This window comes from Hevea brasiliensis, chromosome 13, assembly GCF_030052815.1.
Source record: "Hevea brasiliensis isolate MT/VB/25A 57/8 chromosome 13, ASM3005281v1, whole genome shotgun sequence".
Taxonomy (NCBI): Eukaryota; Viridiplantae; Streptophyta; class Magnoliopsida; order Malpighiales; family Euphorbiaceae; genus Hevea; species Hevea brasiliensis.
The window spans coordinates 12,586,007-12,655,981 of NC_079505.1; the positions used below are offsets into that span (position 1 = coordinate 12,586,007).

General features: G+C 29.2%; 8 protein-coding genes across 19 annotated transcripts; 3 read left to right on the plus strand and 5 right to left on the minus strand.

Moving 5' to 3' along the window:
• The first annotated feature begins 228 nt into the window (after positions 1 to 228).
• LOC110649913 (TPR repeat-containing thioredoxin TDX-like) lies at positions 229 to 5,143 on the plus strand. The gene is made up of 9 exons (XM_021804663.2): positions 229 to 242; positions 1,441 to 1,584; positions 1,690 to 1,777; positions 2,695 to 2,775; positions 2,935 to 2,999; positions 3,138 to 3,278; positions 3,349 to 3,462; positions 4,395 to 4,425; positions 4,653 to 5,143. The coding sequence occupies exons 2-9, from the start codon at positions 1,459 to 1,461 to the stop codon at positions 4,979 to 4,981; spliced, it is 975 nt and encodes a 324-aa protein (XP_021660355.2). The 5' UTR covers positions 229 to 242; positions 1,441 to 1,458; the 3' UTR covers positions 4,982 to 5,143.
• A 2,452-nt stretch (positions 5,144 to 7,595) lies between these two features.
• LOC110651507 (ABC transporter G family member STR-like) lies at positions 7,596 to 11,187 on the minus strand. The gene is made up of 4 exons (XM_058131842.1): positions 10,407 to 11,187; positions 10,064 to 10,243; positions 9,686 to 9,954; positions 7,596 to 9,586 (listed from the first exon to the last, which is right to left on the minus strand). The coding sequence occupies exons 1-4, from the start codon at positions 10,764 to 10,766 to the stop codon at positions 7,945 to 7,947; spliced, it is 2,451 nt and encodes an 816-aa protein (XP_057987825.1). The 5' UTR covers positions 10,767 to 11,187; the 3' UTR covers positions 7,596 to 7,944.
• A 4,602-nt stretch (positions 11,188 to 15,789) lies between these two features.
• LOC110651508 (surfeit locus protein 1) lies at positions 15,790 to 20,580 on the plus strand. 2 transcript variants are annotated; one of them, XM_021806864.2, is made up of 7 exons: positions 15,790 to 16,593; positions 16,738 to 16,853; positions 17,941 to 18,179; positions 19,052 to 19,226; positions 19,313 to 19,596; positions 20,107 to 20,206; positions 20,263 to 20,580. In XM_021806864.2, exons 1-6 carry the CDS (start codon positions 16,389 to 16,391, stop codon positions 20,174 to 20,176), a joined length of 1,089 nt encoding a protein of 362 aa, XP_021662556.2. In that variant the 5' UTR covers positions 15,790 to 16,388; the 3' UTR covers positions 20,177 to 20,206; positions 20,263 to 20,580. The 2 variants fall into 2 exon arrangements, with proteins under 2 accessions (XP_021662556.2, XP_021662555.2); XM_021806863.2 differs by having other exon boundaries at positions 20,107 to 20,580.
• A 2,173-nt stretch (positions 20,581 to 22,753) lies between these two features.
• On the minus strand, positions 22,754 to 33,413 carry LOC110663834 (uncharacterized). Of its 4 annotated transcripts, none has more exons than XM_058131844.1 (11): positions 32,801 to 33,413; positions 32,258 to 32,515; positions 29,339 to 29,581; positions 29,008 to 29,157; positions 27,485 to 28,848; positions 26,486 to 26,559; positions 26,290 to 26,371; positions 26,087 to 26,209; positions 25,839 to 25,942; positions 24,343 to 24,500; positions 22,754 to 23,201 (listed from the first exon to the last, which is right to left on the minus strand). In XM_058131844.1, the coding sequence occupies exons 1-11, from the start codon at positions 33,239 to 33,241 to the stop codon at positions 22,968 to 22,970; spliced, it is 3,231 nt and encodes a 1,076-aa protein (XP_057987827.1). In that variant the 5' UTR covers positions 33,242 to 33,413; the 3' UTR covers positions 22,754 to 22,967. The 4 variants fall into 4 exon arrangements, with proteins under 4 accessions (XP_057987827.1, XP_057987826.1, XP_057987828.1 ...); XM_058131843.1 differs by having other exon boundaries at positions 24,343 to 24,506; XM_058131845.1 differs by lacking the exon at positions 22,754 to 23,201 and having other exon boundaries at positions 24,406 to 24,500; positions 25,839 to 25,932.
• A 2,514-nt stretch (positions 33,414 to 35,927) lies between these two features.
• On the minus strand, positions 35,928 to 39,556 carry LOC110663833 (uncharacterized). 4 transcript variants are annotated; one of them, XM_021823264.2, is made up of 6 exons: positions 39,406 to 39,556; positions 39,194 to 39,321; positions 37,827 to 37,987; positions 37,521 to 37,610; positions 37,043 to 37,201; positions 35,928 to 36,231 (listed from the first exon to the last, which is right to left on the minus strand). In XM_021823264.2, exons 2-6 carry the CDS (start codon positions 39,309 to 39,311, stop codon positions 36,133 to 36,135), a joined length of 627 nt encoding a protein of 208 aa, XP_021678956.2. In that variant the 5' UTR covers positions 39,312 to 39,321; positions 39,406 to 39,556; the 3' UTR covers positions 35,928 to 36,132. The 4 variants fall into 4 exon arrangements, with proteins under 4 accessions (XP_021678956.2, XP_021678955.2, XP_021678954.2 ...); XM_021823263.2 differs by having other exon boundaries at positions 39,194 to 39,331; positions 39,406 to 39,555; XM_021823262.2 differs by having other exon boundaries at positions 39,194 to 39,318; positions 39,406 to 39,519.
• A 2,758-nt stretch (positions 39,557 to 42,314) lies between these two features.
• Positions 42,315 to 52,907, plus strand: LOC110663832 (uncharacterized). The gene is made up of 2 exons (XM_021823260.2): positions 42,315 to 43,016; positions 52,623 to 52,907. The coding sequence occupies exons 1-2, from the start codon at positions 42,493 to 42,495 to the stop codon at positions 52,678 to 52,680; spliced, it is 582 nt and encodes a 193-aa protein (XP_021678952.2). The 5' UTR covers positions 42,315 to 42,492; the 3' UTR covers positions 52,681 to 52,907.
• On the minus strand, positions 46,547 to 47,394 carry LOC131171836 (uncharacterized protein At3g17950-like). The gene is made up of 2 exons (XM_058131847.1): positions 47,200 to 47,394; positions 46,547 to 47,102 (listed from the first exon to the last, which is right to left on the minus strand). The coding sequence occupies exons 1-2, from the start codon at positions 47,281 to 47,283 to the stop codon at positions 46,590 to 46,592; spliced, it is 597 nt and encodes a 198-aa protein (XP_057987830.1). The 5' UTR covers positions 47,284 to 47,394; the 3' UTR covers positions 46,547 to 46,589.
• On the minus strand, positions 50,525 to 57,182 carry LOC110663830 (uncharacterized). Of its 5 annotated transcripts, none has more exons than XM_021823259.2 (5): positions 55,513 to 57,182; positions 51,795 to 52,243; positions 51,493 to 51,718; positions 51,070 to 51,305; positions 50,525 to 50,982 (listed from the first exon to the last, which is right to left on the minus strand). In XM_021823259.2, the coding sequence occupies exons 2-5, from the start codon at positions 52,227 to 52,229 to the stop codon at positions 50,797 to 50,799; spliced, it is 1,083 nt and encodes a 360-aa protein (XP_021678951.1). In that variant the 5' UTR covers positions 52,230 to 52,243; positions 55,513 to 57,182; the 3' UTR covers positions 50,525 to 50,796. The 5 variants fall into 5 exon arrangements, with proteins under 5 accessions (XP_021678951.1, XP_021678948.1, XP_021678947.1 ...); XM_021823256.2 differs by having other exon boundaries at positions 50,525 to 51,305; positions 55,513 to 55,585; positions 56,815 to 57,176; XM_021823255.2 differs by having other exon boundaries at positions 50,525 to 51,305; positions 55,513 to 55,828; positions 56,815 to 57,176.
• Between the last annotated feature and the right edge of the window lie 12,793 nt (positions 57,183 to 69,975).

Consider the following 69,975-nt stretch of genomic DNA (forward strand, 5'->3'; position numbering starts at 1 on the left):
GTAGATTCTTCCCATAGAAGAAAAGAGAGAGAAAACAGTGCATATTTATTCAATGGATGCCGCTAAGATAGCAGACCTTAAGCAATTTGTTGATCATTGCAAGTCTAACCCTTCTATACTCTACGACCCATCTTTTACTTTCTTCAGAACCTATCTTCACAGGTACTTATATAGCTAAATAATTTCTCGTAAATCATTTTTGGGTTTCTCTTCTTTTTTATTTTCCACCTCAAACTAAATCGGTGAGGAATAATTTCCCTGTAACACTTCCTGCTGTTCTTTATAGAGAATTTGGGTTATTTGGCTTGATGTTATTCTTTTCTTTTATATCAGCTTTTGGGTTTACAGTTACTAGTAAATAATTGAATCTTGTGATGTTTCATGGAACTTAACTGTGATATTGTCACAGAAATGGTGTGGTTGGATTTGACTATTTGATGTGCCAATTCTTTAAAGAGTGGTTCTGAAAACTAGTTCGTAGATCGCTCTATTACTAGGTGGCTGAAACTTTACAGTATACTATTATATAGTTTATAGAGTTAAGGCTTTATGCAAGCTTAAAAGTTGACAGGCTTCTAGAAAAGAACAAGTTTCCAGAAATTAATAGAAAGTAATATTCAACCTTGGGAAAGTTGGAATTATTGAACCATCAAAAGAGGGGAACTCAAGCTGAAACCAGAATTCTAATGGAAATGGGCACTTCTCCAAGTGATAAACTTTAGCAAAGATTTTGTAAATTTTGAATTGGTTTTAATTGTTTTGTGCATGTAAAAGATTGGTTTTCCTTTTAGTTGATAAGTGATAATTCATCATTCACTTAACTTATGTAAGATTGAAGATTTTCAGATTATTTCTATGAAAATCATAAAAAATAAGAAAAAGTAAAATTTGAAGAAAAATTTTAACTGCGGGGACTGGAAACTTGCTGACATTTAGTACTGGAGCCTTATCTATGGAGATGGCTAAAATGTTGTCCAGGCTATCACCTTTGTGAAGGTAGACCTTATGTCAATTCATTTACTTAATTTCTAGAAAAATTGTTTTGGTTACTTCGGCATATTGGATGTCAATATAACTATGATATGCCATTTTGCTAATTAATTTGTATGTTCACAGAGGATTCTCCCCTGTCACCTTTTTTCTTTACCTTTAAAAGTAATGCTCTGTTGTTTTGTTCTATACTGCTTTCTTTGAGTAGCTCAATAGCATTTTGCAGGCAATTAGTTTGTGGATTCTGAATTATGAGTGGCTAAATTACATAGAATGCCAGTGCCTCTCCTTTTGCAATGCCAAGAATTCTTTTTACTATTGTACTGAACTATGTGTTTTGTTTTTAGTTACTCCTTTTATAAGTTGCAAAGCATTTTAGTGTTAACTGCAGTCCATTTTGTTTGTTCATTTTGCTGTTAATATCTGCTGCTAACAGGATTTTTGTTGCAGGAGAAAGGTGATATTGACATGTCCAACTCTAATGAAGACTTTAATGACCAGAGATCAAGTGAAGAGGGTGATAACATAATAGAGTCTGACATTGAATTAGATGATAGTGACATTGTGGAACCTGACAATGATCCTCCCCAAAAGGTGGAAACAATTGACGGAATCCTGAATTTGCATTTGTTTGGTAAAAGAGGACTCGAATATAATTTATATTTTGGCTTAATACATTTCTATGTTTCTGAATTGCAGATGGGAAACCCTGCAATTGAAGTTACAGAAGAAAAGCAGGATGCTGCACAAACAGAAAAAGTAAAAGCCATGGAAGCAATCTCTGAAGGTATGTCTATCATGACTCGTGTGCATGGACTACTGGCCTAATAATTGGGTGGATTTGGGTCTAACCACATGCCCAAAAGTCAACCTCTTGATGTTAGTAATAGTTCACTAAGATTGTTAGTAATAGCACTCAAATCCCTGACATTCTCATTAGGGCTAGACCGTAACCCAATAGTCTAGAACTTGGAGCACTAGGTGAGTCACGAGTTTTAGAGGTGGATCCCACTGACTTCCCAAATGCAGCACTTAGTTTCACACTTAGTCTGTTAGGTTGCTCTAAAAGCATTGTCAGGACCCAAGCCCATGCAGACTACTAACCTAACAATTGGGGTGTATTAAATTCGAAAAGAGTGCTAGTCAAATTACAATTTAATTTATTTTAATTTGGGCTTATATAAGTGATTAGATTGCTTTACACATCAAAATGACTAATCAAGTCAATGTTGCAATCCAACCACTTATATATTGCCCTTTAACTTCATATTCTTTCGATGTGAGATTCTAACACTTCTCCCTCAAGTGCGATCACATGATTGTTACTTAACAATTAGTTTGTATTTTTATTTTTAATCCAATACGGGTCCAATTATACAACCTAATAGGCAGTTGAAACCTACAACCTAGTCTGGGCTCTAATGCCATATTAAATTCGGAGAGAGTGTTGATCAAATTATAATTTAATTCATTTTAATTTGAGTTTATATAGGTTATTAGATTGCTTTATACATCAAAATAACTAATCAAGTCAATGTTGTAACCCAACCACTTATATATTGCCATTTTACTTCATATTCTTTTGATGTGGGATTCTAATAGGGTGGGGCTGGCCTAACCACATGGCCTGTCTTGTGTCTTTATTTCTTTTGAATTGAGATTTCCACTTTATTTTTTTTTAACCAATGTTTTCTAGTTTTCTAGGCAAGCTTGGTGATGCGATAGTTCACCTAACAGAGGCTATAACGTTGAATCCCACTTCAGCAATATTATATGCAACTAGAGGTAAGTTCTTATTATATATATATATATATATATATATATATATATATATATATATATATATATATATATATATATATATTATTTCATTAAATTTCTGTTCATATCTTAATGTCCCTGTTTTCAACTAGTGTCTTGTTTTCTTAATGTGCTTGTTTTCAGCTAGTGTTTTTGTTAAACTGAAGAAACCAAATGCTGCAATACGTGATGCTAATGCTGCTCTAGAGGTTAGTCCTGGGAGGCTGGGTCCTCTCTACAACTGAGCTTGTACAGGCAGCAAAGAAGTTTCAGATTCATTAGCAATGATGCATGTGTTTATTTTATGACATTTGACAGACATGATAAGTTAATTGTGTATGTTCTAGATCAACCCGGACTCTGCTAAAGGATATAAAGTACGGGGAATAGCAAGGGCCATGCTGGGCCAATGGGAAGAAGCAGCAAGTGACCTGCATGTAGCATCAAAGTTGGATTATGATGAGGAGATTGCTTTGGTTCTAAAAAAGGTAGCTTTCCTTTGTTCATTATGAGGAATAAAATCAATTGTTTTCACCCTCTATCCATTTCGATCAACAGGTTGAACCTAATGCACGCAAAATTCAAGAGCATCGTCGAAAATATGAACGCTTGAGAAAAGAAAGGGAGCTAAAGAAAGCTGAACGGGAGAGACAACAGCGAGTTGAAGCCCAAGTAATTAGTGTTAATTTTATTACTTTTAGGTAGTATTGATGTTATATAATCATCATGGTTGGAGACCCTCAACCCCACAGGTTTATTCTCATGCAAATATTTGTGCATTCATTTTATAAAAGCTCTATTGTGGGAGAAAATGAAACGATAATGGTCCGTGTTGTTAAGGCTAGTAAGTTTATTCTTGTGCAATTGTTTCCAATTACAATGTTTTTTGTGAATTCATTAATAAAGCTCTATACTAGGTGAAATATGATAGTGCAATAGGAAATCCTTTGGATTTCAGAGGGGACTTGTAATTAAATGGACTGATTTCTGACATAGGGGCTATGCAATTGATGCAAATGCAATTACACGCAACTCTTCAAAGGCTATTCTAAATGTTTTAAGAATTTATATTTGGGGGAGCCATGGTAATTGTTGCATGTGCATGTCACAATATCTCAAAGTCTATTTTTAATTTCTTTCTTTTTTAAGAATTATGGGGTTAAGGCTATCCTTTATATTTTGATCTGGAATGATGGCAGTTCAAGAGCATTCTTCGGGTCATTTGTGGCTTACTTACTATAGTTCTAAAGAATTGATATAGTACTAGGAATTTCATTTGGGATGACAAGTTTCTTCAGGAATTTTTAAAAATTGTGGTTAGCTGTTGGCATAGTCATTTGTTAAATTTTGTTATTTGGAACGTGTATCTGTCATTCAATAGTGCTCTCGAGTTATATTGAATCATTAATGCAGCTATTGCTACTGCTACAGATACAGAGCTACCACTACTGCTACTGCCTGTGTAACGTGATGTTATTGGCATCATCATCATATTTATCATCATCTTCATCTTGTTTTGACACCCTTATGATTTGCATGCTTCAATAAATACTATGTAACAAACAGAGAACTATGTTCTAAAGTTCTCTTACAATTTTATGCAGGGACGAGAAGCTTTATCTGCTTTAAAGGAGGGTATGACCATCGTTTTCTCTCTCTCTCTCTCTCTCTCTCTCTCTCACACACACACACTCTATCTCTCTCCTCTTTTTATTTTTTGTTTTTTTATCACATTCATATGCTTGCGCACACATGCAGCAGGTCTCAAAAGACAATTTTTATCTTTGTTGAAGTGAGGCTCAACGTATAGGACGAAATTAAGTTCTTATGTAGGTATCATACTGTTCTTTTGGTATTGACAGGGCAAGTAATAGGCATCCATTCTACCAGTGAGTTGGAAACCAAATTGAATGCTGCTTCAAGAACATCTCGCCTGGCAATCCTGTATTTTACAGCAACATGGTGTGGGCCTTGTCGTTACATTTCTCCTCTTTTTACAAATTTAGCTACAAAGTACCCTAAAACTGTATTCTTGAAAGTTGACGTCGATGAGGCAAGGGATGTGGCTGCGAAATGGAATATTAGCAGTGTTCCTACATTTTTCTTCATAAAGAATGGCAAGGAGATCGACAAAGTTGTGGGTGCTGATAAAAATGGACTTGAGAGGAAGATTGAACAATATGCATCCTAGGCCTGAGTTAAATATCTGTAAGAACCTCATAACTTGTGTTTCTTCCGTCCTTTAGGCTCTGTGAGCATCACTAGTCTTACAAATGGGATAAACTTGTGAGAAGATTGTCTTGTTTCATAATAAAATGACCTGCCCTAAGGTATGTTGTATGGATGAAAATAAGCTAATTTTACTCTGCATTTTATATTTTGCATCTATAATAGATCTAAGCGCAGACAAGATTTGTTTTATTTTTCTTCACGTCCTAGTATTTGCCAACTTGTGGCCAGGGCATAAGAATTGTGCTGGCAATTTGGCATTTACTGTTAATTACAATATTGTTGGTGTCTTTTGCCTTTGAAACATAATTGGGCCTCCATTTCTTGTACTGCATAAGCATATTCCTAGTTAATACCTTTGCTGGTGACCTTCTAATAAATTCAAAATTCAATTGATATTTACCTGAATTCCTGAACTAGAATCTTCAAGCTTTTCAAGATTGTTTTCCAAGAATTTGATAAACAACAGAATATCTTTTTTTTTTCTAATTTAACGGTTTAAATAATTGTATTTTATATTCTTTTTACAATTATTTAGTGCAAGAAATTTCCTTTCAAGTGGCTATTTTTACATTCAGATGTATGTAGAAATTTCTCAAATGTGGAAATTTCTCATATTGGGAAGCCATATATGAGAAAATAATTCAAACTTAAGTGAGGATATGTAAAAAAAGAAATTATTTCCATTATAGTTGTGGATTAAAGAGGTTGGCTTGATTTTTGTGCAGAAAATACAGTTGATTATAATTTTTTTTTTTTTAGAAGTGCATGTGATTAATCTCCAAGAACAAGAAATCTTCACCATTTACTAATCTTGATCATTCGTGGACTGATGAGTGGATTCAACGTCTCCAACTTGATTGCTTCAATTAGAACATGCTAGAATTACAGCACCGGCCTTAAGTCAATTAAAAGAGTATTCCAGCGAATGATAAAACACATACGATAAGGATGCATTCTCGCCCGCCTTCGCCATCTTTCATTGATTGAAAATCATTTCAAGATTGGGCTCCATGATCTTCACTTCCAAATGCTTATTATTTTTTATGATCATTTTCCCTTTCATCGTCTTTGAAGAACTCGAAAATGTTTGCTTCTTGGGCATCGACAAACGACTGTGACCATCCTCTGCATCAATTTCAATCTTTTTCCTGAATTCTTGAGGCGGGTCTGGTAGTGGTGGGATTAGGATTTTCTTGGATCTTGAACTACCCTTTTGTTTCTCCTTTTCCTCCCACTTCCTGGAAGCAACTTCTATTGTCAGCAACAAAGCTTCAAACTTAGTTAACTCCTTATTAATATCTACATTACTAGCCTTCATAACTTCTTCAAGAGTTAAAAGCCCAGTGTCCTCCTTCCTTTCTTCAAGATTGGAGACTGGTGTCGAGGAAAATTTTTGCTTCTTGAGCATCGACAAACGACTATGACCATCCTCTGCATTAATTTCAATCTTTTTCTTGAATTCTTGATGCGGGTCTGCTGGTGGCGGTGGGGTTGGGATCTTGAATCTTGAACTACCCTTTTGCCTCGACAAACGACAATGACCTGCATCAATTTCAATCTTTTTCTTGAATTCCTGAGGCGGGTCTGCTGGTGGTGGTGGGGTTGGGATCTTCTTGAATCTTGAACTACCCTTTTGCATCGACAAACGACTATGACCATCCTCTGCATCAATTTCAATCTTTTTCTTGAATTCTTGAGGCGGGTCTGCAGGTGGCGGTGGGATTGGGATTTTCTTGAATCTTAAACTACCCATTTGTTTCTCCTTTTCCTCCCACCTCATGGAAGCAACTTCTGTTGTCAGAGACAAAGGTTCAAACTTGGTAACCTTCTTATAAATATCTACATTACTAGCCTTCGTAACTTCAAGAGTTGAAAGCCCAGTGTCCTCCTTCCTTTCTTCAAGATTGGAGACTGGTTTGGAGGAACCCATTACTGTTGAAAGGAATTTGGATTTCCCTTCTCTAATAATCTCTGTGTATAGCAACAAGAAATAGTAGACTGGCTGAGAACGTCAGTAAATCCTAGTAGTAGGAGAGGGGAATTCTTACCCATATTATGGTTTACAAATTCATATATATAGCCAACCAATTAAAATTTAAAAATTATATATTTTGTAAAAGATTTACTATATTTTTTTTGAAAATTTATCATATTTTTAATAATATGTCAATTATTTATTAGATTTATTTTTAAAATAAAAAACAAATATAACCGTTTGACTTTTTTATTTTTAAAAAATTCACTTTAGTCTTTTTTATTATATTATATTGTATTTATTTATTTTTAAGTGAAACAATTTTTTGAATGAATCATTTTGTAAAAGAAATAGCATTTACATCTCTCGTATTTTAGTTATTTAGAAATTTAAAAAGAAAAATCATTGGATAATTTAGACTAATTAAAATGTATATTAAAAAAAATAGATTTTTTTAATTAAAAAATTAGAATATCATAAATTAAACATTCATGAAGCATTTAACTCATATTTTACAAATTAAAATAGAAAGTACATATAAGTTTAGGTGACTTTTGTCATTTACTTCGAAGAGAATTAAATGATATCATGAATAAGAGAGTACAATCCACCTATCAAATTTTTATTTTAATATTTATTAACAATTTTTAAATTTTTATTTTAATTTATATTTAATATATTTTAATCATAAAAACTTCAAAATATAAAATAACTTTTCAATTATTTTTTTCAGCTGTAGCTAACAGGGTGCTTTTTTAAAAAACAATTAGAAACTAATTTTTGGCTTTCCCAACAACAATCCCCCAAGTATCAAGAACAGAAGGCTAAATCTCATCATTAGAACTTCCAACATTCATTACATGCTACTAACATCTATATGTATGGATACTGTCTTCACTTAGCCGACAAACTTGGATTTGAAAGAGAAGCAAATGCAAAGAGGATATTTATTTCCTCTCATTCTTGGAATAAAATCTGAGAACCACGTAGAAGAAGAGCCTGTAAAGAACTCCCCAAGCTAGCAAGATTGCAATGTCATACCAAAGATTGTCCATCTTAATATCCATTGTGGTTAGAATATCTTCTCCTATCAACGGGCAGGTCGTTCCATTTGTGTAACTAGTATGCAGTTTGCTAGGTTTGATATCTCCTAGAGGACCAGGTGAAAGGTCTGCAGGAGCCCCATTATAGCATCTTGTTCCCTTGAACTCATTTGATAACATAGCTTCAAATGGATATTTGATTGCAGATATATAATGCAGCCACCTCCAGTAGACTGGTATCTGGGTCCTCTTCAGGAAGAACCCACAAGTCAGGAAGAAAAGTGCTGTGGTGGCTATCACAACTGCATAGCCTGTGATGTAACTGGGGACAAGTGCACTAACAAGCATAACATAAGCATTCGTAGTAACTAGAGAAGCGAAGAGTATTATCCAAAAGTTTAAGAGACTGCTTTTCAGATGCAGCAGGAATCTGGTTATGGCAGCAAAGGTTAAACCTTGAATGGCAAAAAATGGGAGATAAACTATAAGAGAGGAGATGACATAAGAGGAAGCACGGTATGCGTTGTGGGAAGTTTCTCTGATGAAGATGAATCTTTCCTGGATGAATGTTGGGACAGCATCATTGGATGAAAAGAAAACCAGGCAAACTGCAAAGATGTAGAAATTCAGAAGCCGGTTCACTGTTTTGAATATTGGTTCACTCAGGTTCTTGAAAAGTGAGGAAAGAATTAGTGCCATAACAGTTAATACGATTTCTCTCGACAGGAAAAGCTCAGGAGTGCGAACAACATTGAGTGCTGTGCGCCATGAGAGAACTGCAACCTCTCGGAGCCATGGGTTAGCAAATTTAGGACCGTGTGCTGGCTCATCAAGCACTTCTTCTTCTTCCATGTCAAAATCCTCATAAGAAGCAGCATATGAGTCCTCCACTGAGGAGCTAAAGACCACTGGATTTTTTGGGCGAGAAGGGATCTGTTGTGGGGTTGCATACCGGCTTGAGACTTGACTTCTTGCTCCAGAAATTTGCGATTTTCCTGGAGTCGTTCCTGGAGTTCTAGCGGGAGTCCAAGAGGGTGCACGGCGGGGAGTTCCCTTGACACCATGGTAGAGCCAGACTGAAAAATCTTTGTAGAACTGTGATGCCAAACGTGGTTGATAGACACCACTTTGCTTATGCATTGGCGTAGGCATAGTTCTACGCTCAAGGGAATTACCAAAGTTATCGTCATCATCATCAAAATCAAATTGTACAGAGTCAGTTCTAGATGTCATATTTCCATTAATTGAAAATGCTTGGCTCCGAAGGCTAAGTGCATGCTTGGATCCAGGGGTATTCATATATGGAGTTCTTGGCGTTTTTGGGGTCTTTGGTGTCTTGGGAATAGGCGTCCTGGCAACTGGATCAGGTTTGATTCCATCTCTTTGGTAAAGAACAAGAGGCTCAAGTCCAATAGTGGACTCATCATACTCTTTGATTACATCAAGAAGATACTCCAGGCTGTTTTCACCATCAGGAACCGGCCTTCCAAATCCTGAGAGATGAGCAGGAAGAGCACCTGGACTTCCCATATATATCAGATTTCCCCTGTTTATAGATTTTGATATCTTTATCAATCTCAAGCTATCTGAATGTGCCCAATTTGAAGGTTATGGCTATACAAATCATCATGAATTTCTATCTTACCTTGCAAGAATTGTGATGCGGTCCAAGAGCATTTGAATCCTGTAAGAAGGCTGGTGGATGGTCATCAAGACAATACTGCCACCCCTAGCTATGTCCTTCACCTTTTCCACCACACTAAAAGCACTTGTAGAATCAAGACCTGAGGTGGGTTCATCAAGGAACAGCAGTGATGGCTTGTGAATTATATCAATTCCTATAGACACCCTTCGCCTTTCCCCACCTGAAACTCCTCTCCTTCCTTCATCACCAATATATGTGTGTGTCGCACTCTGCATATATAATTAGTCATATATCAAAAATTTACCCACTTGGCCTTCTTATATATCTATAACTTGGAGAAGCAAGAAACAAGAGAGAAGAAATCTTTTTCTTTTGTACCGTTAAACCAAGTTGGTCAAGGAGTTCATACACTCTTTGTTTCTTCTCACTCCTGGAAATGGAAGGTGGAAGCCTAACTTCAGCTGCAAACATGAAGGTCTCAAAAACAGTCAACATAGGGAAGAGCTGATCATCTTGCATCACATAAGATGAAATCATCTTCATGTAGCTTGTAGTTACCTGCACAACAATTTAAGTTTCATAATAATAGGAGCAAATAAGTGCCTCTGCATACACACATATATTTTCGAAATTAAAACCGATGCATTTATTATATTATACTATGAGCAACTATGCACGCTTGCATGCATGCACACACATATATGTAAAAAGATGAACTAACCGATTTCCCATCAATCTTGACAGATCCTTCAAGGCTACCCTGCGCAATCCGACCAGCCAAGGCATCAAGAAAAGTGGATTTTCCAGCACCACTAGGCCCCATGATGGCCATAATTTCACCCCTTATAGCTTGGCCAGATATATCATTGAGAAGATAAGCTTCTTTGGTGATCCAAACACCATCTTTCTTCATCTTCTTCTTAACACTATACGATACATTTTTGAATTGAAGGCCATGGCCTGGAATCATCTTCCTGGGCTCAAGTGGCACAGCATTTTTCTTTGCAGCCACTGTTTTGTCTATGTCAAGTAAAGTCTCAAGATTTCTATTGGTGTTAGTCCTATTGACCTTTGGCGCCATTGTGATTCAAGAAATGGAAGTGATTCAAGAAATGGAAGCAAAGCAACCTTTGGCCTGATGATTTTGTGGCTCAGGCAAAGATGGGTTGCAGTGTCGTATTAAAAGGTGAAAGAAATAACTTGTGGGATGTAGACAAAATGTTTGATGGTTAACCTCAATGAAAGGTGTTTGGAGGGTTGTGAAGAAAGAGGACGGCAAGTCCCTCTCCTTCTCACATTGTTCTTGCCGTTGATTTGCTTTGATTTTGCCGGAATTCCTTGTTACATTCTACAATATTACATACTCAGCTCTCCTTTCAATACAGATTTATAATCAATGAATTTTAATTCAACGTCACTACAAACAATCGTTTCCAAGACTATAAAATTATGACTTCGAATATACTAGCTATTTACCAACACTTTTAGGATTCATAATCACAAGATTTCATGTAGAATTGCAGAGTTTTAGGATTTTAAAAACTCAGTACTCCATCCATCATTATTCAAAATGAAAGATGCACCATGGATTTACAATGGAGACCTATTATAAATTCCCAATAGTGTGTGGGCTCTCCATTACCCTCCAATGGAGATATTTCTTTTATTCCTAAACTTTTTCCTCTTTCTCTCTATATGTAATGCTCCCACTAAATTTTAAATGTGCATTAATTTTATAATTGTTAACAATTTCATTCCTTAGTTTTATCTTTTTATCTCTCCATCTCCAAATAGAGATAAATAGAAAGGAAGGGAGACAAAAAAAAATGAAAATAGGATAAAATTATAACTAATTATAAAATTAAGAAATGAAAAAGTATAAATAATTACAATATTTAAAAATTAAATAATTATATATCTTCAAATACTAAAGGCAAGATGAAGCTAAAAAATTTTTTTGAATTCATCACTAATAAAATATATAGTGAGACTCATAAATAAATAAATCTCATATTCATGTGTTATATATTTATAATAAATGAATCTAAACAAGGAAAGCTCTATCTAATTTTGTATAAGTTCCTTTAATAATAAAATTTCACAGTAATGAATATTTGATATGAGTGGTTCGGTACTCTTACCCTTTAGGGTTTATTTGGATAAGGGTGAGAGAGGGGTAAATAGAGGTAATGAGAGATAAATAATTATTTTACACATATTTGGAAAGAGGTGAGTTAATGGAGGGTAAGGGTAAGTAAACGTAAGCTCTCAATTTTTTTTATACCCTAATTTGAGGTATAAAGAAAAGTAAGTAGAGAGAAATGAGAGTTATGAATATTTCTATTTATACACCCTCTTAAATTTATCTCTTCTTCATATCTTCTCAAACATAAAGAATATATATTACATTTTCTTATCTTTTCATTAATTCATCGCTTTCCAAATATGAGATTTTTTTTTTATTATAACTCTTCGTATCCTTTCTCTTCCTTGCCCTTTCTTACCCTTCAATTATTTACACTTCCCTCACTTAAGGGTGAGCATTATTTGGCTCAAATCGAATAAACAGAACCAAACTACCTTAATTTATAATTTGGTTCGGTTTTTAAAATAATTCTGCTCGGTTCGGTTTTATATTATAAAAATTTCAGTTATTTTAGTTCGGTTCAATTTTAAAGAGAAAAAATCAATTAAACTGAATCAAATCGAACTGAATAGTAATTTTATATATTCAAATCGAATCAAATTGAATTGAATCAATTTTTGAATTGATTTATTTTTATGGAGAATTTATGAATTATATATAATTATATATATAAATTATTTAATTTCATTGATTAATGGTTATTAGGTTCAAACCAAAGTCAAAATCAGACCAAATAATTTGAAAATCAAGTTTAAATTAAAAAATAATCAAAAATCAAAATCGATCGGTTTGAACAGAACCAAATCAAAATAAAAGGGTTCGATTTGATTCGATTTTTATCCATTTCGATTCGGTTCAGTTTCTAAAATATGTAATTCGATTTTCATAATTTAATTCAGTTTGGTTCGATTTGATTTGAACCGAATGCTCACCCCTACCCTCACTCCATCCAAACAAACTCTTAGTTGATGTGAGTGTTCGATTCTCGTTGATAAAAAAAAGTACTCATTGGGAGCGTTTTACTTCTCATTGAGTTGATTCGGCACGAACAAGCTTAGGATATCTGTGAAATATTTAAAAACAAATAATAAAATTTCAGGAAACTTTTTTTTTAAACAAAAGATTGATTTCCAATCTTTAAAAATTCGTGACCATCTTCCGTGGACTTTCATTTGAATGAAACATATCATGATTTAAATCACTCAATAACTTCCAATCAAATTTAATTAATTATATTCAAGATTACTGAATTTAGAGATATTTAGTTTATTATTTATTTTTAATTTTTGACTTAAAATATATTTTTTTAATTTATAAAATAATTTAAAAATAAATAATTAATTATTTAATAAAATTAATTAAAATTAATTTTTAAATAATTTAAATATTTAATTAAAAATCGTTTTAAATTAATTTAATTTATTAAAATAATAAAAAAGAATGTAATATTGAGTGTTATAATTATTAAAATAAAAATAACATTGATATTTAAAAAATTATTAAGATAATATAATATTTTAAAAACATATATTTGAAATAAGTATATAAGCTATAAGTAAGGTATTATTTATTATTTTTAACTTATGTTAATTAATTTTTTAATTTATAAGTTAAATCAAATACTAATTTACTTATAACTTTTTACTTATAAGTAGGTTTGATTAAATTAATTTAATTAATTTCATCAATTTTTTTTTTCTTTTCATACATAGGAAAGTATAGTGCCATCAAATTTTAATTTATCTATTAAAAATCTTAATTATTATTTTTTTAATAATACAACCACTGAATTAAAATAACCATAAGTATGACTTAATAGCCATACTTGAAGTCTTTTATATATATTTCTCTTTTATTTTTTTTCTTTATCTATTATTTTTCTTCCACAATAAAAATATATACTTTCTTTGAAATAAATTATTTATAAAAAAATTTCTTTAAAAAAATTATTTGTGATAAAAAGAATTCAATTGAATTTTTATACAATCATTCTTATTTATATTTCTTAAAATTAAAAAAATAATAATAATAATTTTTTATTTTAAACATAAAAATTAATAAAAAAAATTAATTAAATTAAACATAAAATATAACTTATTTTCCTCTCTCTTTAAGCACTTTTGTGAGAAATTTTTTAAAAGAAAAATCATTTGCTAAAATTTAAATTCAATTCAATATCTAGAAATGACAATTATAGGCTTTTTTTTCTTGGACGATAAAAAATATAAGTTTTTTTTTTAAATAAATTATTTGTAAGAAATTTTTTAAAAGAAAAATTATATGTTAAAAAAGAATTAAATTAAATTAAATTAAATTTTCACATGATATTTTTAATTTCTATTTCTTAAAATTAAAAAATAATTTTTTATTTAAATATAAAAATTAATTAAATTATTTTTTATAAAATTCTCATTTCTAAATTAAAAAAATAATAATAAAATATAGCTTATTTTTCACTCTCTTTGAGCACGAATAAAATGTAGTCGTAATCATGGGCAGTCAATGGATTGTATGCAAAAATTGTAGCCATACCAACCCCACTTGCGCTCGTCGGAGTCGGCGCCGGCAACGTGCTGTGTTCCTCTCAAAGAAATGATGACAACAGAAGTTGAATGCCTGTTCAGTGTAGTAAATAATGTTGGGATTTTGTAGACTTTTAACGTCACTGAAGCTGATGCATTGAATCTTGTCAAGACTTGTGGTGGAGATGCCAACCTCTCTTTATGCAAGAATGGTATGTTTTAATTCATATTAAGGCTTTTTTTCTAAAAGTAAAAAATATATATATATTTTTCACACATGTGACTTAATTTTTATCAATTTAATATTTTATAATTTTTATCAATTTAATATCTTATATTTTCTCTATTAGTAAATAGAGATTCAAATTATTAGTTACCCTTAAATGATACTGACACGACGAACATGTGACATTAACATGGCAATACATCGGTATCATGTGTTACCACATTAGTGCCATATGTTCACTATGATAGCGTCATTAAATAATAACCAATAATTTGAATCATATTTACTAATAGCAAAAAAATACAGAATATTAAATTGATAAAAATTAAACTATATCTCTCACGTGTAAAGATTGAACTCTTATTTAAATAACATAAAAACAAAAATATATAGCCTTAAATAAATATACTTCTTAATATAGTTAAAGTAATAAAATTTGTTTAATTTTTTTTCTTAATATATTCTCCACTCATATTAATATACTAAAAGTTAAATAATTTATATTATTAAATTATTTATTAAAATTAATAAATTTTAATTTTCTAATGCATATTAATAAATATAAAATATTAATATATCCATCCATTTTTATTTATAATTTAAAATTTTTACATAATAATTAATGATTAAAAAAGTAATTAAATCATTTAAATTATAATAAAATACTCTTTAATGTGATTAAATTATCATTTATTTTACCTAATGGGGAAGGTGCTAAGATGAGTTTTAAATAATTATTATATTTAATGGAAATAAAGTTAAAATTAAAAAAAAATAAATACTCATTAATCTTTTAAAAATAACATATAATTATAAATAGACAATATAACTTCTATAAAATGATAGATTAAAGAGAACGAATAAAGTATTTTAGAAAGGATAATGACATATAATTTGAAACAGATGAAAAAGGGAAATAAACTTTTTTTTTTTTTGAAAAATAGAAAATATATAATTTAAGTGCATAATTCTTCAGACTTTAAAGCAAAAATATAATATAAGAGATTTAGGATTCATTCAATATTGTAGTTTGAACAATAATATTTTAATTATATTAATTAAATACAATTAAAAAATAATTTTTAATTAAATTTAATATTTTTAATCACAAAATAAGTTATGAGCTAACTTTTGAAATGACTCTTAATTTCTATTTTTTTTATAAAAAATTTAATAAAAAAATAAAATGCAGAGTTTTTTTTTTTTAATAAAAAGGCAAAAAGGAATGAAAAAGAGAGAAAGAAAAAATATGTACGAGCATCTGAATGCAAAAAGCCGAAGAGGAAAAAGGGCAAATTACAAGCATATTCTGCTCGATGATTAGGGTTTTGATATCGGCAACTAAAAGGACTGATTTCGCTATCAAATTTGCGAATCAGTGACGCTTTGCCTTTTTCTTTATTCTCTTCTACACAATCCCTAAAACTTTCATAGAAGCAAAAGCAAATGCAAAAGAATGATACTGATACCTGCTGATTCTTTCAATTAAGCAGATATGCTGCCTGCTCATTATTCTGATCCAACGCAGAAGAAGAGGGGAAGCTTAGAGCTTATATAGAGGAGAACTGGAGATGGGTATATGCATAAAGTAAAACCCTAGTTTTAAATTTTTCCAATTTAGATTTTGAGTTCGGAATTGCCGAGTAAAACCCAATTATTCGGGCTCAATTGGGCCTGGAAAATGAAACCTCAACCCTGTTGGAGCCCATTCTCGATTAAAACCCCATGGCATGACACAGCATAAACCCTCGCTCAAGAGCTAGCGCAATTTCTCTCTCTCCATGTCCAGAAAGAATCAGATTCAGAGTGATGATGGCATCACTAGCTTCTTCCATTTCCAAAGCCCTAACGAAAAGGGTCAGTGCTAATGTTGTTGTTGGTGGTGGTAGTGGGGCCATTTCTTCCCTGCCAAAGCATTGGGCTCTTTCATCTTCCTTGCTTTGTACCTTAGCCGCTGCCGTCTCCACCTCCCCTGCGTCTGACGCTCCTTCTACTTCCTTTCCTCAACCTCAAGGTCTATCTATATGTATATATGCAAATATATATGTTTTCTTTTTCTGGATTGATGGTGAATTTATTTTAAAAAAAAATTATGAGCAAAGAAAAGGGAACTACATGAGTATGCTAAAATATATTTGTGGGGTTTTTTATTTCATAGGATGTAATTTGCAAGAAAAAGAGAGAGGCTCGAGATGGTCCAAATGGTTGCTATTTCTACCTGGAGCTATCACTTTTGGCCTTGGAACTTGGCAGATTTTCAGAAGGGAAGAAAAGGTATTATTCAATAATTATTATTGCTTAGTCATTGTAGTTGGTTATTCTCCTGGGAATTAACTTGTCAACTTTTGTTTATACTCCATTGGACTATTTGAAATTGCTTTTTTGTTTTTGAATGTTCTGCCAACTTCAATAGTATTTATTTAAGCTTAAGTGGAGATAGCAAGCGTATTATCAAATTTGATGCAAATGTATTCTATAATTAATTTCATTTATCTACAAATTTCTACTGTGAAAGCTGTTTAGTTGATTGTTGGCAAAATTAAAATCCATGTATCCCTCTGCAATCTCACTCTTGGACTGATATATCTATTGAGCTCATACATCAGGCTGGAAGTTGTTTTACATTACTCTGGTTTATGTCATATAATTGAAGAGCATGAGAAAGATTAAAATATCAAATTGGAGTTATTGTTATCCTATTTCATCAGTAAAAGGCTTTTTAGAACAAGAACTAAGGTAGAGTATAATTGTGCAACCCGGCCAACTGGGAAAAGAAACAATATAATGGCGAAAATTGATGGCCAAAAGATAGTTATAAGCCTATAACCATATTGTGTGTGTTTTTGTGTGGATTGTTTGAGCATTAAACTTTCTTTTTAATCTCACTTTTAACTTGAATGTTCCGTAGTAGTAGTACAATTGTCTCTATCTCACTGTGTGTGTGACATTTTCTTAGAAAACAAACGCATTTATAACTATAAAAATTCTATCACTTAAATTTCAATTACCAGATCTGCTATTTCCTTGCCTCTTTTAATTTTATAGACATATTTCTGAAACTCTTGATCACACCTTAAAATGTCATAGGTATATGCACCATATTATTTGAGGTTAACATATCAGAACAGAAAGTTTTTCTCATACTATTTCCTTCTAAGACCTCCACGATCTTTCTTCAATGCTATATGTGGCTTCGTCTTAGTTGTAACTGCATACAAACACGGATATTATACACTGTAGAGTCAAAGTTGAATACCTAATATGCTTCTCCGCAATGTAGTTTTGTTAAGTAGAATCACCAGTGGCTGTTTACTGATTCAATTAACTTACTAATACAATTGAAATTTTGTTTCCCCTTCAGATTAAAATGCTGGATTATAGACAAAAGAGATTGGAAATTGAACCTGTGAATTTCAATGACTTATCGCCATCAAGTGAGCTATTGGATACTTTGGAGTTCAGGAGAGTGGCATGCAAAGGTTTTTTTGATGAGAAGAGATCAATCTATGTGGGTCCACGTTCTAGAAGCATATCTGGAGTGACTGAAAATGGTTACTATGTCATTACACCGCTAATGCCAATCCCCAACAACCCTGAGAGGTAAGCATGCTGGGAATTTTGGCTGTTGTACTGTAGCTTAGATCATTAGTGCAACAGTAATTTAGGCAATATGCTGTGGATAATCATGGAGTAAGATGATTCATTCCCTAGTCACAAGTATAATGACATCTTATTCAGTGTGATGGTTTTGTCCAAGAACTGCTGAAATTGTCAATTACAAATGCACATGTAATTAACGTCTTCTGTGGCTAGCATGGTCAAATTAACATGTATATTTCTAAAGTATAAAACTTATATTTCAGGACGGCAAAGAAAATAACTGACTGCAGAAATTATCAATTCAATTGATCAGGCTAACTTATTTTCTTTCTGTCCAAGAAAAATTGTAATATTTTTTCACAAAGACCCATTGTTGACACAAAGACTGCAATAGATGCAAGATCACGATCATGGGAAGAAATTATGAAGAAAGGTCTATTTAACTTTTGATCTCCAATTTAACTAGTTTAATCATTACTCTTTTTGTTTGATGACATTTTGATGAGTCGATGTCTCAATACCTCTTGCACGACTAACTCTTCTGAGTGGGGTTCTTGTGTTTCATATTATTTTGCCATGTTAATTTTTGAAGGCAACTTAGGCAAGTGTCAAACGTATTCCTTATTTACTTGCTTTGCCTACTGTTTCTATTCTAACAGACATAGACAAATGGTTCATATGGCATAGAACTAAAAGAACTGATAACTATATTGAACAATAAAAATTCAGACATTATAATGGGTCAATTTGGCAAACTTTTCTCATATACAACCTAAAGATGTCCAAGACTGTTTTGATAATTTGTACCGTTCAATTGAATGATAGTGTTGTACTTCTCTTCAGCTAACAAATACTAGATAATCTTCTTTCAGTGTGCAGTCACCAATTCTGGTGAATAGAGGATGGGTCCCTCGTATTTGGAAGGAAAGATCCTTGGAAATTTCACAACATGTTGAACCACCTTCAGATATAAAATCCTCATCTTCTCAAGAGAGCGAACGAAGCTCATGGTGGAGGTTTTGGTCCAAGAAGCGAAAAGTTATTGAGGTGTCCCTTGTATTTCATTAGTCCTCCTTGTTTGTTGCAGGTCCATTAACTCAGAAGATAAAATGTTTAGTTCTTGTGATTTACAGGATCAAATCCCAGCTGTCACTCCTGTAGAAGTTGTTGGAGTGGTTCGAGGGAGTGAAAAGCCTAGCATTTTTGTTCCAGAAAATGCTTCAAGCTCTGGCCAGTGGTTCTATGTTGATGTTCCAGCAATCGCTCGAGCTTGTGAGCTTCCTGAGAATACTCTCTATGTGGAAGACATCAATGAAAATGTTAGTTCAGCATGCCCATACCCTCTTCCAAAGGATGTCAATACCTTGATACGCAGTTCAGTCATGCCACAAGACCATCTAAATTATACATTGACATGGTATGCTAGTTCTGTCACTTGATATCTTTGTTTACACATTTAAGCAATTGCTTTGACAGTAATCTAATTTCTTCCTTCTGCATGTTTTATTCCTTGATCTGTACATTTTATGTTGCTTTGGACTCTAAAGATTAGAAAACATTCCTAATTTCTGATTGGACTTAGGGTAGCATTGATGTACTGTTTTCTTAGAGCTAATCTATGATTAGGTTTATCCTTGAAGCATGCCATTCTTTTGTCATAACATATATCCAAGGTGTCTTAGTTTAGTTGACAAAGTTCGAGGGCATCATACCATACACCTGGTGTCCAAACCCATTTTCATCAAAATGGGATTGGTGTACTTATTGTATGGCATTACGAACATTTTCTTTAATTACCCAAATGTATAGAGTGATTTTCATGGCATGCATTGGCAAATCGAAAGAACGAGATAAAATTCACTCAAAAGATTCAGATGATTTATGAAGCAAATACAATTCCTTCTGATATTGGTTGTATTTTGAGTAGGTATTCTCTATCTGCTGCTGTTGCATTTATGGCTTTCAAGAGACTAAGGCCAAAAAGAAGCCGGAGATAGCGATTCTGTAGTGTAAGAAATATACGTTTTCTGATCAACTTCCTATCCTAAATTTCATGGCAAGAATTTGATTGAAGATCATGAAGCTGCTCAATACATTGATCTTCATTATGAATCCTAGGCAACTTAAAGAAATTCTTTTGTCAGGTCTATTGAACTGGGAAATATTCCTGGCATCTTGCAATATTGATGGTTTATCATTTGCAGATATGCAAAAATTTTTGGTTAAAGCTGCTTTCAGCTTGGGTTTTTTTTACTTGTTAAATTTATGTAGGCATGAATAATGTACATTTTGGTTTAACTGAGATGAGCCAAGATCCGTTAGTGAAAGAATGTGACAAGTGACAACTATCCCATCTAGTTGACATTTAAGATCACATTGAGCATGTATTGTTGTTCAATAAGTTTTATCTTCATTTTGTGGCATAAAACATAGCATCTGTGATTTGACAATGTAAAAGAGATTTAAATATAGACATGGGAGAAATAGGGAGATAGAATAGAGTTTTTGGTTGAAAATCTCAAGCAAAAATGTCATCATATTTTGAAGACAGCAACATTACACTATACTCGTGATAAAAAGAAAACTCAGAAAAATCAATGGGATTTGGTTGGGATTTTGGTTAAGATGTCAAAAAGCTATATCTTGAAGGCCAAATGACAATGAGTGGATTTCATTTTCTTTGAGAGTTTGGGATTTTTTTTTTTTTTTTATAAATTAAGGAATTTAATTTCCATAATTAAGGGAATCACCAATTTTCATACTAATTTAAGGAATCAAAACACATCAATGAAAATGGTTTTGTTAGAGGTTAAGCGTTCAATTTTAGCCATGTAATTAATAGGATGTTTCAATTTTTATATTTTTATATTATTAATTAAAATTAAAAAATAATAATTGTAATAATTAAAAAAGCATTATTTTTATATTTTCATATAATTAATTAAAGAACAGAAAAATTAAAATTAAAATTAAAATAAATTTTAAAAAATTTGATTTTAATTCCATAGTTAATACATGCGAACTAAACACTTAAAAATGAATCTAATTATAATTATACAGTGAATCAGATATAAATAAAAATTTATCATTCTATTCTATTTCTGATTTTATTTAATTCTAATTTCAATATTAATTTTGATTTCTAAATAGGCCCTAAAAGAATTATTTTAAAAAATTATTTAGTTATTTTGAAATTTTTTCAAATTTAATTATAAAACAATTTTTAAGTTACTTTGACTAATATATTTAAAGATGTTTTTTCAATAGCAATTAAACAAACTATTGTTATTAAACTTAGCTTAGTGGATTGATCTAGTGAATCAGATATAAAATTGAGCGAATTCTCACATTAGACAAGATAAGGACTTAAACTAGAAAAAAATCAAAAATTGAATTGGTGACTCATTAACCAATGACCCATTAATCGGCTGGTTTAAAGTTTAATTTAAAAGTTTTTAAAAATATAAATTAAATTGATATTTTAATATTTAAAATATAAATTTATATTTAATAAATAATTGAGATATTATTTAGCTATAAATTCTTTTATAGAAGAAATTTGTTTTAAAATGATATTTTCATATAATTAATATTTCATATTTAATTATAATAATATTTTTATTTTATATATTAATTATAAATGTGAAAAAATAATTAAAATTTAAATATTTTCATATAAAATTTAATAATATTATTAACATATTTATAAATACAATTTAATAAATGTTAAAATATTAATTCTAAGAAAATTAAAATTATTTAATTATATTAATAAATATAATATTTAATTAATTTTTTAATGATCCACTAGTAATCCATTCACCCTAGTCTTTTAGCCAGGTCAATCTCCAGAATAGGTTTGATAACTAGGAAACAGACCCTATGATAGAGTCGAATTTGATACATTTTCGATCAAACAGACCCTACAGCATCAAATTTCATTCAGATGGATTCATAAATATATTCCCGGCAGTTAAATTTCAACTGTTGTGATGCCAGACGAACAGAAATAGGGCTGAGCAAAATTCGGTTCAAATCGAAAAATCGAATCGAATCGAGTCATTTTGGTTCAATCAGTTCGGTTTTAAAATTAAATCGGTTTGATTCGATTTTAAATTATAAAAATTTCAATTATTTCAGTTCAGTTCGATTTTAAAGAGAAAAAAATCGATTAAACCGAACCGAACCGAATATTAATTTATATAGTCAAATCAAACTAAATCGAACCGCATCGATTTTTGAATTGATTTATTTTTATGAAAATTTTATGAATTATATTTAATTTTATATATATTAATTGTTTAATTTCATTGATTAATGCTTATTAGGTTCAAACCAAAATTAAAATTAGACCAAATAACTTGAAAATCAAGTCTAAATTCAAAAATCAATAAAAAATCAAACCAATCGGTTTAAACCGAATCGAACCGAAATAGAACGGTTCGATTCGATTTTTCACTCATTTCGGTTCGATTCGATTTCTAAAATTTACGATTCGATTTTTGTAATTTAATTCAGTTCGGTTCAGTTCGATTCGGTTTGAACCGAATGCCCACTCCTAAACAGAAACAAAATAACACCAACCAACCTTAAATTTTTCTTTACTGTTTTGTGCTGTACAATTTGTACACAATACTAAAAGAATACAAATAAAGGAATCACAAGCAAAGAAAGCTATTGAATTGCCACACTAGAATATACGAAACTAAAAATCAATTAAATCGAAAAAAAAAAAATGAATGAAATGAATATGAAACAACTCAACTAATATTATACAAACGATGAGTCTCATGACACACGTGTTATGATCAGAGCAGAACTCTTCATACCTGAATGAATTGCATTCAACAGTGCTACAAAATTGAATAGACTGTCTTCAGAGAACCACTTGAGCTTCCATGTCAAAGGGCAGCCTGTATTTTCCTTATCAATGGTTGCAATGTCCTTGTGACCCTTTGGTGAGAAACAGAATTTTTTTGTAGCATGCTCAAGAATTAAGGTTACGAACGGACGCTCAATGACCTGAAAATGGAATTCTAATCTTAAATTAGCGTAATTGTCCACCTTCAGTGATTCCAGCAGCAAACTGATGGCACAAGTATTGGGCATAAAATTGGGGAAGGGGAAACTAGTGACAGATTATTTATAGGATAAATTTCAACAACTGTCCTTGAACTTATATAGTTGTAACATTATAATCCTTCAACTTTAAAATGTAACATAAAACCCCCTAAACTTTTAAATTTTGCACAGAAAAATCTCTCTGACTTTCAATTATTAATTTTTCAGTTCTCTTATGCAAAGTGTAAAACTATTCTCTCTACACGTGAAAAATTATTCTATCCATAGAGAGAATAAGGATTCAATTTACACGTGGCTTGAGAAAGAAAAGAGAAATACTGACTAAGCTCCATACTGGAACTATCCAAGTCAGCGTCTAACTAAAAAATCGATAATTGGAAATTAGAATAATTTTACTGTGCAAAATTTGAAAGTTGATGGGATTTTATGTTACATCTTTAAGTTAAGGGACTGTAACATTACAACTAGATAAGTTCAGGGACAGTTGTCAATTTATCCATTATTTATGTGTATTTTATTGTCTAATTAAGTAAAATCAGATCGGGGCTGTGGTGTGGGTTGCCTTTTGCTCAAAACCAGCTTCTCGGGAAAGAATGGTCAACCACAGATTCTAATAATAATAAAAGGAATGCTCAAATACATGTCACAAAAGTGGTTCTGACTTCGCTACAAAATAGGATTAGCGCCCAGGAGGCCAGGAAATAAAAGGGTCTCAAAAACCTCTGTGTCTCCACAATAAAACAAAAAATAAATACACAAAACAATAATTAAATGGCAAAAGTGATTTCAGGCAGGACCTGACCAGGTTAGTTTGTCACAAGGAGAAATTGGCCCAAAATAGATAAGGTAGACTGAGAGAAAGAGAGAGAGAGAGAGAGACAGAGAGGGAAACGAAGCAAGAGGATATTGAAAAGGAAGACAAATAAACAAAACCCCCCGCAATTATCAAACCGTACAAGGCATTTAATTTGACATCAACAAGCACAAGCTAACCAGCCTCTACTAATTGCAGTAAACTGCAGTATAAAAGTAAGAAAATTTCTGTGAATAAAATAAAAGGAAAAGATTTAAGTGATAATACCAGCTCAGATGCATCACTGATGCAGCAACACCAGTCAAGGGAGAAATATGGGGAGGAAGATGCATCTGCTGAAGGAAAGTTGAACCGCTTAAGTTCTTCAACACACAGAAAAACATGTGTTCCACTTACAAAAAGTGATCTTGAAAGCCATGATTCCTCTGATTCAAGAGTTTGATACATGCCATGCATGAAAAGCCCAAAGTTAGTTTGAAAAAAAAGAAAAGGAGGGGGGAAAACTACTTATGCACACTCATCAAATATCAATGTGAGGGCATCCCACAAGTAGTAGACATTGAAAGCACCATTCTTTCATTCTCTCTGTGGGTGGCGGTGATGGTTGTAATGGGTGCCACAGGTCTTCGAAAATATATTGGGAAAGGAATAATTCAATTCAAAGTTATGCACAAGATATTCACTTCAACTGTGATAGATAACTAAGCTCGAACAAGTGAACAAATGATCTAAATTACCTTGTTTTTTACACAGATCGAAGGATTTATGATTACTAGCCTATTCCTTACATATCAGAATTCCTCTCCAAAAAATTATATTTGCAACACAATCTTACATCAAGCTTAATATAACTAGTTCAAATTTGGTCCAAGAAAAATTTAAGTTTCCATTGAATTTGCTAACTACAATAGAAATTAGTGTTTTGACGAAATAGAGAACATATTTGGATTGATTTTATCAAATTAAGCATGGGTGTCTACAACGTTTATCGTTTACAAGTTTGTTGGGATATCACAGATACTCTTGGGCAGGTTAAATTCACTTAGCCTTCCCCTTGCATAACAAGGAGGCTATTTACAATTGCACCAAGGGCATTTTGAATATCAAATAAAAACAGAATTTATCTTTTCCTCTGGACCTTAAGTCACTTTTAGTTATAGCATAGAATATTCACATTAGGTCAGGAAAAATCTGATCCATTCTAGATTGCAAAAATTGTTCTAAAACTCATGATTACAAGAATATACATGTGAACAAACTGCACAATAGAAGTTCTCAGAATTACAGCCATCACTAGGAGTTCATATGATGCATGTTTTGTTGATGACAATGTTGGATTGTTTTCCCCTTCACAGTGAACACACGTGCGCAATACCAAGACAATCAGTTCCATCTACTTCAAATTCTAGAGTTCATCTCCTAAAATTTTTCTGTTTTGGGTCAGCTAGCAAGTCACTACTGCCATTTTTGGCATGTAGTCATAAATCAGAAAAGCATCAATCATCTTGATGAATCATGAATCCCAATTAGTATTGAACAGTTAGAGAAACTTCTAAACAGAGTTGATCAACAATGCACCATATAAAATATCCAACGTTAATCTCTGATTCCCAAATTTGATCTGTTCTGGGTTATTTTTAACTCCAAAATGCAAAAATGCTAGATCTGCTTGCTATATAAATATTCACAAGTCCAGAACTGGTGGGCCATTTACTAAATTTTAGGATAAAATTGAATTAACAATAATCATTGAGAGGAAATACCTTCATCTTTGTGCCAAAAAAGCACCATAGCATATTGGAATATGCTCATTTTTGAACCTCCACAAATTTGTTTCTCAAACAGCTCAACCTGAACCTGCTCCAAACTGCCATATAAATTCCCAAAATCCCATTCTATCATATACCAGAGAGAAAAAAATGTTTTCAAATATAAAAAAAGTATTTAATTTAAAGAAAATTCAGCCACATTATTTTTTGATTTCATATTTAAAGAGCATAAGATAGATTACCTTCTTAATATGCATTTATTCGTTGCACATGGACCAAAAACTTGTAGTGTGTAAAGTAATTGCCTTGATTTCTCAATGCTCCTTGTTAGAAACAGGTAGGTTGCTCCCCTCTCAATGTACACCCTATCCAACAATAGAATGCTAAACAGTTTTAGGAAAAATGTCCAGTAAAATAGTTGCTGACAGTACCAGAAATCACTAACCTCACAACCTGAAGTCCTAAACCAACCACAACTTCTTTAACATCTTCAACCCTGTGCCAACCCAGTAAACTCAAAATATTTCCTGCAAAACTTCCAAACATATAAAGTTGAACAACTATAGGTAATTATCCACATAACCATCAGAAGACACTGAATAAGAAGTAGGACTCCTCAAAATGACTTGATAACAACTAACCTGACCCATCAAATGCTACACCAATGATTAATACATACAACTTGTTTACGCTGCTCAGCAATAAAGCTACTTCTCTGCGTGCAACAAAAGAGGAATTTGGAATAGAAATACAGAAAATAGCATTGCAACTGTTAAAATATCAAGCATAGATGAAAATAACGTTCTTGCAATTTAGTATCAGTAACTAGGATCAACTGAATGTTAATGAAGTTAAAAATAAGGTATCAAGAACCCCTTTAGTGACACAGAAGCCATGCAAATCACTATAAACCAGATGGCAAAACAGGCACCAGATGCAAGAAACCTATGACAATTTTACCATTGTCTCATCCTATCGCATGCTTTACATTCAAACTAGTGGTTTATGCAGTTGTGAAACTGACTCTTTTAACATATCAACTTTACCATGGAACTTTGACTCATTAGTCATTATGTTGATGTATATAAGTAAGCTCAATTAGAAAGATAGCAAAAGGAGGAATCTGCTTTATATGCAACTATAAGCTACCATAGAAAGCATGAGCTACCATTTTAGATGAATTACAAACTTTAAGAATGTATTATTATTATCAACATCAAAATGGAAAAAGAAGATAAAATAATATACATATACCCCATCAACAATTTCTTAACTTAAAGCTTCTAGAGCATATAACTCATCAATAATGATCACAGAAGAAAGTAAATACCCTTGCCAATTACCAAGCATGCAGTAGATATTTGGCACAGTCCAAAAGAGGATACCCAATCAAATTCAGAAAACTCAAGAACAGATGAAAAGTCAATACCAATTTTAGTTGAGAAAAACTTAGAGAATACGGGGAGGAGAAGCAGAGTGTGTGCACGCGTGTGACAACGTACTAACTCATATATTATAGCTACTATAGAATTAAGTAGAATGAGTACATATACATACGTACACACACACACACACACACACACACACACACATATATATATACACATATGCATGTATGTATGTAACTACACTATGTTTACCTTTCTCTGTACAAGGATTCCGGCTCAATTACACAATCGCAATGTAGATAATGCCTACAGGTCTCATTAATTGTGGAATCTGCAACATTTGCATTAAAATACTTCTCAATAAAATCATTGGAAAATCTACCAATATTTGCAACTGCTGGAGTTTTAATCGCATTTTTCTGCAACTTTTTCTTATCAACAATATCTTGAGAATTGCCAGCATCAACAATTTGTTTCCCTTGCTCATCTTCTTCATCATGTACACTAGTATCCATCTCAACCCTTGGTGTTTCTGATGTCCCTGTCTTGTCAACCACATTCTCTGCTAGTGAAAGTAAAATAAGTGTTCTTCTTGGTTGCCTTTTACTTTTTGTCTTGTCCAGCCAATCTGCCTCTTCATCAGCAAATTGAGCAATTTCACCAACAGTAGAAGCAGCAGGAAAATCAATTCTGCTTGAATTTAAGGTTTTTGTTTTAATAGATGCTTGTAAATCATGAGAATCAAACAAACGCCTTTCATTATCCCTTAAATGATGAATTCCATATTTCTTAACATATTTACTTTTATTAAAAAGATTTGAAGACGAGCACACTCCAATACTCAAATTCAAGTATTCTTCATTCTGTAACTGATCTTCATGCACTGAATGCCCATATTCATATATATCATCTTCACTAGAGCTGGTATCACTATCAGAAGAAACCACTGAACAGGACTCTGCAGATAGCTGCAAAATTTCTTCCACCAAATTGTGGCGACGATGCAGAATGTCCACCTGATAATGGGGAGGGGACACAGAGTAAGCAGAGAAGGAATGAGACTCCGACGTATCATCTACGGCAGTCAATGTTGATAAGCTGCCATTTTCAACAACAAAATGGTCTCCTTGTATGGTTAACCCTTCATGTGAATGAGATATTTTATACTTCTGTCTTGGTCCCACCATGCCAGGTAAAGACATGCCCACAAAGGAAGCATCAGATTCCAAGCCATCTGTACTAGCTTCATCCCCTGAGGCATTAAGAGAATTCCAGACATTTCTTGAACTTTCACCATGATGCTTCTCGTTTGTCTTGTTTTTCTGATGATTTTCCTTCACATGATGCAATGTGGCTCTGCTATGTGTACCTCCATCCACAGAATTCTCAGATTCATGATCCATCCATTCTTGAAATTCCCGCAACCAAAGAATAGAATCCTCTCTCTTCATGAGTTCAACTCTGTTAATCAAATCAACCATTTCAGCTTCATTATCAGATATGATATTCTCCTCTTTGCTTTGAATATCATTATCACATGATGGTGACTCCTGGTCAGAAGAAAAGTATGCGCTCTCTTCTTCACTTTCAATTGCAGCAAGTCGAGGCACTTTTTTCTGCAAGTGATGTCACAACTATTTAGATCAATAACAATAAAGGAATTGACTAGCACAAAGATATGCACAGTTTTTACATAGAAGGGTCAAGCTATGCCAACAGAAATTCAGAACCAAAAGTAACTTCCCTCAAGTCTAAACTCCAATAAAATCACCTACCCTTTTTCTGATGATACTAGCCTGTCCTTCAACATTATCTTTTGCAGGAGAATAAAATCCATAGCTGGAAGGTCGCTTCTGCCTGCTTGCAATTATAATTTGCCTCTTCCAAAACTCTCTAGTGCTGATCTCTTTGTCATCCAACTTCAACTAACCAGCCACATACAGGCAAATGGTAGAGAAAGTAGGAGGTTAAGTATGAATGCAGAATTTAGAACTGAGTAACGTAATGCATCATTCAGATATCATATTCTAACCAACAAGAAATAACAGAACTCCAAGTAGTCCAAGAAGTTCAAAAGAATGATTACTAATAAAGGCCGTCACTTACTGTATCTGAATGAGCAAAATAGCTGAATACTTGTGCTCGATACCATCTTGCACAACACAATGGATTTCCTTCCAACCACAAATTCTGTAGAGATGTGAGTCTTGCAAGGAACTCCAGCTCTGAAAAATTGGAAATAATATTGTAGGAGATATCAAGCCCTTCAAGTGACTTCAAATTTTCAAGCCCACGTAATGTGGTTAGAGCATTGTTCCTCAAAACAAGTTTTCCAATATGACAGGAGACCTGCATAGTCCAACAACACTGGCGTATGGGTCCAAGTGTCCAACCCTAACTCCTAAAATGAAAATTGACGGCGGGATGAAAATTTTCAGATTCCAAATACAGAAAATATCACCTTACTATTAGTTATCTTTTAGAAAGTTCCACATAGGATCATTCTGGTAAAAACAATTAATTAAGGTTCCCATACAACATTTGAATAAAGGAGTTGTTTATATTAAAAATAATAAAAAAAAAAAGCTACGAAAGCTTAAGCATATGCATCAGCAATTAACAATCAACTTCAGTTGGTGTATTATTGTCTTTACCTCTGTTTAGAAGTGTAAGCACAATTTAGCATAACCTAATAGTAGTGCCAACCATCCATCTTCCTTGCAAGCAAGCAATATATAGATAAAGAGAAGGAAAACAGGGAACTTTCCATGTGAGAAAATATCAACATGAACTTTTTTTTGTCTGACCTAGTTAGTAGTCTAATAGAAGACAAAAAGTCACGAATATGATTTGTAAATGGAATTCTGAAAGTGTCCTTTTAGGTGACCCAAATTAATTACTAAACCATTTCATGCCATCAAGCGCCTGCTACCATGGAATCAAGACTATGTGGGTAGCAGTCAGAAGTTGAAATTAAAATAGCAAAGTCCTCAAAATAGATAACTCTACAAGTGTTATTATGCCAGTGTTTTACTTGGAATCTACGATAATATTGAATAATTAAGATATTTGTTCAAAAGTCAAACTTGGCTACAACTCCGCTCAGTCTAAATTCCAATCTAGTCAGGATCAATTATACGTACCTTTTCCCTTCATTGTGCTCATTTTAAAGCTACATTAAAGATTTTTACTTAGGCTGGTCCTAAGCTCAAATGAGGGCAGCTGTACTAGATGGCAACCAATATAAAACTTAGTCACATTCTTATGACATGCATCCCAGTTCATCTCAACTATTTTTTGAAATTTTCATATAGACTCTTCCACGGATTCAAAGATGTCTTGAAAATGTCTGTGTTATTACCCATATCCAAGAATTCATATATGACACACAAGTACTTCAATATAAAGTAAAGAATTGAAATAACTATGGATGGCAAATGAAGCTCTCATAGCAATCTTTACAACCAGGAAGACTTGCCAAACCAATTACCAAGATTCACTGATCCATTATAGAAACTCACATAACAAGCCAACTTTCTCTTATAGGTTGTGAAATATGCTTGACAACCTAGGTTGTGACACATGTTGCCTCTCATGTGCACACACTCCCCCTGCAATATGCCTGATGCGATTGAACTCCACCACCCTGCTAGGCTATTCTCCAAGTTCCAAAAGAGTCATTTGGGACATCATTATTCACCAGTCATTAACATTAGTGCCACAGCTTGTTACATGATCATATCCCACAACATGCCATCACTTGTCCTAACTCCAAACAAATTATTGGGCTTTAATACCACTTATTTGCATGCCAAGTGAAGCTCTAATAGCAATCCCTGTAAATCAAAGGGAACCTAAAGAAAGAAGGTCAATATACATGTGAAAACCACCTTCAAACCATAACTCAAGCCACTAGGTTGTGAAACTTCTGTACATATCTATTCTGCCCATTCCTTGTATTCTTTCAAAGTAGGGCTCCAAATTTGCACATCCACCCTAGCGCTAAGAATCAGTTATACTTTTATTCAGCATTTTAGGAATTGCATTCAAGCTTTCATGAGCCCCTTCTAATATATGCAAACGAGTGCAATTTGTTCAAAAAAAGTCATCTCTCTCTCTCACACTGAGATGATTGAATATATCATGCAAAAGTGAAATTTTATCACTACATATCCTGCAATTTTGAAACATAAATATGCAATTTTATACTAAAACACTATTTTCTCTACTATAATGTAATATTCACCAAATGAAATTTATAACGTTTATCTTTAAAACCTTGTTTATGTAAATTCAGCAGGAAGGCCATAGCTGCAACATAAATAAATCAAAGAAACAATGACAAACCTAACAATAGCTTGGGCTTGAGTTTGGCAAAAGCTCAAACCCAACTTGAGTCAATTTGGTCATGCTCAAGCTAGGATTTAGTTACCTAGTTAACCCAAAACCTGCTCATCCTATACTAGTTAACGTATATTCAATCATGCAATAAAGAGTCGATTGGCCCTTGTACTTTTAGAGTTTTCAAGGTTAGGTTCTTAAGATAAAAAAGAAATTTACAATCATGCCATCTAATGAGAAAAAAAGACCTCAATTAACCCCTTTATGTTAATGCAACAACAACAACTAAGTCTTAATTCCAAACTAGTTGGAGAACCCCTTGTGTTAATGTCCAAACAAATTAGCCTCAGCAGATTAACAGAGTTGAAGCCCACTAAAGCTGTAAACTCCTTAGTGAATTAAGTTTCAATCTGCTTAGAACATCTTTTTTTCCTTCATGGCATAAATCTGAAATAATTTACTCTAGCAGGAGTCGCTAAACTCTCAAGACAGATTTTAGGATGCATATCCCATATCAGAGCATTTAATAGAGCCCAATTAATACAGTTGCAACCTGAGAAAGAAAACCTAGCAAATAACAAAATGAAAATGTAATTTGTGATACACACATAAACCATAAGATTTCAAAGCAGCCAAAACATTTAGGTAAATCTACTTGTTAAAGAACAGTTCACTGATTTCTACCTCACTAAAGGGTGCAGTTGTTCTCAAATGATTGAACCCAAGGTCCAGGTGCTTCAATTTGGTGCACTTCCGCAGATTATCCACCTTTGCAAACTTATTTCTACTCAAATCAAGAGTTTCAACAGCAGGAAGAAGTTGTAAAGACTCATCCATCAGAACCAAGCGATTACATGCGCATGATACGAATGACAACCGGTTCCATTGTGGAGAGCCCTTTATCTCAGCAATCCTACTCGCAAACACATGTCGTAAAGCATCCTAAATTGAGAAAAGAAGAAAAAAGAGAAGCGTCAAACACTAATTTGCACATGAAAATAACATAAAACAAAAGGCACCCACAATAAACAAAAATCTTTCCATTTTTTTTATCCCCTGTCAATTTCTTGTGTTTGCATTTAACCCAGTCAATCGTTTACAACAACAAAACCCAATAATTCATTATCTCATTCTCTTGGATTTAAACTAAAACAGAAAGTTATTGCAATTTGCAAGCCAAAACAATAGAACATTACAGAAAGGGAAAAAAAAAAAAAAAAAACTCACAGTCGAATTATGACAAATGATCTTCTCCAAAGTATGTCTCAACTCAAGCAAACCTCTAGCCGCTGAGGTAGACAAATCACACCCTCTAAGTTCCAAAACCTTCAATCTCCCAAACGACAGTAAAGAAATCGGAGTAGGGTCACGAACAGGCGGAGGCAAAACAGAAACAACCTTAAGAGACGTAAGCAACCTAAGAATACGACGGAGCTGTTCAAGTGCTCGATGGTCCCCAAGGTCAGAAATGTAAGCACGAAGATAATCAACAGGGGCACCAGAAAGAAGATTCTCAACCTCACGAAGAGCCTCAAGTCTAGATTGTACGTAGTGAAGACCAACAGGATTAAGCTTAAGAACTAAAGAGCCATCAAGCAAAGGGCCAGCTTGGTGTTGGACGAAATTAACAAGGTTCTCAAGGTATCGATCTCCAGTAACAATCGCCATGAGAATGAAGAAGAACGATCACTGAAGTGGAAATCAGAGACATACGAGCGAGAGAATGAGAGATTTAAAGAGAGAATGGAGGCTTAGGAGGTATTGGGGAGAAGAAAGAAACGGCCATGGGCGAGAGAGGGAAACGTTTTTGTTCAGAAAGATGTGAAGAGTGAGTCAGCCATGGGGATTAGCATTGGCGAGTGAATTTATGATTGGGTAAGACTTTGGAATTTGGCAAATTATTATTTATTTTTTAATTTTTTGGGTTGAAAATATATTTGAAAAAATGGGGTAAGAGAGAGACACCTGGAAAACATGCATTGTTGCATTTGCGTATCCAACGTTTGAAGGTTGTTTGTCATTATTATTATTATTTAAAATTTTTTTAAAAAATGTATTATTATTATTTAAAATGCTCTCTAGGAAGGTTAAATTTAATATAAACGATATTTTATATAAAAATAATATAATTATTTTAAATTAAATATTATATTAAAATTTATATAAAATTAAATAAATACATAAATTTTAATGCAAATAAAGTATGGCTTATATAAATAAATAAATATATATATATAAAAGAGCTGCAGTCTTGTAAAAAAATATTAAAATCTTATTGTCTAACGGCTTTTAAATTAAATATTAATTTTTTTATATTAATATTTAAATATTATTATTCCATAAATTACGGTTGACGTAATATGCATTTTATTATTTTATTATATTATCATTAAGATAGTAAAATTATTATTATTTTGTACAGTATTGCTAATGTGATGTAAAATTTAATAATTAAAAAGTCAAATATTTTTGACTTTTTATAGTTATAGCCAATTTTAAGAATTTATTTTAATTATAGTAGGTTAAATAATTTAATCTAATTTAGTAAAAAATTAATATTTATGTTACTTAATATAATAAATAATAATTTTCTCTTCTCTAGCTTCCTTTATTTTTTTAAATGTATTTATGAAAATTATTTATAAAAATAAATATTTTTTTTAAATTAAAAATTTGTGTAAGAATGTCAATAATAACAATAAATATTTACTTTTATACATATATATTAATAATTAATATATGAGTGGATATATATATATATTATTGGGTCACAATTGATGAAGGAGAGAGATAGAGAGAGAGAGAGAGAGAGAGGGGCAAGCGTATGTGGCGCATAATGTTTATTTTGATCTATTATGTGCCTTTGCGTTTAGCATTGGAAAAACCTTATACAATAATTATTCTTTAGCTTATCTCTTTTTTTTTTTTTTTTTTGAAACAATCACAAATACTTTTTCATTATAGATTTAATTTGGTCATTTATTCAAGCAATTTTTTTAGATAAATAAATATGTTATATATAAATTAAATAAATATATTATAATTTTTATATTAAAATTACATTATATATTATATAACAATTCTAAGTATAGTAAAATATATTATAAATTAATATAATTTAGTATTATAAATTAATATATAAGTATATTTTACTAAATATAGGCTATAGGGAATAGACTCATAGTAATCCTAAACTTTGATGTTTTTACAATTCTACCCAAAACTCTTTTTTTTTATAAAAATATTTTAACTTTTTCATAATTGCACCCTACCGCCTACTCTGACAATGGAAATGTTTAAAAAAATATTAAATTTTACCTTTTTTTACAATTAGATCTTAAACAATTTTTTTAATAAATATACCTTAGACTTAGAAATTCACTATAATTAACTCTAAAATTCTCTAAAATTAAACTCCACTATTAATTGTCACGTCAAATGCTAATAGAGGTATTAAATTAGCACTTTTAATCTCCAAATTAAAACTAATTAAATCTAATTTATAATAAAATAAACTCTAATGAATGAATTAATCCTATTTTGAGGTTGTCAAGGTAGGGTCAATTGAGTTGTTGAAAGAAGATATTGATGGGGAGTGAGGTGGATTATTCGTAAGGGTAGAGTTGGATTTGATGAGTGTGAGCATCACAAAGGTGATGATTTATCAAGGTGATGAAAAATGGTTGGGAGAGATATTGTATGCTCTAATGTAAGTATATTGGACAGTGATGATAGAGTGAGTAGGTGTAAGATATTGATATTAAATGGCTTTATGAGGCATGAAGGTTGAGGGAAGCTAGTGGCTAAAGAGTAGATTTAAAATATGCATGCTTAATGACGAAATTTTTAAATATTATTTTTTTGGAAATTTCTTGAAAAATCCTTATTCTTCAAAATATATTTTTTTTTAAAAAATTATTGAAAACATTTTTTTTTATAAAAACTTCTTTGAAAATTGCTTTAAAAAAAACTTACAAATTTTGCCCAATTCTAGAAATTAAATAATAATTTAATTAAGAATAATAATATCTTTTTTTTGTAATTAAACGGTAAAAATGATTTTCGCATGCAGGGACTAACTTATTAATGAATTTAAATTGCATGGATTGAAGTTGGAGGGCCATAATATGAAATAGAGCCTTGATTGACATGAAGTTGGCGGGCCAAAATTGCTTTGTTCTTGTTACTAAAATTTATTAAATTTAATTTTAAATTATTTTTTAATACTCTTTAATTAGTATATTTAAAAAAAAAATATTTTTCTCAACAGTAGCTCCAACAGTAATGTCAAACAGGCCCGTAATCCATTGTACAATGAAATAAGCACTTGATCATTGTGCAACTAGACCTCATATACTGTGAAAGAAACACTCAATTTTTCTGCAACTGCAAAATTACATGCTAATGAAATTATCTACATCTCATATTTCAATGGGTAAAGTTGGGTTCTGTAAATTGATTCTCTCATAACTGCAGATACCATATTGATTATGGTGCAGAAATTTTTATGGACATAAAGCTTAATTGATCTAAGTTTAAATAAAAAAGGCAAGTAAACTTCAATTGATCTGCTCACCATTTGCTAGGCGTTTCTTCTCTTCCTCTACTTGTTCAAGCAGTGCTTCTAACTCTGCTTCTGTCAAACCCTCTAACCTCTTCTGGAAAACCAAAATAAGGCCCAATTATATATTAGAGAGCAATATAGCAGGAAATTAACCACAACACTTCAGATTTAGTAAAGAGACAGAACATGAATATTTTCCATTTAAACATATTGTTTCAATCAAACGGGAAATCAAGACGCATGATATGTTATGCAAATCTAAAGGCAGGCATAATGTTCTTGAAGTGTGCCGATCAAGATATGTGAAATGATATGTCAATCATCAGTCATCACAGTAAATGCACTTAAACTAATATGGTGCAAAATGCAATTTTCAGGGATTTTCCATGACATGGTTTTTGCAAATATCAAAAGAACCATACTCCCAGATTCGAGATCTCATAAGAATGTGGTGAATTGACTTCTATATAAAAGTTAGAAAAGAATAAAAATAAAAAGCACATCCCCATTGCAGGAGACTCCCCACTTTGCGAGTCTCAGGGGGAGGATCATTTATCATATGAACCCTTCCCCACTCTTACTTGCAAAAGTGCTGTTTCCACCACTCAATGTGAATTTCTGGTTGCAAATTGACTTCCTATATTTTCTGAAATTATATATATTAATACAAGAACAAAAGGGTAAAATATAAAGTTTCTGCAGAATATCTAATATCAAATATTCAAATCATTTTGATTGTCCATTGAAAGAGATGCAAACTCAATGGCTATGCTTAACAAAAAAGTTCACTTTCTGAATATATTCAAAATTTTAAAATGTAAAGTAACATATCATATGTGTAAATCATTCGCAAACAAATTACTAATTTTCCTAGACATGACCAGAAAAATCTGAATAGACCGTACCTGCATCACTTTGTTTTCATAGTCACGCAGCTGTTGAGCATATGTCATTTCCTTGTTTGAGACCCTAAAGATATATGTTGAAATCCATCCAACTGTTAGGCCCAAAACCAGTACCAATTGAACAACATTCCCTGCTTGTAAAGAATCCACTCCAGCAAACTGCAAAATCCATAAACAATAGCAAGAATAAGGTTATGTGAAGAACAATCCCAATGCATGGAATCCATCCATAATTTGGTAAACAATTCAGGCAAATGAGTGAAATTAACTACTATAGATAATAATGAGAGATTGGCTACATCAAATCCTTTATTCAGGTATCACTTCATCACTTCCTAGAGAGCATTTATTTAGATGTATATAACCATAGTTTCCTCAGTCAACAAAGAACTACAAACTGGAAAGTCAATGAAGAGGAAGCAGAAACAAAGGAAATTGTAAGTAGGACCAATAATATAAGAAAAGGAACTAAGGATACCTCCAGTCCACTTTTCAAACCAATGCCTAGAACAGTAACTCCTATTCCGATCAATAAAACATCCTTCCTAGTGTATCCAAAAGGCGTCTGCTGTAGGAATAAGTAAAAGACGTGAGCAAAAATGTCCACTTCAATAGAATGGAATAAAAGTGATGACTTAAGTGATCATTTTAAGTGCTCAAATAGTTAGGATCTAGATCAATAGAACTAAATTACAAGTGATGAATAAAGAAGAAAATAATCACAAGAAATCGATGGTAAACGAAACAATTCTAAGTTCATTCACAACTTGCTGCTCGTACATGCCTTGTCTTGATCAGAGGAATCATCTTCATTGCTACTGGAGTCTGAGGAACTGCTACTTCTAGGGATAATAAATTTAACTTTCTTTGACATCATGCTGCTGGATCCTTCCCTTGGAAAAGAGAATGTGACACTTCTATAGAAGTTTTGTGAAATTAACCTTCCTGAATAATTGAATTGGAAAATAGAATCAGATAAAAGTTTATGAGTTATAGTAACAATGTAAGCCTTGACACAAAAGCACTAGTTATTTTTTCTTAAAACTATCAACTATGATTATCAACAATAAATTCCAAATGCCTAGTTTTCACATATGGAGGTCATATTTCCATAATGCCTAAAAAGTCGACATGAAAAGTTAGCATAGTTTCGTGACTGGCTCAAGCCATAGGCAAAAACTCAATTTGGCAAAGACATGCCTAAATTCTACAACCTACATTCTAATTCTGTACTTAGCAGACACAAGCCTAAACTATACATCGTACACGACAAGCATATAATCTTTGCCTTTTGTTGTTCACATATTTATTCAAAGCCATAGTCATGAAATATAGAGGTATAGACATTATTCAGCACATAAATTAATAAAACTTCAGTAAATAAAGGAAAGACATCCAAGAAACAGAACTAATTACATTACAACCAAAAACTACCAAGAAACTGAATCCTTTTTTACATAACGACATGATGCCAAAATTATGAAGTTCCAAAAAAGTTTTCTGAACACCATTAAACTTATAATTCAAGCTAAGTTTAGGCATTTTAGTAGGTAGTTCTACATTGTTGTACTTAGATAGAGAACTTGAAATAAAATAATTTGAATTGGAAAATTTTGTTCAAATTGCATAACAAAGGTTTGAGCTTATAAAGAAATAAAGATACACATTTTCGACCAAACCTTTGTGTTTGAAATTACTCTTTTTTGGTAGGTAATCCAAATTCATCCACAAGCATTTTTTGTTCATACTCATTAATCTATCCGGCCAAGAAAAACCTAGGAATTATAAGTCTTATTCAACTAATTTTAAACAGAAATATCAAATTCAATCCGTTCATTTCAAATCCCGTATCCAAATGCATTGCAAAACTTTAACTTTTTTACAGACTCATTTCAAATGCTACAAATTGCTATCAATTAAATCCTTCGTCAAAAGCAACTCTAGTTAGTGAAATTGAAGGAAAGAATAAAATCTTGCAAGAGTTTTACAGCAAGCCTCACAAAAGAACCATCAATCTAGCACGATAAAAGGATTGAAAAGGATAACAATTCAAAGAATTCGAAGCAACTAAACCACTTAATCACAATAAGAAAGAAAGAAAGACAGTCTCAATAATTATGTATTGCACAGAAACCAAGAAAACTCACTAACCTTGGAAATCTCCAGCTCCCAAGCGCAATAATGGAATAGTTGAAATACCCACATAGGAAATTGCTCTATTTCCGCATAAAATGTTGCAATTTGGATTTCCATGCAGAAGAGAAGTCATCCCTGCACTGCTGCACAAGAGTAGTCATCTCAATCAAGTTAAATCTCCATTAAAGGGGGAAAAAAAAAAAAAGGACCAATTCATACTTCATTACCTGGATGAAGACTGAGGAGGAAGCAAGCGGGTGGCTGGAAGTGCTCTCGTCCTCTAAAAATCTCCCTCGCTTTATCTTGTAATTAGGTGGAATCGTATATTACCGCTAACAAACAAATAAACACTAGGCCATGCAAAACGCCACGTCGTTTAGTATGAACAAATGCTAAAAAAACATGAACTGATTTCTTTGAAGATGACATAAGCTTCATGCTGTTTCAAACAGAATGGAAACCAACTAGATTTCTCACAGTTAATCATTCAACCTAATGCATTCTCATATATGTTAATGATTTTGAAAATGGCTTCCACTTCTGATCTTGAGGCCTTACCAACCAACAAAATGTCATCTGCAAATAGAAGATGAGATAAAGGTAAGCATCTTCTATCAATCTTCAAACCAGTAATGGAACCACATTTTATAGCTTTTCCAAAGAGAAAGGAGAATACATTTGACACAAGAAGAAATAGGCAGGGAAGAGAGATCTCCTGCTAAGGATGCCAATGTTAATGTTAGCTTAATTGGTAAGTGAGTTTATTCTCTATAATGATGGATTAAGAAATTTTTAAAAATGGAATCCATATAATATATATTAAAAAATTATAGAAATATCTAAAAAATATAAATAAAAATTCGATACATAATACTTTTATGTCATTTAAAAAATATCTTTATAACTATTCTTTGATCATTTTTCATATGTTAAAATAATTTTTCATATTTTAATTTAAGATTTCAGTTTAGTTTTAATTTTGAATTAACATGCAATTACATATAGGCTTGAGATTTATTAAATATAAAGATTGAGCTTATTTCTGATTAGACTAACTATGGTTAAAATGTTAAAATTAATCGATTAATTAGTTGGCAATGAATCTTATATAATCCTTGTTTGCATAAAAATTAAATAGATCAGTTTATTAATTATTTTTCAAATTTATGATTAATCAAGTTATTTTTTTATAAAATTAATTTAATTACAAAGAATAAAGTAAATGCTATTAATTATTTTTGAGAAATTATTAGATATTTATTAGGAAATTAATTAACTGATGTGAAAGTACAAGTTGGGCTCCTAGATAATCTAGGATTGGGTCATCTTCTGAGATTTCCACATGTAGTTCTTGGGCTTGAGGGGCCCAATGACAGGACCTATAGTGTTGTTGGTGGAATCTGTAATTGGCGAATGACCTATTTGAGATGCAGTTGACTGTGGATCAGCCATGAGCAATGTGGTGATATCCATTCATCCATCCTCACTGTCATCTCCAGACGGGCCATCTGAAGAGTTGTCTGAATTATATATTTATCTTTATTCTATCTATTTTTTAATTTTTCAAATTTTATAATTAATTTTCAAATTTTATATTCAATTTCTAAACAATAAATACAATTTCTTTTCACTTTATTATTTGATTTATGTGAGATTTTTATGAAATTGTATTCAGTGTAATTAAGTTTTCGCAACCAATTGATAGAAGTTAGAAAATATGTAAAAAATGCACAACTGATATATTCAATATCTAATACGTTTGCATTTTTCTAAGTTGTTAGCTAATTAAATTATTTTCTAAGAAAACACCCTTAATATTTCATCTTAATATTTCATTTAGATGTGAGATTCTTAATAGGATTTTGACTCTTAATATTTCATTTAGACTCTTAATAATTATATTAATTAAAAAAGAGGGGGGAAAAGGGATATATGCATAAATTAAGGATTATGGAAAATTTTGGAAGCTAGTATTGGTTACCAACCATATACACCAAGGCAAAGATTCCATATCTCAAAATTTCCTCAGCAAATATTCTTTAACATCTTTGACAAAAAAATATTCTTTAACATCTCATCATAGTTTGTAATGGATATTTATTTATTCATTTATTTATTTATTTATTTATTTATATTTTAAAGTTATTTATATTTCCATTAAATAGCTTTAAAGTTATTTGCCCTTTAATTAAGATATTAAAAGAAGTATTTTTAGCAATAATTTTAATAATAATATCAAATTAATTCTAAATCATTAATAACACTTAAATTCAAAATAAATGTTTCATAATAATAATAATTATAATAATTATAATTTACATCATATATCTTAATAAATAGTTGATGGAGACTTGAATCTAGTATAAAATTTATGAATGGCAAATTTTTCTTTGAATTAGGCTCCATTTATTTCAATAATCTTATTAAAATATAAAAATATTTATACATATATGAAATAAGTATATATATTATTAATTTAACATTGCAATCAAATAATGAAAAATATTTTCATGAAAAATATTTTTTTCTATAAAAAATATTTTTTTTTATGATATTTTTTATATACAAATTATTTTTTGTGAAATAAACAGAACTTTAAACTTTCAAGATTGTGGTTCTAATTTTTTTCTAGTAACATTTTAAATGTGATTAAAAAATAATTTAATTATTTTAAAGTTTTATAATTAAATATATTAAATTAAATTTAAATTATTTTTTAATAAATTTTAATTAATATATTTAAAATATTGAAATGAATCCTTAAAAGATACATATAAAAACTAATACACATGGAATAAACAAATAAATATAAAGGTAATAAATTTATTTGAAGGATAAAAGGAAGTTAGGTGAAGAGCACAAATCATACAGAACAGAGGAATATAGCTTGTTACCATTTCCAATTTCCAATCATTAGTTTGGTAGCATCCTTAAGTGAACTCTCTGCTAAATGCCCCAATCTTTGGTCCATGCCTCACCCATCTTCTTGCCTAAATATACAATTATAGAGTATTGATTACTAATATTTAACCAAATATTGATCTTCAATGATTGATTGCATTAAACATGCTCTAGGTAGGATGAAGAATCCATGCACCCATCTGCATGGCAATGAATTATGCTATAGTGCGATCTCAATTAGAATATAGAGATTGAAAGAGTGAAGACAACTTGCCTAACCAGCTAACCTTAGAAATGGACCCTCTCTCTGTCTTTTTCTTAACTACCATCTCATCTCCAACTTAAAAATAATCCATGATTGCCACAAACTCCATCAACCATATCTCTCTCTCTCTCTCTCTCTCTCAACATTCATGGGTAATGCAGCTTCTTGTGCTCCTTCAATCATCTCCAATGGAGTTGTAAAGGTCCTGCTGTCCAATGGTTCCTTGCAAATCTACACAAAGCCAGTAAAAGCAGCAGAGCTCATGCTTGAAAACCCTGGAAAATTTATCTGTGATTTCAACAGTCTCAAAATTGGGCAAAGAATTTATGGCCTATCAGCTGATGAAGAGCTAGAGAGACGCCAACTCTACTTTGTTCTTCCTATGGACTTGCTTTACTCAGTTCTTACACAAGAGGAAATGGCTTCTCTCTCCTGCAGAGCAACCAAAGCTTTCAAGAACAATAATTTGGCCAAGATTTTCCCAGTTCTTAGTGAGTTTTGCATTTTTCCAACGGCTTCAGAGATCAAGACAATTGATCATATTGCTTCAAGTTCAACCTCCTGCACTGATGATATTGAAGATGATGATGATCAGCCAAAGCTCGTGGAGAGATACTCCAAGCAAGGATCATGGAAGCCTGCTTTGGAGACCATTGTTGAAACTCCATCCATGTAGGCCAATCTGATCCAAAATAATCTCTTTTTGTCTTTTTTTTTTTTTTTGGCTTCTTTTTGGTTTTTATTATATATATATATATATATATATATATATATATATATATATATATATATATATATATGTGAAATTTATTGGCTGATATTAGAAGTAGATGAGTAGTAGGTGATTGTCAATGTAACAAGTTTGTTAAAATATGATGGCTTAGGCCAGTTTGGGATGAGTGAATTCTATAAAATTTTGTGAAATTTATTTTTAAAATTAAAATTTTATGTTTAGAAATAAAAAAAACATATATAAATTTCAATTTTATTATTTGAATTTTATAAAATTAAATATAATTATTATAATTTTATTAAAATAGGCAAAATTTCTAAATAAATTTCACAAATTTATCATAAAATTTTTTTGGCAAAACTATCTATACATTCACCTTTTTTTTCCCCACAAAATCTATTTTTTTACCCTATTTTTTATTCACAAAACCCATTGAATAATGTATAAAATATGAGCATATTACATGTCTTAATAAAAAAGAAAACACAAATACAAAATTATTATGTTAAATAAAATAAATATAATTATGAATTTATTATTTATTTATAAAATTAGTATACCAAATATATTTTAGGAAATAAATGTAAATAAATTTTCAATCCTATATTTCAAATAAGATTTTATAGAAATTAATTCAAATATATGTATTAAGTTTCAGCATATTAAATATAAAAAATCATTTACAAATAAATTATACTTTAAATTCTGTATTGTGAATTCAAAATGCCAAACGGGGTGTTGTCTTTTTTAATAATTAAGCACTTTAATTAACTATTTATAATTCAATCATATAAAGTTACCTAAATTATTGAGGTGTTAGAAAATAAAAAAGAATCTTGACCTATTAAAGTAGGAATGAGAATTGAAGCCTAGCCTAACTTAATCTTGTGGCTGATGTATTTTCTCTTTATAAAATAAAATAATAAAATATTATAAAATAATATTTAAATGATTCGTAAGGATAAATTTCTTCGATAATAATTTAATTTTATTAATTATTTTATTTCAGTTATTATATTTTAATTTGTTTCAATAAAATTATTTATCTTTTATTTATTTATTTTTACTAATAGATATTTATACTATAATTTGGTAGAATCTCCCATCAAAATGTAGTATTTTATGTGATTTTATAGAAATTAATTCAAATACAGATATTAATTTACAAATATATATATATTTGCCAGATCAGATTACATTTTTTTTCTTTGATTTTTTAATTTGATACGAAGAAGAGATAAATTTTTTATAATTTAAAATCACATAAATATATATATATATATATAAGACTTATCGAATATTCTATAATATTCTAATCAAAGTGATACTAGAGATAAATAATTTTATTTAAATAAATTAAAATATGATAACTAAAATGAAATAATTAATAAAATTAAATTATTGCAAATAAAATTTATCTTACTTTAGAATATTAGGGATAGATAATCTTTATAACTTTTAAAATTTATATTATAAAATAGTAAAAGGTGTCATAAATAAATTTAATTACGGGTCGATTCTGATTTATAAAGAGAATGGATAGATTCTGATTTATAAAGAGAATGATCTTGAATTATGTCGCAAGGATTATGATTCCGATTGGATGACAATTTTTATTTTTAATTTAATTTTTAATTAAAATGATTTAGGAATTGAAATTTGTTATTAATTTTTTATTAAAACAATTTGAATCAAATTAGATCATTAAGTTGAATTATAGGAGGAAGTAATCACAATATCAATCTAATTAAATTCATTAATCAATTATGATCTTAACTTTAATTAAGCTGATTTTAATCTGCTTCAAATTTTAATTCAGATTATGTGGTTAAAATCCACAAAATAAATAAAATTAAGACTCTGTTTATTTTATGAAAAATAATTTATATTTTAAAAATATTTATATATAAAAAAATAATTTATATGCGTAAAATAATTCAGATTTTTTTATTTATTTGGCTATTAAATAATATTTGACTTAACTTATAAAAAGGTTGAATTTATATAAGAACGAGCTTAATTACTATAAGATTAAATATTTGTATCGAAATATGTACAAAATTAATTAAAATATATATATATATATATAATGTACGAATTTATATGCAAAAATTTAATCTAACGGTGGATACACTAATTTTTATTCTCATTCTCATATGAGTTCGAGTTTTCTATAGACACTATAAAAATTAACTATAAACACTTAAACTAATTTAGACTTATAAGTATTTAAAATTTTAAATAGTTATATGTTTATACACTTATAAGCATTAAAATGAAAAGTTCCGTCTCTAATTTTTTTTTAATTTATAAATTAAAAAATTATTATAAATAAACAAGCCAACTTATATTTAAAATTTATAAACTAATTTAATAAACTTATAACTCAAGATAAATACTCTCATGAAGTTTTCGTTAATTCAAATTGTGTGAAAAATGATATTAAAAAATAAAAAATATATATTTTTAGGAAAGTTAATTATATATTTAATTTAAAAGATTATCCCAAAAATATAGACATAAATATGAAAGCGGTGCTTAATAAATTTATATGATACAAAACTTTAATAAATAATAATTACTGTCGGAGGTATCATTACATATCATCAACGAACACATCAGAGAGTGAGTGACTGCCATGTGATTTCTGTGAAAAGTAAACCACAAGTCGTCTCCTCTTTCAATTTGCCATAATTCAAATGTGAATTTACTTTATTTTATTTTATTTATTTTAATATGATAAAAATATTTACTCATAAAGTATACATTATTTTATAAATTATCATTTTAAAATTTTAAAAAATTATTCAGATCTTATTTATTTTATAAAAAAATAATTTTTATATTTAAAAAGTATTTTTCTTAAAAATATTCTTTATTATTTATTTATAATAATAAATTATATATATATATATATTCACTAAATTTATCTTTTAAAAACTTCTAACTCATGAATTAATTTTTAAATTAGTAAATTATATAAATCAAAAAAAAATAATTTTTCCATTCAAAAGAAAAAATATTTTTTTAATTTTTATTTTAATTAAAAAAATATTTTTTAATAATTTAATCTCTTGAGTGTCTTAAACACTAAAAAAATAAAAAATAATAATTTTTTTAAAAATGAACCTTAATAAAAACCTTATATTAATCATTATAATAAATTTTGAGTTTTATTATTTAGATAATTTTTCTAAAAGATATTAAATAAAAATAACTTATTTGTATAAATTTCTTGTAAAATTTTCTATTATAAAATATATAAATCATATTTTTTTGACACTATATTATTTTCTTATCAAAACTTTAAAAAAATTAAAGATAATTTTTTTTATTTTAATTTAAAATAAAATTTTAAATTAATATCATAAAATTAAAAGTTTCAATTATTTATAAAAAAAAAATTCAAAACTTCAATTCTCAATAAATTAAGTTAATTTTTCTATGAGAGAATTCAATATAAATTAAATTAATAACAAATAAATAAAAATAAAATAAAATAAAATTTTAATCTATACTACTCCACCACTACATATCCCAGTAAGTGAAACCGGAAATCTACAAAGAATCCCAGCCGTTGATGTTCCATCATCAATCTCACCGGCCGGAGGCAGAACCCTCCCATCGGCGAACAAAACCCGTCCATTTACTCCATCCCTAGGCGGCGCCACCATCACGCCTTCAAGCTCCGCCGCAGCATCACCGTATAAAGCTCCATCTCCAAACCTCCGTTCAACTTCCAGAAACTCTCCAAGGGACGCCGGCTTTGCCTCGCCATCACTACAAAGCCTCCACCATCTTCGCCGCCGCAGTAGTTCCACCGGAGCTCTTTTATTCTTCTTTTTCTTGTTGTTGCGATTCGCCCCAGTTGACGAAGACACAACGGAACCAGCACCGGCACCGGCGACGGTAATCGAGTTTGTATCACGTGGCTGAGAGGGTGCTCTGAAAGCAATGGCAGTGGAAGTGACGCCCATGAGAGTGCCTAATGTGGTGCTTCTATCGTGGAAGAAAGAACCTGTGGACTGGATAATAAAACCAAAAAAAAAAAAATGAGAGAGGAAAATTAAAGAAAATTTAATCTTGAAGATATGGGTATTGGGAGAAAGGGTCGATGGGCACCTCAGTGTCGAGATCGGAGGAGGAGACGGAGGAGCTAGTCGGAGAAGACGGTGGCGGAAGCATGTCATTGGTTGGATCTGACATCTCTCGCGCGGTGGCTGTGGAGAAGTGTCGGGTAGTGGGAAGGAAGCTTAAATTATTGGGCAAGGAATAGGATCAAAGAGCTGACAAGTTTGACATTTGAGAGGCGGATAATGTGGAATGAATTTAATAAAAATATAAAAATATATATAAATAAATAATTATAATTAAAAAAATTATTTTAATAAAAAAATTTATATAACAAAACTCTAATAAAGTTGAAAATATTTTTTAAAATGTATTAATTAAGGATATTATAAAATAATTTAGAATTTAAATTTAATATATTTTAATAATAAAAATTAAATAATTTCATCAAAATTTAAAATAAATATAAACATAACATAACAATACCAATTCACATTCATATTATTTAAGATGTTTTCCTTTTTATTCTAAATTTAAATTATGCTCCAAATGGGGACAATGCCATTATTAAGTATTGTTAATGAATGTTGAAAAATGTTGAAAATCAATTCATGAAAAGGAAAATTATTATTTATATCCTATTTATTATATAATTTTAAAATATAAATATATAAAATTTATATTATTTATATATATTAAATTTATTATAAGTCAAATTTAAATAAGAAAAATCCTTAACAAATGAAAAAAATTTAGACTAGAGGTGGCTAATGGCCGAATCATAATCAAAATTGGATCAGAATGTACTAAAATTGATTAAATCTGTATTTCATTCAAATTGAAACTGAACTAAAATCGAACTGAATAATTATAGTAGAACACTTTTTTTATTAAAAAAAATAAAAAGAAAATGAAAAAAAAATTGAACCATTAAATTTAAATCAGATCGAGCTAAAACTAAACTAAAATTGAAATTGAAATTTAATTTATGATTTGAATTTTGAACTGGTTTAAACCGAAATCAATTCAAACTGAAATCAGCTCAAACCAAAATCCACCCGATGTTAAGAACAGCTAATGGGAAAGAAAGGCTAAAAAATCCCATAATTTTCAATTTTTTTTATTGTTTCTTTTTTTTTTTTTTCCTGTTGGGCTGCTGCCGACAATTCATCATTGGTTATAAAGTAATCATAAAATGACAAAAACAAAAAGTTACACATAGATTAACAATCAACTATATAAGCTAATCATGCTTAGTTGGGGATGAGTGTGTATGCATTTTGCTTAGTTCCCACTAGGGGTGTACAGGTTGGTTTGGTCAGATTTAATATATTTATTCAAACCAAATCGACCAAGTCAAAATCGAAATGAACAAATCAAATTATAAAACCAATATCATTGGTTTTAAAAGTGTTAAAACCGAAACGAACAAATCAAATTATAAAATTAAGAGTAGCAAAATAGTATTTTCCAAGCAGATATACCAAAGATCTCCTAAGATCAACCTAACCATAAAGAGATATAAATATCAACATATGAAAATACGAAAATACCCATTCTCTTCTTTCCATCCACCTGTAAGTTTGAAAAATAAAAATTAATACTAAGAAATTTAAATATGCAATAGTAGTTTAGAAAATACAAGAAACTTTGAAACCTTAGTCCATATTAAATAATAGCTACTGATTTTGATTTACACGAAGTAGTCATTTCTTAGTAATTTGTATAAAAACTTCAAATGTACATTACACAAAGTTAGGATATAACTTCGGTCGGGGCAGTTTAATATGATTTTTTTATTATGTCAAATCAAACCCGAACTGAAAATTCGATTTTTCTTTATTTATAAATCATAATTAATATTTAAATATATAAAATCACAAATTTCAATTTAGGTTCATTCAATTTATTCGGAATTATAAGTTTTTTGGTTTTCTTGTACACCCCTAAGTCTCGCATTTAATTTTAAGTGCATGAGTTTGTAGAATATATAAGAATAAGAATTTTGTTAAAATTGTCATAATTTTAACGACTATCTATTATTATTTCTATTCTATTTTGCTTTTGTTAAAAAGAATTAGCGATTAATAAATCAAAATTTTTAAGAATTAGATTCCATCAAATCATATTTAAACGGATTTAAATAATATATTATTAGATTTAAAAAAAATAAAATTTAATGAATAATATCTAATTCTATTTTATTTTTGTAAAAAAGAATTAGCGATTGATAAATCAAATTTTTTAAGAATTAGATTCCACCAAATCATATTTAAATGGATTTAAATAATATATTATTAGATTTTAAAAAAATTAAATTTAATGAATAATATCTAATGAACTTAAATTGGATTTCGTTTTCGGTGTTAGTATCCGTTATTTGAATATATTTATATAAATAATTAATTAACTATAAAATATATATTTTATAATAATTTTAATAATTTTTATTATAATTTAAATATTTTATAATATTATAAAATTTTTAAAATATAAATAATTAATAAAAAAATATATTTTTACATAAATGGTTAATCAAAATATACACATTCAAATAGGTTTAAGTATTTTTCAGATAATATTAATTAAGTTTTTGATGAATTTAAATAATTTATGATGAATTTTAATTAAATTTAATATGAACCTAACTATTACAAATATTATTATAGTTCAGGTAAAATATTTTCGTAGATATCTTATTCATTATTGTCTTTAATTTGAGTTGGATTTAAAATTGCATCAATCAAAATTAATCAATATTTCAGGACTAAGCAGAACAAAACTGTCTTAAGGGCTAGTCGCAATCCATTTTTCTATTGAATTTTTAACTAAACCGAATTAAAATTAACAGTTCAATCGGCTGATTTCTTTAAAAATTTTAAATTAATTCTACTATTGAATTGTCTCAAGCCAAGCAAATTATAATCGAAACCCCTTAAATTGAAATCAAAACCATACCGAAGCAGTAAAGAACCAAAATCATTGAAAATTGATCCCTCAATTCGATTCAAGTTCGGTTCGGCCAAAACCGAAAATAGACTCAAACCGAGCAAGGGCCAAGTCTACCATAATCTCATCATTTGATTATACAAATAATATTGTGGCATATTACACAAAAAAAAAGTTTAGTGTAGTAACTCACTATGATGCATACTACCATGCATACTATAACAAGTGAATAAATAAATATAAAAACTGTATGAATTGCTAAAGATTTAATTATAGAAACTAAATAAACTAAATACAGAAAATGAATCTATCTGTTGTAAATATAACAGTTGCATGAAATAAGAAGAAACAGCCAAATCCGTCGCTGTCTCTGCAAACCAACAAGAAACTAAAGTTGAAAGAAATTCTTCAAAGCCAGAAGATACAATTGCACCAAAAATCCTCCAACTTAATAGTAATCTGTCAATATGATTCTGTAACTTTTATCATAACTTTAACCCTATCATACAGTTGCTCACAAATGTTTGTGTACAGCAAGCACTTGTAAAGTTATGATCTACCAATATATTTCTTTGCTATATTAACAAACTAAAGGTGTGCCAATGTACACCATGATCAAGATCAAATTCAAAAATTTTATAAGGCCAATGATCTTGAAAAGAATTCCCAATCCTGAAACTAAAACCGCACTGAATCCATCTACATAACTGACAGATCACTGATATAGTCATCCCACATATTACTCGCAATAGAGTCACGCAATTGTGAACTAAACTCGAGCTGTTCCGTCTCAAAAGCAATGTCCACAGCCTCCTTCTCAACTTGCATCATTGACTGTTCCACATCTAATGGGGGCAATGATTCTTCAATTTCTATCATGTTATCCTGTTCATACATTCCAAAAATCAAATCATCTGGTTTCTCCCCACGGATAAAATTGTGTATTGCACATGCCGCTACAACCAACTTAACCTGTGTTTGTAAAGGGTATGGGGGAGCTGACATCAATATAGGGAAGCGTGCTTTCAGAGCACCAAAGATACGATGAGTGGCATTTCTCAACATAGAGTGCCTTTGATTGAATAGTTCTCTAAGATCTTGAGGATGATAACCACTGGAATACTCATTTGAGTGATGAGGAATCCCATTGTATGGGGCTATGAAACCTGGCATATTTGCATATTTGCTGTCCACAATATAGTACTTACCTGCACCATTAGAAATATTCAAGAGAGCACAAAATATGTAATGAGTACAAGAATATGTATGATATATGTCTAAATTAAACACTCATGCATATGTCAAAATTAAATATTCTGCACGAATACATCCTTTCTCATTGGGTAGCCAAATAACCTTAAATCAAGCCATAAAATAAACAGTACAATACAATACCTTCAGGGACCTGCAACTTGTTGCGCCTTGTAAGAGCTGAGTTTAGAACTCGCAAATCTGATGCTGAGCCTTCCCAGCCAGCTAGAACATAATGGAACTTCAGGTCAAATGAACAAGCTGCCAGAACATTTTGTGAAAGTAATCCGCTCTTGTTACGGAAGGGCCCCTGTTCATCCACACCAACCATAACAGGAATGTGTATGCCATCAACTGCTCCCACACAATCCTAGATATAAAATTTTTAAAGTGAGATAGAGATGACCCTCAGAGAAGAGATTGAAATCAAACTACAATAGCTTTACCTTAAAGTATGGATAAAATCTAGGATCTCCCAAGATTTCTGGTGGCACATCAGATCCTGGAGGCTGAAAGAAATCTAATGAAATTGCCAAAATAGCATTCAAAACATTGTTGAAATGGCGACTAATGGTTTCTCCTGAATATCGGAATAACTCCTGGACAGCTCGAGTGCGTAGATTATGGCCAATAATGAACAAGAATATGGCTAACTGCTCCTCAATCTTGATTCTATTTGTGTGGCGTAGTAGGCCCTTGGCTTGCAAAATATCACATAACTTGTAGAACACCTGCTTATCCATGCGGAAATTTTCCAGACAACGGTCACTTTGACCACTTAGTACTTCATCTACAAATTTGGTACCATTGGCTATACTCATACTTAGTTCTTTCGGCATATAATTCCCAAAAACTCCATCCTTCTCATCAAAGCTCTCCATGGCAAAATTAACCTCTGCACTCAATAATATACATTAGATGCGTCAAATTTGCTGCATGAAAAGAAGAAAACATAGGTCCATACTTTAATACTACTAAGAGAAGGAACTATCCACAAACAAATAAAATGGGGAAAAGCAAAGCAAAGTACCAAAAAAAAAAAAAAAAAAAAAAACGAAAAGGAATTATTTAGAACAGAGAAGAAGCTATATACATCAATATGGTACCAGAGGTTTGTCTTTCGTGTCATTCCTCTTCCTGATTCTTTTCTCCCCTAAATCCACTGTATTTTCTCCCTCTTTTCATACCCAATCACATTACTTCATAGAAGAACCAAGAGCTCCAAAAAGATTCAGCCAATGTTATGCTAAGTTTTTTTTTTTTTTTTTGGACAGAGACAAGGGGGGAGAAAGGGGGCTGCAAGTGTGGCATGATGGAGCGGATTTTGTGTAGAGCTTTGCTTAAGCTCGTTGATGAAAGCTAAACAAAATGATGTTGCCACTTTTTAAACATTTATGTCCGCACATTGCAATATTATAATTTATAATATGTATATGCTACTAACCAAACAGTTTTTGCCTAATTGTCTATTATGGACGTATTGTGGGACCCCTCAGCAAAGCTGGTTGAATTTTCGGGATTTACTTCCTATTATTATTGGATATTAATTGTTATTTTAATTAAGAGTTATTTCCTTTTCAGAATTGTAATCCCTCTTATACAGGGATTGCTATTATTATTACGACTTCTAATTCTAGTAGAATTCTAATAAATCTTGTGTAAACCTCTATCATAAAAGAGGTCACTTAAATCAATAAAATTAAGCAGAACTATTTCAATTAAATTGAGATCCAGACTCTCTCTTCTCCAATGAGTCTAAGATTAGAGCTCTCTTTTAACAAGCTCACATTTTCAGCAATAACAGGTCGAGGAAAGAATCGAGCTAATGCAAAAGCTTTAGCTTTTGAATCAAATTTTACTATTAATAGGCCCATGACTACATCCTGAGTGAGAGATCATAACAAATTGGTATCAAAGCCGGTTGTCATGGACGAGTTCCGAGAGAAGAACTAAGGGTGCTATTCCAAGAAATATAAGCATTGATCGAAGCAAGAGCAGCACAGGCTAAATAAAAAATGGAAGATCGGATCAAGCAATTAGAGTTGAAACTGGAATCCCAATTACAAAACTTGTACCGTCAATTACAAGAGTTCATTCAGGGAAATTACAAGAAACAGAGGGTGGCTTAGGTAGCAGTAACAACAACAAAGGCAACAAAAATATAATTGATGGAAAAACAAAAGCAAAACTCGAGGCAGAGGTAGTACCAAGTATACGAAGTTGGATTTTCCAACATTTGATGGATCCAAAAATTCGTTGATTTGGTTACACCGATATGAATAATTTTTTTCAAACCAACGGACGCTAGAAACAGATAAAGTAAACCTCGCAGCATTCCATATGAAGGGAGAGGCACAACTCTGGTTTTACAAATTAGAACAAGAAAAACCCCGACTATCGTGGAACGCGTTCAAAGAATATTGCAATTTGAGATTTGGGCCTCCACTCAATGGCAATCCTTTGGGCGATTTGGCTAATCTGAAGTAGACAGGAACGGTGGAATACCAACGCTAGTTCCAAAGCCTTCTAGCTTGTACAACAACAGTTCGAGTAAATCAACAAGTTGATTTATTTACTACAGGCCTGAAATATTCAATCCGGATTGATGTAGAGATGCAAAATCCCCCGAACTTGGTGGCAATTATGAACCTAGCAAAAACCTTTGAAAGAAAACAGCAGTTGGAAGAAAATTGGATAAATTTATGGTCCAATAGAAGAGCACCACCTACTTCATCAATTCTGTCCATAACCAAGGCTACTGCCAACTAGGCCATTAGCATATTACAGAATTCCAGTATAGGAAATGTTTCGTCTCCCTTTATTAAAAGATTGAGCCGTCTAGAGATGGATAAGTGAAGAGCAAAGGGGCTTTGCTATACTTGTGACGAACCATATTCCTCCAAGCATCGATGTAAGAAGTTGTTTTGGTTGGAGATGGATGATTCAGAGGAAGCAACGGAGTAAGGGACTATGGGTGATTCATAGTTTTATCCTACTGTTGAGCTTGAGGACAAGCTCTTTCTCCAAGGGGGAGTGATGTTATGGGACGCATTGTGAGACTCTTCGGCAAAGCTGGTTGAATTTTCAGGATTTACTTCCCATTATTATTAGATATTAATTTTTGTTTTAATTAAGAGTTATTTCCTTTTCAGAATTGTAATCCCTGTTATACAGAGATTGCCATCACTATTAGGACTTCTAATTCTAGTAGAGTTTTAATAAATCTTACGTAAACCTCTCTTATAAAAGGGGTCACTTGAATTAATAAAATTAAATAGAACGTTTTCAATTAAATTGAGATCTAGACTCTCTCTTCTCCAATGAGTCTAAGGTTAGAGCTACCCTTTAATAAGCTCATATTTTTAGCAACAATAAGTTGAGGAAAGAATCGAGGTAAAATAAAAGCTTTAACTTTTAAATCAGATTTCACTATTAATAGGCCTGTGACTACATCCTGAGCGAGAAATCATAACATTATCATGCCAAAAAATTATTAGGCAAGACTCATGGGTTCAATATCCAAGGCATGTATATCTTTACATTGGATTTACTACAATGTTTTATACTTTATATTCATTGTCCATAAAAAAAAAAATTCAAATTATGTGCATATGAATAAATATTCATCAATAATACAACAGTTCTGCTCATTATTATATTTAATAAAAGATGGCATTCAAATTTTACATGAACAGTAATCAACAATCATGTTGTGAAAAATGTGAATCATAGAAAAGTTATGGCACTAGGTAAAAAATTGTGCAACTTACATGTCTAAGGATTGATTTGTATATTCAAAAAAAAAAAAAATTAAAACTCAACAATGAAAAGGCAGGCTTTCTAAACAGTTGAGAATGGGGATTTCTTCCTCCAAACTATTAGGACAAGTAATTTTATATCTCCTAGTTGTAGACTGAGTACTGGGATGCATAGAGCATTGAGGAATAGAGTAGAGCTGTATATTTCCATAACTTTACAATCAACTCCAAATTCAAAAATGTAAAGGCAATCTAACCTCAAAAATTTTTAAGGAGGTACAACAACAGGAAAATAATCCAAATGTTGGAGAACAGAAAATGGTGCTATTAGGCCTTAGCCTTGAAATATCAACATATAGAGTTAAATAAAATACAAAAGCAAAATGAGATGTGAGAAGGGACAAACCTTTTATCCCTTCAAGTTAGATGTGTAAGCTTGAAGACTTTGAGTTCAGGAGATTTGAGATAAAGTAGCAGCACTGGCAAGAGAGAGGCAGCAAGCCATGGACATCAAATTGACGAATAGGGGAAAAAGAAATCCCATTCAAAAGGTTGAAGACAAACCACTTCTCAATCTTCCAAATAAGGGCCAAAATATGATTTAGCCATTTCAATTCTACCATTTCCATTTCCTCTCCGGCATTTGAAGCAATTACTCATAGAGTAGACCCCGATGCAACAATCATGCATACAGGGTGCCAAGGAGTAGCAGCAAATGATCCCTCCTTGTTTGAAAAGGAACAAAATGGGCTTTAAGGGCATAGCTAAAATATCAGCTCCTAAAAACCTACTCTAGAACTCTGGACTTCAACCAAGATAATCCAGCCAACATAACATCAATACCAAATTCCAGCTCTAGATACTTTTTTTTTAATCAAAGTCCAGCTCTAGCCACTTGAACACAGGAAAACTGAATGTGAATGATTGAATATCCTATTCCTAAGTATCTTATTACTACTAACGTTCCATATCAATATTAACAGTTTGGGCATAAAGTTCACAATTAAACTGGTTCAAAGATAAAGATCATTAACAGTTGAAGATACAACCAGAAAATGAATGTTTAAAGTAAATCTTCTGAGTGATTGACACTGCTGGTAATTGGTATCTGATCTCTCTCTTTTACGAAATTTTACATAAATACATTGCAATCCACTCTAAGGGCGTCCCATAACACAAAACATGTAGTCATTACAATCAAATGATTAAAGTCCAGTGAATCATTTGCAGTAAGACATACAATGGAAGGAAAGGGGGTAAAAAAGCATTAGAAACAAACCCAGGATGAAATTATCATTATAAGAGAGATGGTTGTGTTAAATGGCGGACAAGCAATGATAACCACGCACCCGCCGCCCTTAGAGATGGTTGTGTTAAATGGCTGATAAGCAATGACCTCCACCCCCTCCCCAAAAAAAAAAAAAAAAGATTTAGTTACCAATTAATAATAAAAAAATTATGCTCCGGCTTCTACTAGCTAAAGAAATTGGATTTTAAGAATCAATGGTAAAGTAAAATTACACAGAGAAGAACCATCAACCCATCAATTTTTGTTTCTCAAACACTAATCAAACAGCAAGTAACTCATCAATTAGTGGAAAAACCCATCAATTTTTGTAACTTGAACTCATCAACTTGAAGAACCAAGCCACATTAACCATTTATAACCAACAATTCAAAATAATTGCAACCCTATCTCAAATGGTACCTTAAACTGCCGGAACTACAATTATCCAACTGTCACCGGAGCCAAAGCTTGAGTAACAGAATCAAGAGTCAAAACAGAAAGCGATAACTCTGTGTCATTTGTATCGTCTGTCCGTGTTGAGTGAACGCAATCAAATTCCGAACCGGAAGTGAGAAGTGAAACGCCGGAGAGTCAATGTCCAACCCTCACCGTCGGCGAAGTATGTGAGAGCTAGAGGGAGGCGAATGAGAAGCTGATAACAGCAGGTGGAAGCTTGAATGCAAAAGAGAATTGGGAATGGCAAGTAGGAACCCAAAATGGCGATTGTTTAAAAGCTTCCAGTCTGTTTCGGTGAGACCCGGTTTCTAGTGGGTCTATCGGGTTCACCGGGTTGTGGGGTCCGTCTATCCGGTTTTGACTGAATTTCAATATCGTTCAGATTCTCCCTTTTTTTTCACCAGAATAGTCCAATCCTATTAGACTGCCAATTTTTTCTTCTAAAAGAAAATAATTTTAAAAAAATTTTTTTTACCCTTTTGCCTATGATCTCGGATGTATAATGGCCTGCCCACGACTATTCTTAGAGTTCGCTACACTTGTTTGGTATTATTATTAAAATTATTATTAAAAAAATTATTTTTTTAAATATATTTATTAAAATTATTATTGAAATTTTTAATTTTTTAAATATATTAATTAAAAAATATAAAAAAATAATTTAAAATTAAATTTAATAAATTTTAAATATAAAAATATTAAAATAATAAAATAATTTTTTTCAAACTATTTTTTTTAATAGAATATAAATTATTTTTATTCAGAAAAGCAGTTTGGTGTCACGACCGGATCTCTGAGCTGAACTAACACTATAACCTAGGTTGACATAAAAATCTCGAGACCCGTAATAAGCCTCATTATTCTCAAACTCATTACATGACTAAAATCAAGACTCAACATGCAGATAAAAATAAAATAAAATACTATAAATTTACTTAGGTCAATTCAACCTGATTTTTATCAAAAAAACCAAAATTAGAAAATTCCAGTTCAACCCTGATACCCATCATGAATAAACTATTTAATATCATAAATTTTTCATTAATTAATACAATATATGTGTATCCAAACCAATATCACAATGGAACTTTAGTCAATAAATAAATAGACGCAATAAATTATAAAACTAATAAACACAAACTGTGTAGAAAAATGCAGGTTAAATTTAAAGAAATAAACTCACTTCTCTTGCAACCTAGGAAAAAAATATTTGAATAAGAATAAGTTTTGACTCAAAGAGTTTAGATATTGATTATAAATGTAATTTCTATAACTACCTACAACTATTGCTAGCCTACCATGAAATGTACATCTATCACATATAACAAATAATTTACATAATATTCGCACGAGAAATTAATTTTGAGCTACTCACATACGCAGTATATCACATCAATAAATATATATGAGAGCTAATCCCCTATACAGCTCTCTTAATTCTAATACCTGCCAGTGATGTCAACTTAAGCAGGATTTTCTCCTAATAATACAAATGTAGGGGTCAGCAAGATCAACTCAAAGTTGTACTCACCTTGACTTATGTATATATAAGAATCGGGTCCCAACGAGTCAAGCTCCAGCTGCAACTACCCGTCTTATCCATATTCATATCCATATCATACTCAGAACAACACACATACACAGCTCTAAATTATTCTCAGGGTGACAACCACAATAATTAACAATAATTAAATATACAGCAACCAAAAATGCCCATAATATATTAACTATTTAAATGCATAATTAATTATTTGTGAAATGCATGAGCATGCCAGGTATATAATTAATATTGAAATTATAAAAATAATCAATATCCAATTCATAGACTGATCGACCCGATTGCAGATGGTTCGACTGGAGAGAAGAAAAGTTAGCCAGCATTGATCACCTATATAGACACGCAGACCTTTCTCAATTTACTGACAGAATTAATCAATTAATTTAATTAAAAAAATAAGAATAATTCCTAAGGTCTTACCGAAATTTTAATAGAGTCTCCCCTATAATTAGACCTAACACCTCTATAAGAAAAACATAATAACCACAAAAAACAGGGTCTCAGGCTCACAACAATAATTATAATACCCACCGAGGCCTACAAGGATCCTTTTCTAAGCAAAAAATATTTTATAAATTTAACCAGCTAGTTTAAACAAGGGACAACTATACAATTTGAGTTAGGGACTACCTTTACAAATTCTATTACCTATAACGCGTTCGGAACATCTAAAAATACTTGAAAGGACTGTAAATATTACTCCTTTTAGGGACAGTAGTGAACACCCAGACTGAGCCAAAAACTTAGTCTCAAGTGTAGGTGAGCTATCGGCGATCTGATTGCACCTAAGCAAAGTCCATAAATTATAAATAATTATCATGTAATTATATTTAATTTATGGGCATCGAAAATGATCGAAAATCTCACAAAGCGATATGGGTCGTTCGATGATCTCCTTTTTCAAACAATGTCCAATTGGAGAGTTTCATCGCTTTGAGTTCATTGGTGATCTTGGATCGCCAATCTGATAGCTAGATCATCGGGAAAATGGCCAAAATACCACTGGCTTCTCTCTCCTTAACCTCATCGAAAACTCCATGAAATCTGGCGAGGTTGGTCCCATTTGAAAGCTCTCGCTCCCAAGAGTCCAATGCCATCGGAATCACTCTGTTTGGAGGTCGAAAACGGCCAGAATGAAGCTTGGAAGTGGAGGCGGTGACTTTCTCTCTCTTCGGGTGAGTGCCAGGTTTCTCGCGTGCCAACTACTATTTTCCAGCATTTGAAGGTCGCTAAAGGAGCTACGGCCACCAAGGGTGGTTATCGGCCATGGGTCGCCAATGGAGAGAGAGAGAGAGAGAGAGCATTAATAGGGGAGTCTGTTACACGATATTGAAAATCTTTTTTATTCTTTAACTTTTAATTACACCTTTTGGGGTATAATTAAATGGGTATAAAATTCCTTTCAATCAAGTCTCAAAATATAAATATATGTATAATTAAATAATAAAGAAAATATAATAAATAATATTGATAATTATAATAACAATAATGAAATTAATAACGATTAATCAAATCTTAGAACAAGGTTAACAATAAAGAAATAATATATTTTGTTAATTAATTTAACATTAATATTTAAAACTAATAATTTTAATTAAAATTTGACTATTAAATAATTTATAAAATATGTTTAAAAATAACATTAAAAATATATTAATGAAAGTTTAACAAAAATTATAAATTAGTTATATAATATTAAAATAATATTTAAATACTATATAAAAATACAAAATTTATATTTTTAAAATTAAAATTATTGCATTTAGGCTTTCCAAACTCAATATCAAATAAGCAGTTAGAGAGTATTAAAAAATAATTTAAAATAAAATTTAATAAGTTTTAGTCATTAAAATATTAAAATAATAAAATAACTTTTTAAAACTACTTTTTTCAATAATATATAAAATAATACTTTTATTTAAAAAAATAATTTTGACATATTAAACTCAATGCCATACAAACATTTATATTAATTTTTTTCTAGTTATAAGTCTCAAACCCGAGAGTTTACTTAAGGAGAATTGAGACTTCTGTTGATAAATTTAAAATATTATTTTATAGTCATCTTAATATAAATGAAATTAAAATTAAAATCTTCAAGAGTTCAGATTACTCCCTAATCGTCTTAGATATATATGTAATTATTATTGAGTCTGTTTTGTAGCAGGAAAGAGAATATAAAAAAAAATTAATAATAATTTCTTTATTTTGTTGAAAAAAAAAAAGAAATAAAAATTAAAAGTTTCACTTAATTAATATATTATATCATAATATTTAATAATATTTTCAATTTTTCTTTTTATAATTTACATATAAATATTAAATGTTAAATTTCGTTATGTAAATTAAAATAATAATATTAATGCTAATATAATTAATTCTATAAATAAAAATATTTATTAAATTAAAATTTATTATATCTATAATTAGATTATATTTTTATGGAAAGTTATCTGTTATAATTAAATTTAATTATTAACATATAATAAATAAATAAAAATATCAATAATAACAATGTAATCTCAATTTAGAGAAATTATGAAATTGAAATAAATATTCTAATATTATTATAATTTTATGCCAATTTAGTTTCATAATATATGCATGATTTATTTAATTTTTTTTTATCATCAATGTGTAATATTAAATTTTAAATTTTTAAAATTTTAAATTATAATTATATTAGAATTATAACTATATTTATAGTTATAGAATTATAATTTTTTACATATAAATATTTTGCCATTGACAATTTTCTAATATAATTTTCAATCACAAATCAATTTGAAACAAATATAATAATAATTATTATAAATAATTAATATTAAATAACAAATAAATATAATAATAATAATAATCATTATGAATAATCAATTAAATTTTATAATAATTAATGATATAAGGAATTTTAATTATAATTTGTTAAAAAGGAATTTCAATAAATGCTAATTTATTAAATAATCATTTGTTAGGAAAAAGAATATGACACATAGCAATTGGAGTTTAATATTTTCTATACTTAGCTATATATGTGTAATGTTATAAATAGATATATTTATTATAATTTAGAATTATAATAGTATTAAAATTAAAATTATTGAAAAATATTAATAAAAAATTACAATAACCAATTAAATTTAGTCATTTATTATAATAATATTAAATTGCCAACGACATTTTAGACAATTCCAATGCTACCCCTCCTTTGTACATTTATATAATAGATTGCTAGCTTTTATCTTAACATGTATTGCACTTTGATTTACTCATTATATGAACTTATAATTTAAAATTTGTTCATATAATTTTCTTTTAATTTTTTTATATAATATAATATTATTATTGTATATTATAAATAAAACACATGAAATATAATTGAATGAATTTTTATAATTGATACAACACTACAAGTAAGAAGTTAAGCTAATAATTGAATAAATTTTTATAATATATATATATATATATATATATATATATATATATATATATATATATATAATGTCAATTAAAAATTAAAAAAATTGAAGTATCTAAAAAAAAGGAAATATATTAATGAAAAGTTAAATTATATAATTTAAAAATACAACGTTATAATTATATATATTTTATTGATTTTATTCTTTAATATAATTTCAGATACTCATATATTTATATAATTAAATAAGATTAAAAAACAAAAAAAATAAAACTTTTATGTCAATTATTAATTTTAGTAAAAAATTTTAATTATAAACATTTTCAAAAGTTTTTTAATTTTAATAATAAATTTAATTCAAAATAATTAAGTCATCAATTAGCAAAAATAATTCAAAATTTTCATTTATTATTAATTTTAGCTACTCCTTTTAGTTTATTAATATATTCAATAATTTTAATATTTTTATTAATTTTAACAAATTTCATGTTGTTAAAAAATAATATATTTAATATTATTATCTAAATTTTTTTATTTATGTGAATTAGTCAAAATTGAAATGCAATTATAATATTTATTTAATTTAATTTAAACTTTTATTTTAATTTTTAATTTAATTTAAACTTTTATTTTAATTTTTAATTTAATTTAAACTTTTATTTTATTTTTTATTTCAAATTAAAAAATACGCAATTAAAATATTTATTAAAATATATACACAACAAAACATAAATTTGATGTGTTTAGTATAATTTTATTATAAATAAAATTATAGTGTAAATAACTATATTAAATAAAAAATTTATTCAATTATAAAATTACATTATAAATAATTTATTACACTGTTCAATCATAAAATTATATCATACTGTTTATCATAGTCATTTCTAAACATAATTTTATTTATTTAATATTGACATAATAATAAAAATATAATTATTTTTCTCTTTTTTTTTCATGAAAACATAAAAAAAATAATATTTTTTTATTCATTATTGAGCAAGCCATTGATTTCTTCCTCTATGGGCTGAGCTTAAATTGGTGGAATAATGGACTTCATTTGATTGATGGAGTCATGGACTTTGTCTAGCCTAAAGATTAGACTCGGCCCATTTAAAATATTAATTTTTTTTATTAAATTAATAAAAAAAATTTGATGGGTCTCTACTTTAAACACTTAAATTTTTTTAATCAAATTAAATTAAAAAAATAAATAATTTTTATCTTTTAATTTTTTATTAAATATTTAAAAATAATTAATAAATTTAAACTATGAGTGCATGAAAATATTAAAAGACATTTAAATCTAAATATTGCATCCGTTAACTGACATTCAAAATGTTCTGTCTGTCACTTCTCGGTTCAATTTTTGACAATGCTGTGCGTTTTTACGGCCATCCTTCATTGGTTTGTCAACTTGCAAATGATGATAAGATCGTACTCTTATAGACTTTATTAAAAGGTGTACAAGTAAATTTTATCATTTAAAAGGGGGAAAAATCAATTTAATCAATTTTGAAGACTTAATTTTTATTTTTATTATATATATTTTAATTAATTATATATAACTTTTATAGTAAATATTAAAGGAAAATTTATTTTTAAATTTTTAGATTATATTAAGGTAACAATGTATAAAATTATATGAGTCCCTTTGAATTAAATTTTGAAATCGAAATTAAAATAAATATTTTCCTAATTTAGTAAAAGTCACCAAATCATTAAAATTAATAAAATTAAAATTATGATACAGGCTGTCAATATTTTTTTTTTATGTTTTATTGTATTTAGAACAAAAATTAAAATCGAGAGTATAAAAAATAAATTTACAAAACAGGTTTGAATATTTAGAATTATTCATAGAATTATTATAATTTCTTTTTTATAAAAATTAAAAGAAAAAATTATAAGAAAAAAAAACTAAATATAAAGCTCTGTTTGTTTTATAGAAATTTTGAATATTTGAGACACTCAGAAAAAATAGTTTATTAAAAATATTTTTCTACTGAAAAAATAAGTGATTATTAAGAAAAATGACATCATTTTTTTAAAATAAAAAATTATTTTTTATTTTATAGACTTTAATAATTTTATTTAAATATAAAAATATTTATACATATATAATATAAATATATTAATTAACTTTGAGTGCATTTAATAATTTCCCTTGAAATCTTCCTTCCTTAAAAGGATCCAAATAGATAGGGTGTGCAAACAATCAGTTCAGTTTCGAACCGAACCGAACCGATAAAACCGAAAATTAAAAATAAAAAATTTTAAAAAATGAATCAAACCGATTAATAAGAGAAAATTAAATCGAATCGAACTGATAAATATTGGTTCGGTTTGGTTTTAAACCTATCAAACTGAATTTTATAAAATTTCATATTTTTAACATTAAATCTAAATAATAAAACATAAAAACAAAAAAAAGAAATCAAAACTAAAAAATCTTAAGGTTCGGTTCGATTTTCTTTGATTTCGATTTGATTTGATTCGGTTCGATTCGATTTTCTATATATATTAATAATTTCAGTTCGGTTTGTTTTTTTTTTAATTTTTTATGAAAATAACTGAACTAAACCAATTAATCGAAAATATCAAAATTATAAATCGAACTAAATCGATTGAATTTAAAAACCAAACCGACTGAATCGAATTGAATCGATTCGATTCAATTTTTCAGTTTAAACCGAAAACTGCTCCTCCTTAGAAATAGATGTGTGACTATGGAAAAGGAAATTTTGATACCCTGTTGGGTTGGACAGTTCAAATGAGAAAGAGACTCACACTACCTTTTAACTTTGCTTCTCAATAAATCTTATTCCATCAACCATTCCATGATCCAAGTTGCCATTTAACTTTTAGTTCATTAGTTTTACTTGAATTTTAATATTAAAAAATTATGAAAAATTTATTTTATTTCTTTTAAAATTTTAAATATATTTTATTATATTTATATATTCAATAAAAATGCAATTATTTTTAAAAATTCAGAATAAGACGTAATAGGAGATGTTTTAACGAAAAATTATATTAATTTAATAAATAGATGAAATCAATATAGGAATATAATTATTTCATATTAAAAATAAAAATAAGATTATTTTTGTTATTTAATTTTTAATTAATGATAATTCGGCTTAAATTTTTATGGAGATGATATTTTTTTTATTAACAAAACAAAGCATAAAATATGTAATTATTTTAAATTTAAAAGCTTGGACTAACTTGTATTTTTTAAAAACTCGAAGGATTAACTTGTAATTTATCTAAAAAATTAATTTCTAAATAAAATTAACATTTTAATCAATAAATGATTAGCAATTTATTTATAAATTATTGATAAATTATTGATAAAAAAAATTTAATTTATAATATAAATTATTGATAAATTATGAATTTTAGAAATTTTATGACTTGGTTCATGAGTTTTGCTTTATATTATACTTTAGCTATTGAGTTTTGGAAATTAATTATTTAGTTTCTGAATTTTATACTATATTATAATTTAGTTCTAAATTTTGAAAAATGAAATATTTAGTCTTTTTAATTTTAATATATAAAATAATTTATTTCTTATAATTTTAATACTTACAAAAATTTTATTCATTGATAGAAAGATTAAATTGTTATATGTATTAAAATTAGAAGGATTAAAGTGTGTTTAATGCAAAATCTAGGAACTAAATAACTCATTTTTTTTTTTAATTTAGGGACTAAAGTATAATATAGTATAAAATTCAAGGGTTAAATAATTAATTTCTCAAAATTTAAAAACTAAAGTGTAATATAGATACTAAAATAATGTAATCATATGTTTGGACACTAAAATTTGAAATAAAGGATTTTAATTTAATTTATAGTATAACTTATTGATAAATTATGACTTTTAGAGAATTTATAATTTGGTTCATAAGTTTTGCCTTATATTATATTTTAGTTTTTAAGTTTTGAAAATTAATTATTTAGTCCCTAAATTTTATATTATATTACAATTTAGCTATGAATTTTGAGAAATAATATATTTAGTATTTTTAATTTTAATATATAGAATAATTTAGTTTTTATGATTTTAATATTTATAACAAATTCATTCATTGACAAAAAGATTACTACTTTAAATTATATTTTTAATTAATAAATTATATTTTTAAAGTAGTAAAATATTATCAATATAAATTAAAACACTAGAAAAAAATATGTTGAATTTATAAAATATAAAAATTAAATCATAATATCAATTAAATTTTAAATAATAAATCATTTAATTTTAAAAAATTAAATTAATTAAAATTTTAAGAATTAAATTAAGCAATTAATGGAGTATTAATTTGTTAATAAAATTTAAATTTATCAAATTTTGACATGTTAATTTTATTATATTTTAAATACTTAGTTGTAATTATCTTAAAAATAATGGGACTGGTTTATGTATTATGATATATTTTAGGGATTAATTTGTAAAATATAAATAAATAACTAAATAAATGTCTGCTTATTGGAAAGGAAAAGCTGTGATCTAGTGGTCCCTCACGGATTCGCGCTGTACGTCTTCGACTCTCGCCCTCCTTCCCATCCGATTAAATTCATTTCATTGATCATCCTATTATCGTCATCGTCATCGTGATCAGCGATATTCTACTCTCTAAAACTACTCCATTTTCTCTCACTGAAGAAAATAGCGAGAGAAGAGAAGCTTTATTTCGAGAATCATCTACACGTAGCTAACGGAGCAATGGTGTCTCAACGTCATGGTGGTGGTGCTGTTGTTGGATTCGTTGGCTTGGACGAGCTTAGCTTGGAGATTAGCAAAGATAATGTTTTAAAGACTCTAACTGTTAAAATTTTTTAACCAATGAATCTTTTTGTCGCTAAATAGTATTATCAATAAATTTATATAAATTAGTTATATGTTATTACATAATATGTATTTTTGGCAATGAATTATTTATCTGTCACTATAAAAAGTCTATTTATATTTTTTACAAATTATAGATAGGGCAATAATATTTTTATTTTTATTTTTTTATTTTAATTAATTATTTCCTATAAAATTTTATATTTAATTAAAGTTAAATATAGGATTAAGAATTTTAAATTTAAATAAACTTTAAAATTAATTTAAATAATAAAAATATAATTATAATTAGTTGTAATAATGAAGGATAATTTAAACAAAACTAACGATTCTCCTTTCCACATTTATATATAATATAAAAGTATAAATGAAAAGAGAAAAGGAAAAAAAATTATGAGAATTTGTATGAAAAATGCTTAATAAGCATTTTAAGCCATTTTATTTTCCCTCCAAATTGGACAAAAAATAGTGACAAAGAAGTTTTAATTTTTTTTATTTTCCCTCTATACCTTTTTCCCTTCAAATTTAATTTAATTTAAACTTTTATTTTAATTTTTATTTCAAATTAAAAAATACGTAATTAAAATATTTATTAAAATATATACACAACAAAACATAAATTTTATGTGAGAATAAATTATTATTCATTTAGTATAATTTTTTTATAAATAAAATTATAGTCTAAATAACTATATTAAATAAAAAATTCATTCAATTATAAAATTACATTATAAATAATTTATCATAGTCATTTCTAAAAATAATTTTATTTATTTAATATTGAAATAATAATAAAAATATAATTATTTTTCTCTTTTTTTTATGAAAACATAAAAAAAATATATATTTTTTTATTCATTAAATTTGCTTTCCTTACAATTTCACTTACTTTTATTTCCCAAACTTTCCTTCTTACAACCAAATCAAAAGAGAAAATTTTGATGTAAGTGAGCCCAAAAATTGAGCAAGCCATTGATTTCTTCCTCTATGGGCTGAGCTTAAATTGATGGAATAATGGACTTCATTTGATTGATGGACTTTGTCTAGCCTAAAGATTAGACTCCGCCCATTTAAAATATTAATTTTTTTGTTAAATTAATAAAAAAAATTTTGATGAGTCTCTACTTTAAACACTTAAATTTTTTTAATCAAATTAAATTAAAAAAATAAATAATTTTTATCTTTTAATTTTTTATTAAATTTTTAAAAATAATTAATAAATTTAAACTATGAGTGCATGAAAATATTAAAAGACATTTAAATCTAAATATTGCATCCGTTAACTGACATTCAAAATGTTCTGTCTGTCACTTTTCGGTTCAATTTTTGACGATGCTGTGCGTTTTTACAGCCATCCTTCATTAGTTTGTCAACTTGCAAATGATGATAAGATCATACACTTATAGACTTTATTAAAAGGTGTACAAGTAAATTTTATCATTTAAAAGAGGGAAAAATCAATTTAATCAATTTTGAAGACTTAATTTTTATTTTTATTATATATATTTTAATTAATTATATATAACTTTTATAATAAATATTAAAGGAAAATATATTTTTAAATTTTTAGATTATATTAAGGTAACAACGTATAAAATTATATGAGTCCCTTTGAATTAAATTTTGAAATTGAAATTAAAATAAATATTTTCCTAATTTAGTAAAAGTCACCAAATCATTAAAATTAATAAAATTAAAATTATGATACAGGTTGTCAATATTTTTTTATGTTTTATTGTATTTAGAACAAAAATTAAAATCGAGAGTATAAAAAATAAATTTACAAAACAGGTTTGAATATTTAGAATTATTATAATTTCTTTTTTATAAAAATTATAAGAAAAAAAAAACTAAATATAAAGCTCTGGTTGTTTTATAGAAATTTTGAATATTTGAGACACTAAAAAAAATAGTTAATTAAAAATATTTTTCTAGTGAAAAAATAAGTGATTATAAAGAAAAATGACATCATTTTTTTAAAAGAAAAAATTATTTTTTATTTTATAGACTTTAATAATTTTATTTAAATATAAAAATATTTATACATATATGATAAAAATATATTTATTAACTTTAAGTGCATTTAATAATTTCCCTTGAAATCTTCCTTCACTAAAAGGATCCAAATAGATAGGGTGTGCAAACAGTCAGTTTGGTTTCGAATCGAACCGAACCGATAAATCAAAAATAAAAAATAAAAAATTTTAAAAATCGAACCAAATAGATTAATAAGAGAAAATCAAATCGAACCGATAAATATTGATTCGGTTTGGTTTTAAACCGAACAAACCGAAATTTATAAAATTTCATATTTTTAACATTAAATCTAAATAATAAAACATAAAAACAAAAAAAAAAGAAATCAAAACTAAAAAATCTTAAGGTTCGGTTCGGTTTTCTTTGATTTCGGTTATGTTTGATTCGGTTCGATTTGATTTGATTCGATTTTCTATATATATTAATAATTTCGGTTCGGTTTGGTTTATTTAAATTTTTTTTATGAAAATAACCGAACCTAACCGATTAACCAAAATTATCAAAATTATAAATTGAACCGAATCGATTGGATTTTAAAACTGAACCGATTGAATCGAATTGAATCGATTCGATTCAATTTTTCAATTTAAACCGAAAACTGCTCTTCCCTACAAATAGATGTGTGACTATGGAAAAGGAAATTTTGATACCCTGTTGGGTTGGACAGTTCAAATGAGAAAGAGACTCACACTACCTTTTAACTTTGCTTCTCAATAAATCTTATTCCATCAACCATTTCATGATCCAAGTTGCCATTTAACTTTTAGTTCAATAGTTTTACTTGAATTTTAATATTAAAAAATTATGAAAATTTTATTTTATTTCTTTTAAAATTTTAAATATATTTTATTATATTTATATATTCAATAAAAATGCAATTATTTTTAAAAATTCAGAATAAGACATAATAGGAGATGTTTTAACAAAATATTATATTAATTTAATAAATAGATGAAATCAATATAGGAATATAATTATTTCATATTAAAAATAAAAATAAGATTATTTTTGTTATTTAATTTTTAATTAATGATAAATCGGCTTAAATTTTTATGGAGAGGCTATTTTATTATCAAAACAAAGCATAAAATATGTAATTATTTTAAATTTAAAAGCTTGGACTAACTTGTATTTTTTAAAAACTCGAAGGATTAACTTGTAATTTATCTAAAAAATTAATTTCTAAACAAAATTAACATTTTAATCAATAAATGATTAGCAATTTATTTGTAAATTAAAGTGATGGATTTAAAT

Excerpts from the sequence above, each read along its gene's own strand:
- LOC110663832 (XM_021823260.2), top strand. The coding sequence starts at position 42,493 with ATGGGTAATGCAGCTTCTTGTGCTCCTTCAATCATCTCCAATGGAGTT. Across the intron at positions 43,017-52,622 it reads ATTGTTGAAACTCCATCCAT|AGACAAGGGGGGAGAAAGGG; the intron begins GTAGGCCAATCT and ends TTTTTTGGACAG.
- LOC131171836 (XM_058131847.1), bottom strand. The coding sequence starts at position 47,283 with ATGTCAGATCCAACCAATGACATGCTTCCGCCACCGTCTTCTCCGACT. Across the intron at positions 47,103-47,199 it reads CCTCCGATCTCGACACTGAG|TCCACAGGTTCTTTCTTCCA; the intron begins GTGCCCATCGAC and ends TTTATTATCCAG.
- LOC110663833 (XM_021823264.2), bottom strand. The coding sequence starts at position 39,311 with ATGACTTCTCTTCTGCATGGAAATCCAAATTGCAACATTTTATGCGGA. Across the intron at positions 37,988-39,193 it reads GGGAGCTGGAGATTTCCAAG|GAAGGTTAATTTCACAAAAC; the intron begins GTTAGTGAGTTT and ends TCAATTATTCAG. Across the intron at positions 37,202-37,520 it reads GTTTGAAAAGTGGACTGGAG|TTTGCTGGAGTGGATTCTTT; the intron begins GTATCCTTAGTT and ends TGGATTTTGCAG.
- LOC110663834 (XM_058131843.1), bottom strand. The coding sequence starts at position 33,241 with ATGGCGATTGTTACTGGAGATCGATACCTTGAGAACCTTGTTAATTTC. Across the intron at positions 29,582-32,257 it reads CAACTGCACCCTTTAGTGAG|GTCTCCTGTCATATTGGAAA; the intron begins GTAGAAATCAGT and ends TGGACTATGCAG. Across the intron at positions 25,943-26,086 it reads AATAAATGCATATTAAGAAG|TTTGGAGCAGGTTCAGGTTG; the intron begins GTAATCTATCTT and ends TTTATATGGCAG.
- LOC110651508 (XM_021806863.2), top strand. The coding sequence starts at position 16,389 with ATGATGGCATCACTAGCTTCTTCCATTTCCAAAGCCCTAACGAAAAGG. Across the intron at positions 19,227-19,312 it reads AGAAGCGAAAAGTTATTGAG|GATCAAATCCCAGCTGTCAC; the intron begins GTGTCCCTTGTA and ends TGTGATTTACAG. Across the intron at positions 19,597-20,106 it reads CTAAATTATACATTGACATG|GTATTCTCTATCTGCTGCTG; the intron begins GTATGCTAGTTC and ends TATTTTGAGTAG.
- LOC110651507 (XM_058131842.1), bottom strand. The coding sequence starts at position 10,766 with ATGGCGCCAAAGGTCAATAGGACTAACACCAATAGAAATCTTGAGACT. Across the intron at positions 10,244-10,406 it reads TCAAGATTGATGGGAAATCG|GTAACTACAAGCTACATGAA; the intron begins GTTAGTTCATCT and ends ATTGTTGTGCAG. Across the intron at positions 9,955-10,063 it reads TTGACCAACTTGGTTTAACG|AGTGCGACACACACATATAT; the intron begins GTACAAAAGAAA and ends TTATATATGCAG.
- LOC110649913 (XM_021804663.2), top strand. The coding sequence starts at position 1,459 with ATGTCCAACTCTAATGAAGACTTTAATGACCAGAGATCAAGTGAAGAG. Across the intron at positions 1,778-2,694 it reads CATGGAAGCAATCTCTGAAG|GCAAGCTTGGTGATGCGATA; the intron begins GTATGTCTATCA and ends CTAGTTTTCTAG. Across the intron at positions 2,776-2,934 it reads AATATTATATGCAACTAGAG|CTAGTGTTTTTGTTAAACTG; the intron begins GTAAGTTCTTAT and ends GCTTGTTTTCAG.
- LOC110663830 (XM_021823258.2), bottom strand. The coding sequence starts at position 52,229 with ATGGAGAGCTTTGATGAGAAGGATGGAGTTTTTGGGAATTATATGCCG. Across the intron at positions 51,719-51,794 it reads GATTTTATCCATACTTTAAG|GATTGTGTGGGAGCAGTTGA; the intron begins GTAAAGCTATTG and ends TTTTATATCTAG. Across the intron at positions 51,306-51,492 it reads CAAGTTGCAGGTCCCTGAAG|GTAAGTACTATATTGTGGAC; the intron begins GTATTGTATTGT and ends CTAATGGTGCAG.